The sequence below is a fragment of the Pinus tabuliformis genome, chromosome 3_2 (genome assembly GCF_031772625.1).
Source record: "Pinus tabuliformis cultivar Carrire ecotype Pingquan chromosome 3_2, CPIR1, whole genome shotgun sequence".
In the NCBI taxonomy this organism is placed as follows: domain Eukaryota; kingdom Viridiplantae; phylum Streptophyta; class Pinopsida; order Pinales; family Pinaceae; genus Pinus; species Pinus tabuliformis.
The window spans coordinates 482,296,642-482,357,589 of NC_142302.1; the positions used below are offsets into that span (position 1 = coordinate 482,296,642).

The 60,948-nt window shown below is 37.3% G+C and overlaps 3 protein-coding genes across 3 annotated transcripts; 2 read left to right on the plus strand and 1 right to left on the minus strand.

Moving 5' to 3' along the window:
* The first annotated feature begins 4,847 nt into the window (after positions 1-4,847).
* LOC149181393 (UPF0496 protein 4-like) lies at positions 4,848-5,942 on the plus strand. Its single transcript, XM_089414188.1, has one exon. The coding sequence runs from the start codon at positions 4,848-4,850 to the stop codon at positions 5,940-5,942; it is 1,095 nt and encodes a 364-aa protein (XP_089270314.1).
* A 28,281-nt stretch (positions 5,943-34,223) lies between these two features.
* On the minus strand, positions 34,224-39,030 carry LOC149181394 (uncharacterized). Its single transcript, XM_089414189.1, has 3 exons — positions 37,934-39,030; positions 35,167-37,660; positions 34,224-35,051 (listed from the first exon to the last, which is right to left on the minus strand). The coding sequence occupies exons 1-3, from the start codon at positions 39,028-39,030 to the stop codon at positions 34,224-34,226; spliced, it is 4,419 nt and encodes a 1,472-aa protein (XP_089270315.1).
* Positions 39,031-43,477: 4,447 nt separating this feature from the next.
* On the plus strand, positions 43,478-44,173 carry LOC149181395 (protein BPS1, chloroplastic-like). Its single transcript, XM_089414191.1, has one exon. The coding sequence runs from the start codon at positions 43,478-43,480 to the stop codon at positions 44,171-44,173; it is 696 nt and encodes a 231-aa protein (XP_089270317.1).
* Positions 44,174-60,948: the final 16,775 nt, after the last annotated feature.

Genomic DNA, 60,948 nt, shown 5'->3' on the forward strand with positions numbered 1-60,948 from the left:
TGAACCATGATCCAACATTACATTGTGATAAAGATTCCCTCAATATGAAAATCAATTATGGTGAACCATGGTGAACCATGGTCCAACGTATCATTGCGACAAACATTATCTCAATATGAAAATCAACTATGGTTAATCATGGTTAACCATGTTTGTTTTAGGTTTTATAATATTTATCTTAGGGTTTATATACCTTGGGTTTACAATATTTACGCGGGTTAAATATTATTCCCTTGGGGTTTTAGTGTTAATTTCTCAGGGTTATTAGTGCTTTGGGTTTATAAGAGTTCAATAATCCCTAGGATTTATAATATTAATCCCTTGGGTTTGTTAATCCATTGGGATTATAATGTTAATCCCTTGGGTTTTATGATTGACGATGGTCAACTATGGTCTAACATCGCAATGTGACAAAGATTGTCACAATATGAAAATCAACCATGGCCAACCATGGTCAAGCGTGGTCCAATGTTCCATTGTGTTAAAGATTCTCTCAATATGAAAACCAATCATGGTCAACTATCATCCAATGTTGCATTGTGACATAGATTCTCTCAATATGAAAATGAACGATTGTCAACCTTATTCAACCATGTTTGTTTTAGGGTTTATAATATTTACATTAGGGTTTATATACCTTGGGTTTACAATATTAATCCCTTGGTTTTAATATTATTCGCATGGTTTTTTAGTATTAATCCCTCGTTTTATTATCATCTTGGGTTTATAATATCATTACGTTGGGTTTAATAATCTAAGGGTTCATATTCCTAGGGTATAATATTATTGATAGGTTCTATAATATTGATGCTAGGGTTTAATATAAATCTCTTGGGTTCATAATATTAATACCTTCAGTTTTTAATAATCCATTAGGTTATTAATCTCTTTGGATTTTAATATGAATAATTCCTTGGGTTTATAAATTATAAACCCATGGCCAACTATGGTAAAATGTCGCATTGTGACAAAGATTGTCTCAATATGAAAATCAACCATGGTCCAATGTCACATTGTGACAAACATTGCCTCAATATGAAAATCAACTATGGTCAACCATGTTCAATAATGGTCAATCATGGTTAATATGAAAATCAACCATGCTCCAAAATCTCATTGTGACAAAGATCGTCAATATGAAAATCATCCATGGTCAACCATCATTAACCATGGTCAATCATGGTCCACCATGGTCCAACGTTACATTGTAATAAAGATTGTCTTTATATGAAAATCTACCATGGTCAACCATGGTTAATCATGGGCAACCATGTTCAATAATCATAGTCACATTTTGACAAAGATTGTCACATGGTCCAATGTCACATTGTGAAAACCATGGTCAACCATACTCAAATGTCACATTGTGACAAAGATTATCTTAATATGAAAATCAACCATTGTCCAATGTCACATTGTGAAAACCATGGTCAACCATACTCAAATGTCACATTGTGACAAAGATTATCTTAATATGAAAATCAACTATTGTCCAATGTCACATTGTGATAAAAATTCTCTCAATGTGAAAATCAATCATGGTAAACCATGGTGAACCATGGTCCAACATAGGATTGTCAAATATTCTTAGGGTTTATCTATCTTGCATTAAGAAAATGAACGATGGTCAACCATGGTCTAATGTCGCATTGTGACAAAGATTCTTTCAATACAAAAATTAATCATGGTCAACCATGGTCCAATGTCGCATTGTGACAATATGAAAATCAACCATGGTCATCCATGTTTATTTTGTGGTTTATAATATTTATCTTAGGGTTTATATATCTTGCGTTGAGAATATTAATCCCTTGGGTTTATTAGTGTCTTGGGTTTATATCAATCCCTTGGGTTTAATCATCTAAGGGTTCATATTCCTACGGTATAGTATTATTGATAGGGTTTATAATATCAATCCTAGGGTTTAATATAAATGCATTTGGGTTTACAATTCATTGTGTTTATAATATAAATTCTTAGTTTTGTTAATGCATTGGGCTTATAATATTAATAATCGCTTACATTTATTATATTTATCCCAAGGGTTTATAATATTAATCTATTAGGTTCTCAATATTAATCCTTTGGGTTTTTAATATCAATCCCTTTGGGTTATTAATGCTTGGGTTTATAATAATAATAATATCTTTGTGTTTAATATTATTTATGAGATTTGTCTGCTTTGTGTAACTCAAGTGGTGATGCTCGTGGAATGAAGTCTCACCGAACCAGAGATATTGGGTTTGAATCTTGTGCTACCCTCCCCATAGCGAGGTGAATAATGTACATGTAAACTCGAAAATTAGAGAGTCCTACCAAACTTACAAAAAAAACATATTATTTCATGAAATTTATGATGTCTTTGACTTATAATATTAGTAACTTGATATTACTATTATAATTATTAACATATTATTTACGCCCGGGTTAAATATTATTCCTTTGGGGTTTTAGTGTTAATTTCTCAGGGTTATTAGTGCTTTGGGTTTATAAGAGTTCAGTAATCCCTCGGATTTATAATATTAATCCCTTGGGTTTGTTAATCATTGGGATTATAATGTTAATCCCTTTGGTTTTATGATTGACGATGGTCAACTATGGTCTAACGTCGCAATATTACAAAGATTGTCACAATATGAAAATCAACCATGGCCAACCATGGTCAAGTGTGGTCCAATGTTCCATTGTGTCAAAGATTCTCTCGATATGAAAATCAATCATGGTCAACCATCGTCCAACGTCGCATTGTGACAAAGATTGTCTCAATATGAAAATGAACCATTGTCAACCTTATTCAACAATGTTTGTTTTAGGGTTTATAATATTTACATTAGGGTTTATATACCTTGGGTTTACAATATTAATCCCTTGGTTTTAATATTATTTGCATGGTTTTTTAGTATTAATCACTTGGTTTATTATCGTCTTGGGTTTATAATATCACGACGTTGGGTTTAATAATCTAAAGATTCATATTCCTAAAGTATAATATTATTGATAGGTTTATAATATTAATGCATTGTGACATTTTCCTTCATATTTAATTACAATTATCAAATTCCACTCATAAATGAGACTATTTTTAAGAAGTGAGATAGAAAACAAACTAAAGAATACGTACGCATTAATAGATTTATTTATCACCAACACAAGCAAAAGCAACAGGATTGACGGATTCTAAGAGACGAGCTCTTCCGTACGAACTTCTTTTAATTAGTAATTTCTGTGTGACATAAGGAAACTTTTTTGGAATTCGAAAACACATTTACATGTTTCATAATTTGAGAGTTTTCAAACATTATAACTAAATATGTTTAACTTTGACTTTTAGGGGTTGTATTTTGAAATTGAAATAGTTTAACTTTGACTTTAACTGATTTGATTTTGAAATTGAAACAGTCAAACTATAATTATATTGTTGAATGATATATATTTTTTTCCAATAGAAGAAATTGTCTTCACGGTGGTTTGATTTTGAAATTGAAACAGTCAAACTATAATTATAATTATATTGTTGAATGATATATATTTTTTTCCAATAGAAGAAATTGTCTTCACGGCAGTTTTTAGGGGTATATAGTTTAGCTCAAAATTTAACCATAAAATCCGTGCGACCAAAACTGCTAGCGAACCATAAGATCAGTGGGACCAAACCTTAAGATCAGTGGACGACATCCTTGTAAATCACAACTTGTACATAATTATAAATCACAACTCTGTACATTGGAATGTTAGCTGAAATATTGATTAAAAAATGGTAATAAAATAACAAATACAAAACGCAAACACATTTGATCTCATATAATAGCATTGTTTGACACACTGTCTCAAATAATAGCAGTTGGAATTACAATTGGAATCCACTGAACAGACGAAGGATGATATAGATGCCAATTTTATCATGTTTTTAATGCCTCTTCCTAATTCTCGATACTCCTATCAAACTCACAATATAAATACGATTTATCAAGAAGATCTTGGAGTTGTTTGTTGCAGATAGACATGAAACTGTGTGGGCTACTTGTATCTGGCAAGCGGAAATGACGAATGTGGGGATACTCAGTTTTGAGATGATGGAAACAGAAGAGCCTTCAATTCAATTATTCTAATACAATTATATATGCACAAGCTGTCATCTGGGATCCCCTTACTAATAATTGTCAACACTGCTCTTAGCATGAGAAAAGGACGAAGGCTTGGATTCTCTCCTTGAGATGTTTTCGAGGGCAATGCGTTATTAAAGTATAACTTCGTTGATAATTGTCCATAGATTTGGGGAAGAAAATTTTTTTCAATGAACAAAACTTGGACACGCAGGGGGACACCGGCACATATGTTATGACATTGTTGATTCTTGTTTGCTCAATATTTTTTCGTTTTTATTCTTAATACCATTTTTGTTTTATTAGAGCGGACACTAGGAGTTGTTGAGGTTCCGGCCATTGGGGGTGGCGAGGTGGCATAAAATAAAGGATTTGGGTTTTGTTTAAGTTTTGTGTGGAGGATTATGTCGCCGACGCCATATAAAATGGGAGTTGCCAACTTGCAAGTTTGGTGGGATGAGATGTTGCCGGCCGGAGCGCGCAGTGAGAAGGACGAGCGGGTGTGAGATTTGACCAGATGTGAAGCCACCCAGGCCATATCTCAGACAAGGCCACGAGTTCAAATCCTTGCGAAGCAACTATATTGCAAACCGATAGCCAGACTTTAAATGTAATAAATGATTTCGTATCTCCGTATGATATCGCCCGCTTGATCAGTTGGCATCAAGGCGCTAGCGACTTAATCTGCACGATCACGCCTTTCTCTACAGAATTGCACAGCAAAACGAACAACGAAGAGGAATTATGACGGAGTCTTCCTCTGTATTTTCGTCTCTCGGGGCAGCGTTCCACGCCCTGCCGCCTCTGTCGTTCCATCGTCGAACCTCGTCGTCGACAATATATCCCACGACTTACACGCATCCCCTTGTGGACGCCTTCCAGAGCTGGCTCAGTTCAGAGCTTCGTCGGCTACAGGAAAGCAGCACTTCTAATCTCAGCGGAGAGTGGCTCGGGCAAGCTCTGGAACTCTGTCTCGCCGTCCATTCTCGGGCGGATGAGCTCTTTCCTCACATCCAACAGGCCATTTTACACGAAAATCGCAAGTGGGTAGACAAGCAACTGGACGCCACCGTGAAGCTTCTTGACGTTTGCAATGAGCTGAGACAAATGATAAGTGATATCAAGGAATACCAGGCATCGCTGCAGACGATCGTTCGTGGCTTGGATGGTTTTACTCACAACTCGATCTGCGCCAAACAGCTTTTGAGGGCGCGGACGGCTCTTGCTAATTGTAAGGAATTCAAGGTCAAGAAAGAGGCGCAGAGTCTGCAGCCCTCTTCCCAAAAGCGCTCCGCGCTGGACAAGTGCAACTCGATGCTGAAGCAAATAGGCGAGAAACTGCTCGTGACTCCAACGAGCAGGAATTCAAGCAAGGCCCAGTTCCTGGAAATTTTGTATGGATCAACGGCGACAACGGTTTTCGTTTGCGGCGTTCTCGTGGCTGCTCTGTCTTTCAAATCAAAACGGCCCCTTTCGACTGCTCCTCATACGGGCCATTCTTTATCGGCATCCACGCTTCATGGCCTCCACTATAAAGTGAAGGAAGAGATCGATAGGAGGAGAAGCAAGGGCGCCCGGGCTCCATTACAAGAGCTTCACAGCATCGACGCGGCAGTCCAGCATTTGCACGATGTGGTGAGCAGATGCATAGCTGGCAAATCGTCTTGTTCATCTTTAGGTAACGAGGCGCTGGAATTGAAGCAATCCATTCACTCCTTGCAGAAATGCATCGCAGATATGGAAGCAGCCATCGCATCCTTTGAAAAGCAGGTGGACAAACTGTTCAGAGTGTTGATAGGGAGTAGGATGGCTCTCTTGGACAGCATCACTTATTCCTAGCATTTTGAAAAGTCAAATGTTGTTGAAATAATAATTTCAACTGAAGCTTTATTTTTGCGATGCGATCTATGGCATATCGCAAATCACAATCACATCCTGCCACCCTCCGTTATGTACTGTGATTTCTGCGATCGCGATGGTGCGATGCGATCTGATCGCATATCGCAGATCGCAGTGATGTGTGTGTGCTCTACTTTAGTGTTCCGCTAAAAGAGATTTTGCGATGCGATCTAATTAAAGTCAATGGGTGAAGTATGGGCCAGCATTAAATAAATTTGACGTGAAGTAAAAGTTTTTACTTAAGTAAAAGTTTTTACTTAAATGTCAGTGAAACAGTAAATGCTATTTACTGTGGGTTGGTAAGTTTTGATGAAATTTTTAATTTTGTTTGAGCGGGAGTATGGGCACTGGTAAAAGCATTTAATTTTCCATTATTTCTTTTATGGAAGTATGGCCAGTGAAAAACGTGAAGTAATTTCCTTCTATTGTCATATATATTATGTGTAATGTTTTTTTTGTGAATGTAGAAGAGTGAAATTGTAATGCACAGCAGTGCGAAGCAAAAAAAAAGGGAGCACGCAGCAGCGTATGTAATTTTTATTTTACAGCAGTGAGAAGACAGAGTAAATTTCCTTTTGTTCCTTGTGAATCCCTCTGAGTGAAAAAGGAAGACCAATCTTTTGTAACAACAGTTTTTTTTATTAATAAATAGAAATTTGTGGTGTGTGTGAAAACTCTGTCTGCTGCAAATAATTTTTTTTGGTTTCCGCTGTGTTAAAAATCTTGGAGAAAACAGACAATTGTCTCTGTGTCCAGTTTATATTGTTTTTGGGATTTTGACAGAAAAATCCCCAACAGTGGTATCAGAGCTAGTCCAGGCTCTTTGAAGGTGACAAAGAAGCTGAAGGGAGGAGCTTGTTGCAGCAGTAGATCTTCTCCAGCAGAGTGAAGGCTCAGTCAAGAAAATACTCAGGTATTTCACAAAGTTTTTTTTGTGTTGCTGAAGAAGCAGTCAGTTGTTTTAAACACACAGTCAAGGAATGGCCAGCACAAGCACTGGTATGGGTATGTTCAACACCCAGCTCCCACAGTTTAATGGGAAGAACTATGACTACTGGTCAATAACTATGACAGCCCTGTTTGCCTCTCAAGATTTATGGGAAATAGTCGAAGATGGTTTTGAAGAACCAGCAGATGAAACTGAGTTTAATAGATTAACTCCAGCAGAGAGAGATCTGCTGAAGAGCAATAGGAAGAAAGATTCAAAAGCCCGTGTGTTGTTGTATCTAGCAGTAGACCAGAGTGTGTTTCCAAGGTTAGCAGCAGCTAAGACATCCAATGAAGCATGGCAAACCCTCAAGACAGCCTATCAAGGCATGGAGAGAGTGAAGACAGCAAAACTACAATTGCTGAGGAAGGATTTTGAGAACCTGTGCATGAAGGAGTCAGACAATATTGACTCATTCTTCACTCAAGTAATTGGTCTGGTCACACAAATAAGATCTCATGGAGAGATACTTGAAGATAGGAGGATTGTGGAGAAAATATTGAGGGTCTTACCCTCAAAGTTTGATGCGATTGTTACCACCATTGAAGAGACAAAGGATCTCTCAAACTTTTCAGTTGATGAGCTTCATGTATCACTGATCACACATGAGCAGAGGTTGAGTAGAAATGAAAACTCATCTCTAGAGCAAGCCTTCAAGACCCAGATGTCCCGTGGAAGAGGAAGAGGTCAAGGCAGAGGAAATAAGAAAGGAAGAGGCAGAAGCCAGAACAGAGGTGGAAGGAACAGTCCAGCAAATGCTCAAGGAAGAGGCAACAATCCAAATCAGAACCAAGGCCAAGGCAGCAGCCAACAAAGAGGACAACATCATGCTCAAGGACAAAGGTATGAAAAACCCAATGTCCAATGTTATTATTGTAAAAAATATGGGCATTATGCCAGTGAATGTAGAAAGAGGCAACATGATGTGAGTAATAGCTCTAGTGCAAATATTACTAGAGAAAATGTCAGCCAAAATAATGTATTGTTAGCTTATAACATGGCTGAAACAAATAGTGAAGATATATGGTTTCTAGACTCCGGTTGCAGTAACCATATGACAGGAAACATAGCTTTGTTTTCTGCTTTAGATCAAAGTGTGAAGTCACAAGTCACACTTGGGACTGATAGCAAAATTTCTGTTATGGGTAAAGGAGAAGTTAAAATATTTACAAAGCAAGGAGAAAGGAAAACCATAGCAGATGTCTACTATGTCCCCGGAATGAGATGTAACCTCTTGAGTATTGGACAGCTTGTCCAAAAGGGTTACAATGTTTTCTTTGAGAATGATGTATGCACCATCATGGATATTCCACCCAGCAAAAGATGCATTGCTGAAGTGAAGATGACGAGGAACAGAATGTTCCCGCTCAGAATAAGAGCAGAATTGAAAAACAAAGATGCAATGGCAGCAGTTACCCAAGAGGCTTTCCAAAGCCAACCAAAGGATGAAAATTGGTTGTGGCACTTGAGATTCGGACATCTCAACTTTGGAGGTCTTAACTTGTTGAGCAGAAAAGGAATGGTAAGAGGATTACCATTGATAGAGAAACCGGACAGCCTTTGTGAAGGTTGCATATTGGGAAAACAGCACAGAGAAAGTTTTCCAAGCGGGAGAAGCATAAGGGCAAAAGCACCCTTAGAAATTGTCCACTCAGATTTATGTGGACCGATGCAAAATCAATCTTTAGCAGGCAGCCAATATTTTCTAACATTCATAGATGATTTTACAAGAAAGACATGGGTTTATTTCTTGAAGAATAAAAGTGAAGTGTTTGAAAAATTCCGAAATTTCAAAGCACTTGTGGAAAATCAAAGTGGGTTGCGTATTAAAGTCTTGAGAACAGATAGAGGAGGTGAGTATATCTCCAAAGAATTTTTATGTTTTTGCAGAGAAAATGGAATTCACAAGCAATTCACAACAAGGTACACCCCACAGCAAAATGGAGTTGCTGAAAGGAAGAACAGGACCATCATGGATATGGCGAGGAGCATGTTGAAGGCAAAGCATTTGTCAAATGATTATTGGGCTGAAGCCGTAAACTGTGCTGTATATATCTTGAATAGGTGTCCTACAAAAGCTGTAATGAACAAAGTGCCGGAAGAGGCATGGAGTGGGAGAAAGCAAGAAGTCACCCACATGAGAGTTTTTGGATGTGTGGCCTATGCACACATTCCAGATCAGCTAAGGAGGAAGTTGGACAGCAAAGGGGAGAAATGTATCTTCATCGGATACAGTGAGGAATCCAAAGCTTACAGGCTGTATATCCCATCTACCAAGAAGTTCTTTGTGAGCCGAGATGTTCAGTTCATTGAGGAGGAAGCTTGGGATGGAAGCATAGAGAAAACAGTTAATGTTAAAAACTGTTTATCTCATGATGAAGATGATGAGGAGATGGCAGAAATACATCCCCAAACAGCAGCGCCAACACAAGGACAGCAAGGAACACCTTTGAGGAGAAATGAGAGTGCTTCTCCAAGCACACCACAAGGAGGAAATTCAAGTGCATCTTCAAGCACTTGCTGTAGGAATTTACAGGGTAAGTTCCTCAGAAAGAATACCAAAAGGACACCGCTCACAACCAGATCTCAAATCAATACACCAGTATTTTTGACGTGGTTAAAACCCTCAGAGTGCAAGGAGGGAAACAGTCCACGGCCTGTCCCAACGTGGGTACAGACAATTTATTAATCAAAGAATGAAAATTTACATAAGCTTCTCTCATGCACGGATTACCCGAACAATGACCCTTCATGCGCTTTAAATAGAACTCATGGACCAATCGGGTGTCAAGCCACGGATCAAGTGTCGGTAATACCGAGGTGAGAGTGAACCGTCAGATCACTACATATCGTGACCGTCGGATTGTAAGTTACAAAATGTACAACGGTAAAGAAACACACTTTACCTAACTCTAACCTAACTCTATACTAGACCAAGTTGAACTTAACTATATCCTATGTGTCGGAATATCCTAACATCCCCCCTTAAGAACAACTTGGGATAGGATTGAAGGATTTACAAATATGACACAATAGGAGAAGGAAGGAGGCACTAGAGCCTATCATCAAGGTCACCAGCCCAATCAGAATCAGTGAAACCAACTAACAGAGGAGCTGCTTTGGCACTGTAATGAATCCCAAACTGTACTGTACCTCGAACATAACGAAGTATTCTTTTAGCTGCTTTCCAATGACTTTCACGGGGGTTTTGCATAAAACGAGCAACAAGGCCAACAGCAAAGGAAAGATCAGGACGAGTATGGGTTAAATACAAGAGTTTTCCGACAAGTTGACGGTATAAGGTAGCATCAACTTCAGGAGAAGTACAAGAGACTGAAAGTTTGACTCCAGACTGAAAGGGAGAAGTGGCTGGCTTACAGTCTTCCATGTGAAAATGACGAAGAATATCACAAGCATACTTGGACTGGGAAAGGAAAATACCCTCTTGGGATTGCAAGACTTGAAGACCGAGAAAATAGTGTAAGTGTCCTAAGTCTGTCATTTCAAATTTCTTTTTAAGGCTGGACTTCACATGGTTTATAAGGTTGGGATCACTACCAGTAAGAATAAGATCATCAACATAAAGAACAAGGATGATGAGAGAGTTGCCCACTTTCTTGGTGTAGACAGTATTGTCAGAATGACACCTAGAAAAGCCAGATTCTAAAAGAAAGCTATCCATTTTGGCATACCAAGCTCGAGGAGCTTGCTTGAGGCCATAAAGGGATTTCTTAAGTCGACAAACGAGGCTGGAGTCTGTTTGTATGAAGCCAATGGGTTGTTCCATATAGATTTCTTCCTGCAAGTCACCATGCAAGAAGGCAGATTTAACATCCATTTGATGGACTTCCCATTTTAAAGAGGCAGCAAGGGAAAGAACAAGGCGGATAGAGTTCATTTTGGCAACTGGAGAGAAGGTTTCAGTGTAGTCAATGCCTTCAACCTGTGAAAAGCCCTTAGCAACTAGACGAGCTTTATGTTTATCAACTTTCCCATCTGGTCCATACTTGGTTCTGTAAACCCATTTGCATCTAACAAGTTTGCGTCCCTTTGGTAGAGGAACAAGATCCCATGTATCATTTGTCATCAATGAATGATATTCTTCATTCATAGCTGTTTCCCAATGTGGATGGCCTGAAGCTTCTGCAAAAGTGTCAGGATCATGATTTACTGGAGCTTGAGCCAGTAAAGAAGAGGCTCTTTCAAACTGAGAACGTGTACGTCGCTGATCTGTAGGATCACCGGCAAGATCACCTGCTGCATCCCGAGTAGCACGGACCCATCTTGGAAGTTGAGGATCCTGAGAAGGTGGGGAAGGATTATCATCCTCGCTTTCATCATCAGAAGAAGAAATGTTTTCAAAGATAGAAGAGATAGGAAGAGGTGGCACATCCGCCGGACTAGGCTCGCAGGCCAATTTATTTTCATCAAATTTTACATCTCTTCTAATGATAACATTTTTGGACTTAAATGGAATAAGTCTATAGCCTTTTACATCTTCAGAATATCCAACAAAAGTACATTTCTCACTCTTAGGTTCTAAGGCTTTATGCTTTTCATCTGGAATATGGGCCCATGCTTCACTTCCAAACACACGAAAGTGACTTACATCTGGTTTAATGGAACTCCAGGCTTCTTCTGGAGTGATATTCTCTAGAACCTTAGTAGGAGTGCGATTGATTATATAATTTGCACAATTAATTGCTTCGGCCCAAAAACTAAGACTGAGTCCTTTAGATTGCAGCATACAATTAGCCATTTCCTTTAAGGTGCGATTTTTCCTTTCAGCTACACCATTTTGTTGTGGAGTGTATGGAACAGTATGTTGCATTTGAATTCCATTTTCGGTGCAAAAGTTGATGAATGCATTTTTAACATATTCTCCACCATTATCAGTTCTTAGCTTAAGAATTTGATGTCCAGATTGTTTTTCAACGAATGCTTTGAAGGCCAAAAAGGTGGTAAATACTTCGCTCTTGAGTTTTAAGAAGTATACCCAAGTGCGTCTGGAGAAATCATCAATGAAAGTTAAGAAGTACTTGCAGCCAGAGAATGAAGCAACAGGAAGAGGACCACATAAATCACTGTGCACAAGCTGTAAAGGGGCTGAGGCGTGCCAAGAGGCACGTTTGTCAAAACTGTCCCGATGATGTTTTCCGAGTACACATTCGGAACAAACACCATCTTTGCAAGATACCATAGGAAGACCTGTCACCATGTTTTCTTTACATAGATGCTGAAGGGAGCGATAGTTTAAGTGACCATACCGCTCATGCCAAAGTTTGCTCACTTCATCATTATGAGCAACAAATACTGAGGGAAGATGGGATGACCCAAAGTTGTGAAACTTATACAACCTTTTGGAATCATCAGCAAGACCAGTAGCTAGAATCTGTTTAGGATCTTTTAGATCCTTGATTACAACATCATGAGGTGAAAATTCAACAATTTTACCTTCACCTGAATGAGTTATCTGATAGACAGATAGAAGGTTGCAGGATAAGTTTGGAACACATAATACATCATTGAACTGACCATTGTCTAGATGAACAGTTCCAGTCCCTACAACATTAAGAGATCTATCATCACCAACATATATATTTTTGGTGTTACAATCATTTAAAGAAGAAAACATGGCTTGGTTTTTGGCCATGTGACAAGAGGCTCCAGAATCAATGAGCCACTCATGAGAATGAGAAGAAGAAGAAGATACATTTAATGCATAACCAGACTGAGATGATTGACGATGACATGCAGAAAATGCCGTTCCGGAAGTTGAAGTTGAAGTAGGCTCCAGATGGATGTTATGTTTCTTCATTGCGGCTTCCAAGGCTTCCATCTTCTTAAAGCATTTAGATTCTAAGTGGCCATCTCGATTACAAAAGTTACAATGTCTGTCAGTCTTCTTCCATTTGTTTTTATTGGTCTTGTCATATTGCTGAAATGATCTTTCATCTTGAGGCTGAGTTGGTTTAGGACCATTCCTTTGAGGATAAGACTTCTTAGGATTCTTTGAATTTGGTTGCTGCTGGGCGGCTAACGCTTTCGAGGAAGAGTTTCCAAGATTAAGAAGACCAAGGTGTAAGAGTTTTTCTTGTTCTCTTATTAAGGAATCACAAAAGGAGTCAAAGGAAGGGGGCTTGTAGTCTTTGCCTTGACAAATGAAAGCTTCCCTGGTAGAATGGAAAGTGGAAACAAATACAGAGTAGGCTGGTCCCAACTTAGTAAGGATGGAATAAATAAGGTTACCATCTTCTTTCTTAACTTTAACACCTTCCAAGAGATATCTAAGGGTCTTGAATTTGGACAAGAAATCTTCAATGCAAGAAAAATTATTAGGATCCAAAGTAAGCAACTCATTCTCAAGTTGATGGGCTCTAATTTCATTTTTAATCCCAAAAACTTTAGCAAGTTTTTCTAATGCTTCATGAGGAGTTTCAATTTCTGCAATGTGGAATCTAAGATCAGGAGAAACAGACATTCCTATCAAACCACGTGCTTGATCTTGTCGATTTTCCCATTTTTCGGCCTTGTCTTCATCTTTGGGTTTCTTCTCTTGGTCTGTGGCTATTCTGAAGAGACCTTTACTTCTAAGTAAATCTCCCATGTAGGCTACCCATTGGAAGTAGTTAGTGCTGTCAAGAATGACTTGGCATGGACTTTCCATTTTTTGAAAAACAACTGAAGCTAAAGATGCTGAAAGTAAGTGGTCCAATGGATAGATCTCGAAAAAATAGGCGGTTTTAAAAAAAACGGCTCTGAAAAAGGCTTCCGGATGAAGAAGTTATGGCTTTTTGAAAAAAAATTGTTGACGTTGCCGGCAAAGTGCGCGAATGTGCGGGAATGAAAAAAATCCGCCCCCACAAAATGGAGACTTGAACCCAAGACCTCTACTCTCTTAAAAGGTCTTTGAACCAATTGATCTATACAAAATATTTGAGAGAGAGAGAGAGAGAGAGAGAGAGAGGGGGGGGGGGGGGCTCGATTTGCGTGCTTGCCTTCGGAAGACTCTTTTCCCCTACAAAACACAAAACACAAAACCCAACACGAATATCCAAAGAAAAACGAACCTTACGGCTCGAAGTTAGCTTTAGCCAAAAAACTAGAAATTTTAAAAAAAATCTCAAAGTTAGCTTTTAGCCGAAAAACTAAATATTTTTCTCAATGTTTCTGATTTTCCGAGATCACACTAAGGTGCAGGGAAAAGAGCATACGCATGAGAAAAATCCTTTCTTTCTGTTTCTGATTTGCCCAGATCGCACAGAGTCGCAGGGCAAAGAGCATACACAGAAATGAAAGGTATAGATCCGGAAAAAAAAAGGCTAAATAAACCGAAACCGAAATAAGCAGAGAGAAAATGACAGTAAACTGCAAAAAAAACACTGTATACCTCCCGATCTGAAAAATGACGCAGCTAGGGCTACCGGAAACCTTTTCGCGTGAAACGAAAGGGGTTCCTCACTGAAACAGATGCTCCGAACGCAACAGAGAAGTCCTCTCGGCCCGAAAGCAGTCAGAAACAGCAGATCTAGGAAACGACAGCCGCATGCAGTTCTACCGGCTTCAGATTTGGATCACCAACGGACGCGACCCTCAAATAGCTCTGATACCATGTAGGAATTTACAGGGTAAGTTCCTCAGAAAGAATACCAAAATGACACCGCTCACAACCAGATCTCAAATCAATACACCAGTATTTTTGACGTGGTTAAAACCCTCAGAGTGCAAGGAGGGAAACAGTCCACGGCCTGTCCCAACGTGGGTACAGACAATTTATTAATCAAAGAATGAAAATTTACATAAGCTTCTCTCATGCACGGATTACCCGAACAATGACTCTTCATGCGCTTTAAATAGAACTCATGGACCAATCGGGTGTCAAGCCACGGATCAAGTGTCGGTAATACCGAGGTGAGAGTGAACCGTCGGATCACTACATATCGTGACCGTCGGATTGTAAGTTACAAAATGTACAACGGTAAAGAAACACACTTTACCTAACTTTAACCTAACTCTATACTAGACAAAGTTGAACTTAACTATATCCTATGTGTCGGAATATCCTAACACTTGCACACCAAATGAAAGAGGTAAGAAGTTTAGAAATTTAAGTGACATTTATAATGAAGGAATGAATTCCTTATTTGCCTTGTATTGTCAAGTTGATGATCCTATTCATTTCGAAGATGCTATTAAAGATAAGAAATGGATAGAAGCTATGGATGAGGAGATGAATGCCATAGAGAGAAACAAGACATGGGATTTGGTTGAGCTACCAAAAGGTAAAGAAGTTATTGGAGTTAAATGGGTCTATAAGACCAAGTGCAATGCTGAAGGCAAAATTGAAAGACACAAGGCAAGGTTGGTTGTCAAGGGATACAAGCAGCAATATGGAAGAGATTATGAGGAGACTTTCGCACCGGTTGCAAGAATGGAAACCGTGAGAGCAGTGCTGTCCATAGCAGCACAAAACAAATGGAAAGTCTACCAAATGGACGTGAAGTCAGCATTCCTAAATGGAGTGTTAAAGGAAGAGGTTTATGTAGAACAGCCTCTAGGCTATGAGAAGAAAGGCCAAGAGCACAAAGTTTGCAAATTGAAGAAAGCTCTTTATGGGCTGAAGCAAGCGCCAAGAGCGTGGTACAGTAGGATAGATTCCTATCTACTGGAAAATGAATTTGACAAATGTGAGGGAGAACCCACAGTCTACATCAAAGAAAAGGATGGTAAGATTTTAATTGTTGTTTTATATGTTGATGATGTTATTTTCACAGGTAATGATGATCAGCTCATTGAGAATTTTAAATCAGTCATGAAAGAGGAATTTGAAACGACTGACATGGGTTTCTTGAGATACTTCTTAGGCATAAAAGTAGATCAAAATGAAAAAGGAATTTTTATCTCACAAGCAAGATATGTAAATCAAGTATTGGGCAGATTTAACATGCAAGAATGCAAGGCAGCGATCACTCCCACAGTAATGGGATTAAAACTCAGCAGAGAGGACAGCAGCAAGGATTTTGATCCTAGTTTGTACAAGAGTATTGTTGGCAGCCTTATGTATTTAACAGCAACTAGGCCTGACATAATGTATGTTGTTAGTTTAATTTCCAGATTCATGGAGAGGCCAAAGGAGGCACATTGGCAGGCAGCAAAAAGAATTCTAAGGTATGTCAAAGGTACAAAAAGATTTGGCATTTTGTATACTTTTTCAGAAAGTTCAGATTTAGTTGGCTACACCGATAGCGATTGGGCTGGAAGTGTGGATGATCGGAAAAGCACTTCCGGTTATGTTTTTCATATGGGTTCAGGAGCCATTTCATGGGCTTCTAAGAAGCAGTCCATTGTAGCATTGTCTACAGCAGAGGCTGAATATGTGGCAGCTACAGCAGCAGCATGTCAAGCAGTGTGGATGAGGAGAATGTTGAAGAGCTTAGGCCAAGAGCAGGCAAAAGCAACAGTTATTTTCTGCGACAATAGCTCAGCTATTGCGTTGTCCAAGAATTCTGTGTTTCACAAGCGAATGAAACACATTGATACAAGGTTTCACTACATCAGAGAATTGGTGAACAACGGAGAAATTGTTTTGCAACATTGCAGCACTCAGGAACAGGTTGCAGACATTCTGACCAAGCCACTGGATCAGAAGAGCTTTGAATTTTTGAGGAAATGTTTGGGTATGATTGATAACCCAGCAGTTGAAATTAAAGGGGAGTGTTGAAATAATAATTTCAACTGAAGCTTTATTTTTGCGATGCGATCTATCGCATATCGCAAATCACAATCACATCCTGCCACCCTCCGTTATGTATTGTGATTTCTGCGATCGTGATGGTGCGATGCGATCTGATCGCATATCGCAGATCGCAGTAATGTGTGTGTGCTCCACTTTAGTGTTCCGCTAAAAGAGATTTTGCGATGCGATCTAATTAAAGTCAATGGGTGAAGTATGGGCCGGCATTAAATAAATTTGACGTGAAGTAAAAGTTTTTACTTACCGCCAGTAAATGTCAGTAAAACAGTAAATGCTATTTACTGTGGGTTGGTAAGTTTTGATGAAATTTTTAATTTTGTTTGAGCGGGAGTATGGGCACACGTAAAGGCTGGTAAAAGCATTTAATTTTCCATTATTTCTTTTACAGAAGTATGGCCAGTGAAAAACGTGAAGTAATTTCCTTCTATTGTCATATATATTATGTGTAATGTTTTTTTTGTGAATGTAGAAGAGTGAAATTGTAATGCACAGCAGTGCGAAGCAAAAAAAAAGGGAGCACGCAGCAGCGTATGTAATTTTTATTTTACAACAGTGAGAAGACAGAGTAAATTTCCTTTTGTATGGAACTGGAAGTTCCTTGTGAATCCCTCTGAGTGAAAGAGGAAGACCAATCTTTTGTAACAACAGTTTTTTTTATTAATGAATAGAAATTTGTGGTGTGTGTGAAAACTCTGTCTGCTGCAAATAATTTTTTTTTGGTTTCCGCTGTGTTAAAAATCTTGGAGAAAACAGACAATTGTCTCTGTGTCCAGTTTATATTGTTTTTGGGATTTTGACAGAAAAATCCCTGACAAATGTTTCGGAATAGAATCGGCACTAATGCTGGAAGACTGTAACTACAAGTATTTAGAGTTCGTTGCACAGTTTTGATCTTCCCGATTCTAAACTTGACGTTGTACTTAACAGAGATATTCCACTGCACCAGAATGTTAGATACAACCTCTTCAATCAACGAAGTGAAAATTAGTGTCAAGCTCGTCTCTCTGTAGGCAATTCGGCGGCACCATCGGTGTTTAGACAGCTACAACTTAGTGTGTGATTATTCCCTCCGCTAATGCAGTGGATCGATGTTACAATGTTTCAGTTGATGAATGGTTAAGGACACTAAGAGCTTGTTACCATGGATTTCACAAAGTTACACATGATTTTCCATTAGGATGGGTGTTGCTTTCAAAGATTATCAAAACTCTGGTTATGTAATGCACTTTTTTTTAAAAGGGATTCTATGCGATTTAAATCCTTAAAATATTATTTTTTTTCTGTTTTATCCATCTTGATATGTAGTTCGTGTGGACAGCCTGAATGTCTGTCTCAAGGTCTCCCTCCCTCCCTTGGGGCACATGATCATTTTATAGGTACACTATTATTGTTCAAAAATAAAACTGAAATGTTCATTAAAAAGTTTTATCCATCTTGATATGTAGTTCGTCTGACAGCCTAAATGTCTCTCTCAAGGTTTCCCACCCTCCCTTGGTGCACATGATCATTTTATATGTACACTAATAAAACTAAAAAGTTTATTAAAAAAAATATAGTTGTATCAATTACTTTGGTATCACTCCTTATTCATCCTTAGTATTGAGAAAAGAAATACCGTGATAACTTTCATGCTCTTAACAAAATAATGATCCAGGATAAGTTCCCTATTCTAGTCCTTTACTATTTTTTGGATAAGTTTAAAAGTATTAAATTTTGTACTAATTATTACCAAATTTGAGGCCAAGATTCCCCAAAACCACTTTTGGAACTCATGAAGGACACATTTTGGTAGTGCCTTTTGGCCTTTGCAATGTACCATCCATCTTCCAAAATATCATGAACCACATCTATCAACCATTTTTATATTATTTCGTCTCTTTTTTCTTTATGACATCTTAATCTACAAAAAAACAACTTGGTATGTCCTTGTCACAAATGTGGATCATGTCTTATAATTGCTTTCTCATTAACAACTATTTATCAAAAGGTCTTAATGTGCCTTTGCTATCTTTGAAATAGACCATTTGAGTCGTATGGTTTGTAATGATAGTGTGTGAGTGAACTTAAATATAATTGAAGCAATGAAGGATTAGCCATGTTCTAAGACTCCTAAATGTTTATGAACCTTTTTTGGTCTAATAAGGTACTACAAAAATTTCATCAAGAACTATAGAAACATTATTGCTCTCTTCACTTTCTTATTTAAGAAAAATGCTCTAAATTATAATGAAACTGTAATTTAAGCTTTCCAAGAATCAAAAAATGGTATATGTACAACCCTAATACTTGCAATGTTAGACTTCCCCCAAAACTTTTGTTTTAGAAAGTGGTGCATTAAGAAAATAAATTGGAGTAATTCACATGCAAGAAGGAAAATTGTTGGCCTTAAGACCATCTAACAACTTTGTAAGCGGCACTTGGACAAATCTTCCTGGGAAAACAAATATGGCTATCTTGCATGTTGTTGATATCTAGCATCACTACTTGCTTATGCAATATTTTTAGGTTAAATTGATCACCACAACCTCAAATACTTTATGGAGCAAATAATTTCATCCCTAGAGCAACAAAAAGTAATTATCAAAATGTTAGGTTGCGATAATGAGGTCATTTATAAAAAGGGAGAGGAAAATGTGGTTGTTAATTCTCTCCCTAGAAAATATGAAGGGGAAGGGTTCCTCTTTTACTCTTCTTCATTATAGCAGATTGATTAAATGAGATCCACAACTAATGGCTCACAAATCCCAATATTGCTAGTTTGATAGAACAACTTCAACAAATCGTCATTGTATGGCTAATTGTTGTTTTATTTGTCTTTGTTTTTCTTGTCTAGCATCTTCTTCTACAAGTATTCAAAATGATTATTCCATAACTTCTAGAGGTAACGAATTTCGTTCTTTACGTGGAAATGGATTAGAGTTTGTATTAAACATGATTAATTCTATAAAATGATGTAAACTACAGTAATGACAATATGCCCAAATGGGCTACACAAGTTACACATGAGATCCTTGAATTGGAAACTAGAAATGGGTAAAGCAATTCATTTCTTTATGAATGATATAAATGTTATACTAACCCTTCATATAATCTTTGATTTCATTTCTCCTTCTATCAGATATGATTTTTACAAAAAATAAATTGAGTCCTAAAATATTTTTGCAATAAAATATAGCCAACCTTGTTAGAAAAGAGAAGCGCAATGGAAATTTAAAAAAAAATGTAATAAAGATTTTTGAGTGGTTTTCTTCAACACGCCTAGATAAAGGTTATGATAATCTTGAATAGAAGTATATCTAAAATAAAAATCATCATTCTGCAAATAAATTTAAATGTCTTACTAGTGACTATCATCATCTTGCAATCCCTTTTGTTTTGATTTGGAATCACATCCGATATTAGATCAATTTCTGGCTTGGTCTTTTCATAAGATGTCAAACAAGGAAGATGACCTAGAGAATCCAATATGGTTTGATAAATTGAGCCAAAAAAGATTTCTGCATAAAATATATCTAGCCTAGTTAGAAAAAGAATGCACAATGGAAATTAAGAAATAAATGTAACAAATATTTTCCGCCGGTTTTCTTCAAAAATCCCGGATAAAGGTCACGAGAATCCAAAAAAAAAGCATATATATATATATATATCATTCTACAAATAGATTTAAATGTCTCTTACAAGTGACTCCCATCATCATGTAGTCTCTTCTGGTTTGATCTCGAATCACATCCGATATGGTTTGATCTAGAATGGCGTCCTAAATTCAACCAGGGAGATCATGAGGGAGGTCACAAAGGCAGGACGAGGGCAGGGAAGACTAATGATCGAAGTTGACCTCGGTAAGTCAAAATTGCGGAAAAGCAACCCACCAAACAAAAATTCAAATTTGTTAGTTAAACTCACATTGTTATACATTCAAACCACACTAGTTAACTCGGCATTGTAAATTGCATAGCCGAGAAAGATTTCTAGCATGATGGTGAGTTTGACTAATTTGGAGATTAATGCCCCTAATTACAAATTAATTACTTTTTAATATTTTTCTTATTTAGGATGTATTTCGGGTCTTTTAGTTTGTTATGAAACAATGTGAAGATTTCATTCCCATCACCAACATTTGTAATTATTTCTTATTGAGAGACATGCCCCAAATACACTTTATATCAAATTATTGAGCCACTAGTTATCATAATATTAATAGTTTTAATGTGAAAGTAGGCATGAAGAGTGAGAGGAATGTCCGGAGTTCACCTATCTTTATTGGAGCTTCTAGAGCCTCTTTCCTTAAAAAAATATAAGAAAAAGTGAAATTTAAGCAAATATATCTCTATTTGTATGCCAAGATATCTACTAAAAAAAATGGGTGATTGCGTTTGGAGTAGTCCATGATTCAAAACCCATGAAAATGAGTCCATTTTAGTAAGAATATAATGCAACATCCTAATATGGGCTTTACAATTTTCCCCGACGAACTCTCTAAGAAATCAAATTATTAAAAATGATAATCATAATGGTCAATAGAATAAATAATGAGGGAAGGTTAAAAAAGGGAGTTTTATCCAAACCCCAAGGATTGATATATTAGTTTTAAGATTAATTGGGGAGATTCAAAGGAAGCTAATTATATAAAAATAAAGAGGCATGTATTAAGGGTTAAGTATGTTTTTGATGAAGATCCAATGTTTATTGAAGTTTCTCAATTGCTTAGACACAAAGGAGTTTTTCTTTATTTCATACCAAAAAATGCCTTGTGGCATGCTCATTGAGGATTGCATTTATGAATAGCTTGGTTTCTTTAAGAGAAACCTACCATTTGTTTTTGACAAAAGCAAGAGTGCTATTCCTTAGGCACATTATTTAGGGATTATTCAATAAACAAAGTTAAAGCTAGGTAAGGATGTAAACTTCACTAACTCACAATTCATTTAACCATTGATCAACCAACCAACTAATCTGTCCTAATCACTAACTGCTATGATCTACTATAGTTGAACATGATTGGTTGAATATAGTTATACATGATTAACACTACTGATCCACTAATATGTACCTCGCTAAACTGTAAATCCTTTACACACTATACAATAAACTACTTAAAATATAGGTTCTAAGCAACTTTGCTAAATTGTAATTCATTGGGCTTGTTCTTACACTTAGTTTCACTATGATTAACATATAAAGGTAAAGTTTCTAATAAAACAACAACCAACGAGGTTTTTGTTGCACATTTTTGAACAAGCCATAAATATTATGTAGGAACATTAAAACACTGACATTTTTTCAATATGATTTTTTTTCAACATACAAATTCCTTCCCGATGAAGAGCTTATTACTTCTACTTTTAAAAAATCCATTATAAAAAAATTGCCTCTAAATATTTTGGCTTTTGTGTTTTGTGTTAGTTTTGTGAACATCCAATATAATATTTCAATATCATGTGTATACTTCTGCTATAATCTTCGCATCTTTTTTTAGAAACAATTATAAATTTGTGTTAATAAACGAGAGATATTACAAAACTTCTGATATTTCGAAGTGTCAAATTTTCTGGAAGGTTTGGGTTAGAACGTGCAGAAACAACCTAAAATCCTTACTCGATGACACCACTCAATTTGAAGATTGAAATTGTTCCACCAGAAGACTTTCCAAAAAGATCCCAAAATCCAAGTAAATTTACAACACATTCGTAAGATTCTTTAAGTTGTTTGGGATTTCACCTTTCATGAAGAGTTGTTCTTCGATTTTCTTTTAACTTGGGGCCAAGACCATTTTTCCATTGAAACTAAAGAAACATCCAATTTTGGGGGTGTTCTGCGGTTGGGATCCGTCATTTTGACTTGATGAGGGACAATCATTTCTACCTGGTCCACCCACGATAACAACTTTCAAGTATTAACAATTGTAGAGGTGAGCCCTACGAGGGATTTACAACCATTGCATTTGTCCAAGGGTGAGGATATTTGCACATTTCTTTTCTTTTGAAGGAGATTTGGAGGGACGAGAGAGTTGTTAGTCACCTTGCAACCCAAAATAATTCAGTTTTGATTGCCTTCAACATAGTTGAGGATGGGGCAAGAGACGACTCGAGAGTTTCATTCTTTGTCTTTGTAATTGCGATACCATTTTTCACACTAGGCTCTTTACAGAAAACATGTTCACTTGCCATGGAAGACTTTGGAGAAGCATTTATTACGTTGTCCATAGTTGAGGTGACCTAATCTTCAACATTTAATCTCGTATTTTCTTTATTTTCAGCCGGGTTGTTTAATTCCCTTTTCAACTTGTCCTCTTTACCAAAGGTTGCAAGAGGGTTCTCCTTGGAGATGAAAAGGTGATCGAAGGTGGCTCGATCCCACCATTGCGGCTTTTTGCTAGATCTCTTCGCTGGATTTTTCCTAGCTTTGAGACATGATTCGATGAAATGTCTAGTCTGGTAACAATTTCTACAATGAAATAAAATGTTTTCATAATATAGTTTTTGCATCCATGAGAACGCAGGGCCTATTAAGTTGATTTCAACACGGAATCTCTCACTGAAATCCATTTCCATCCATTTGCGTGTATATGTGGGCTTTAAGTAGTATATTTTATCTACTCCTCAATAGAAGAATTTTCCTAATACATTACTAATTGCAGTCAAAGAAGGGAGGTTCCGCTAATGCAAAGGAAGGTTGGGAAGCCTTACCCAAACCAGAACAAATGAGAGAGGAGCCATGACGAGATCAAAAGAAGGCAACCGTGGATGCATGGAAAGCCCTGCGCTGCCCCAGAACCATAAACCAGAGTAATAAATTTGAGTTCAAATCCTCTTATCGGAGGGTATTGTTAAGCTCCATTGATTTTACACAAAAGCTACCTTGATTTATGGAATTGCAGCTTTTCTTAACTTATGGAAACCAACTGCAGTAGTTTCCTTAAGTTAAGAAAATCAACTGCAATTACTAAATTTATAATTGGGAGCTACTGAAGTGGTCCATCACTTTGATCTGATCTTTACCTTGATTTGTGGTTTTTCTAACACATAGCTTTTAGAAGCTTGATGGAAGCTTAGCTATATGTTCATCTGTTTGGTCCCCAAGCTTAGCTCTCAACCCCCTTCAGTTTTACACCATCTAGCTGAGATAGCAGAGCTTGGAAGTGCCTTCAGAATTCTTGTGTTCTTTTTCTTTTGCTTGGATTGAAGCTGGAGTGCAGAAGAAGTAGCAGGCAAGTGGACTGTGGCCTTCATCAAAACATCACCAATGGCTGGAGGTAACTCGTATCCCTGGGTATTAAGTTTCAGTGATTCTTTTCAGTTCTTTCCGCATGCAGAATCGCTGTTTAAGTTTATTAGTTTTCTAATAGTTGGTATCAGAGCCCTTTTACCTCTGCCTTGCTGTGTGTTGGCCAAGAAACAAATTTCGATCTACCATTTCGTTCCATAATTTATTTCCTTTTGCACAAATTGTGGGTCGTATACATGACCTGTGTATTATGTGCATTGGCCAATATCCTCGTTCTATGCAACTATCACCATTTTGTTGTTGGAAGTCAGAGTCGATCGCGCGCAAGTGTATGCAAAACAAAAGGTTGAATTTTCTTTGAATTTTCGTTCAATTTCCTTTATAAATTTTCTGATAGATGTTGTATTGGGACGATTATTGGCTACAAATGATCCTTTTATCAGAAATTTAGAGGAAATTTTGTTTGCAGAAAATATATTTTATCTGCAGTTTTGTCCCGGGCGATTTACATCGTCAAAACCTTAAAAACAGGGGAATTTTGAATCCGCCTGTTATCTCAAGGCTCATATATTGCCAGCGCGCATTAATGACGCAGTTTATGAAATAGCTCAAATCTTAGGGTAATTTGTGGGCAAGAGTTCAATTCTTACGGAGGAGTTTTGTCTTCCCGCGAATCCGATCCATACAAAACTTCAATTATTATTGCTGTGTATGGGGGACTAGATGGCTCGGCCTAATTGAGGGCAATCCATAAAGTTTTTCCATGTTCTTATCTTTCGTCTCTGAAAATGATGACAATTCATAAATTAGGGGCAAGGTGTACAGTAACATTTTGTGTTTTTTTTTTATGGCTCCTTCCTCGTTTTATAGTTTCCATGAAACTCAGCTGTTGTTGTATTTTTCTATGAGTTGTTGAACTTATTTTTGTTAGAGTAAGCGTTTCTATGAGTTGTTGAACTTATTTTTGTTAGAGTAAGCGCCAAGGTTAGTCCCAAAATTTAGCGTTCCATGGTTCAAATTTGGAGTATGTATAGGAATTATGAATTCGATCCAGTGAATCCGTAAGATTCATTGCAGTGATTCGCATGGTGGCAAAAGGTTATTAAAATTGCCATCAATGCAAACGTATTTATATTACTATTCTTTATTTGGTTTTCGAATCGATGCAAGTTAATCATAACTGATTGATTCTGCTAATCAACAATGACAGTTGAATCGGTAACATAATAATCGTTATCATATATATTTAATCCATTATTCAGTGCTTTATGCGAGCCTTGTTTCTGATCTCTTGATATTTTGCAAAGTGTTTTCCAATAGTGGTTCACGTAGGGGAATGCTCTTTTCTAGTGTTTTCTAGTGGGAGCTATGAACCCCAAGGCGCTTTAATATGGTGCATGAAACAATTTTTTTTATTTATGTTTATTCAGCACATCATAAATGATCTGGCGCACTGTTCTTGAAATTTAACACTGCCTGATTTTAATTTTGATCATTTTATTCGGCAGAAATTACCAGATATGAATCTTTTGATATAATTCTATCAAATTTGGCAAAGCGTTTGCTTAAGGGTTTAGTTTCAAACATAATAATTTCTGCATGTAAAATGTTTGTTACAGTAATATAATCCATGGGGATTTTATTAGTCATAAAAAATAAAAAATAAAAATATCCATGTTGGTTCATGCGTCTATATGGACATGCATCCGAAGGATATTTATAATTTTGGCTTGAATGGCATAAGCACTTGGGCATGTATGAGCCGTCTAGAGGCCAAAAGGCCCACAAGGTGTGTTCTTGATAGGTCTCCAAGCTACAAATAGTGCCACAATGATGTATATGCTAAAACAACTTTGAATATTACTCATCTTTTTGGGCCTAGATGATATGATCCATGTGGGTTTGCATGACATTATCGTGGTGGTCATGTAGATCTTATGCCATAGAAATGGGTCCTATATGCCCATGAGATAAGGGTTAACACGATAATGGACAAACAAACTTACACAAGTGATATGCAATATTGATTATTTGGTAAGAGTCCATATTAGTGTGTGTATATGTGTGGGTTTGTATATACAATGCAATATAAATGTAGCTATATATATTTTACTCTTTTTGAATCTAAATGCAATCATTAAATTCCACATTTTGAATTACTTGTTCTCATTTTACTTTTATATGTCTTTATATAGCAAGGCTTCTGGCTGACACATCTAGTGGTGCAGTTAGCAGCCTTAAAGACTTGCACAATTTGTGTGTTAGCATGTGCCATGCTATTCAATATATGTTTATATGATGGTTCTTGAATTCGTTAGCTGCATCTCCTGATCCCATCATTATCGAATAATGGCACTCTGTAAATTTTATAATTGATTACATATTTATTGTAAAATTTACATTGAACTTACATTTATGAACATTTGTAATTAAAGAGAAATAAGAAATGGTTTATTTCTCATTTGGGCATTCAGTTTTGATCCTATGTTTATTTCGCATGAAGTTCAGATTTAGCGTTGTTGAAAATTAAGTTTTTGTGAGCAAAATAGCTTGTTTGCTGGTCAATTTTTGTTGCTTTATAAACTTAAGGATGGAGCCTGAAGTCAAGCCAGCTAGCCTTCGAACTGCATTTGCTATGCAAGTGCAAAGTAGATCAACGCTGCTTCAGTCAATCTCCGGGTTAAGTTTATAAATTGAACAATCAATTTGTAGTCATTTTCGGTAATGCTGACTGCTTTTGATTTTGCTGGAGAATTATTACAGTTTTATGGAGTTTATTAAAATGTCATTTTGACTTACTCCTTTCAGTAAACATTATTTTTCTCTCTGGTTAAGTTTTGTTTATGCAACAAAATAATGTCTAGTGATCCATATGATTTTAATTAATTAGAGAATAGCCACAACATCTTTAATTAAATAAAATTATATATTGATTGGCAAGATCACATAAAGATTATTTAGACATTAAATTGTAATTAATTACACCGAATATAATAAATTTTATCCCATAGGAATTTTTATTATATTTATGTGATTAATTAGGATAAAATTTCATAACCTACCCACAGGAGTTATGAATTAATAAGTTTTATCATAAAGTTTTATTGAATCTATTTGAATTGAAAATTTAGCCCACAGGCAATTTTCATGTCATTTGATTCAATTCTTTTTAGCATGTTTTACATTGGTAAAACGTGAAAGTTCATAAAGTTTTATTGAATCTGTTTGAATTGAAAATTTAGCCCACAGGCAATTTTCATGTCATTTGATTCAATTCTTTTTAGCATGTTTTACATTGGTAAAACATGAAAGTTTATTAAGCCTCAATTTTAACATAAGCATGTGATTTTTTAATGCAGTAGTACAACCTGCAAATTTCTCTGAAATTCGTTCTGACATTCCCGAACTTGAGGAAGTAATCTCGTTTGTCTGTTATGAATCTAATATGGTTAATGTTAATATTAACACATGGTGGATTGATTCTGGATCAACAATTCACATTTCAAATTCCTTGCAAGGTTTGCAAAACCTAAGGAAGCCAGTGGGAAGTGAGCAAAGCATCTTATCAGGAAACAAGATGGGCTCGCATGTGGAAGCTATAAGAACATGTTATTTAACTTTAAGTAGTGGTTTTGTTTTGGAGTTAGAAAAGACCTTTTATGTTCCAAGTTTTTCTAGAAACTTGATTTCAGTTTCAAGGCTTGTACCTTTTGGATATTCCTTAAACTTTTCAGAAAAATCCTTCAGTCTATTCTATAAATCTGATTATGTTGGGAATGGTATTTTGTCTAATGGTCTTTACTGCATTAATTTACAAAACAAAGTCACATATGATTCAATGCATGTTCACACTGGCACTAAAAGATGTGGCACCGGAGACTAGGTCATATCTCCGTAGATAGAATTAAAAGATTGGTAAATGAAGGAATACTTAATACTCTAGATTTTACTGATTTTGAGACTTGTGTGGACTGCATAAAGGGAAAGCAGACCAACAAGTCAAAGAAAGGTGCCAATAGGAGTTCAGACATATTAGAAATCATACATACTTACAGATTTTATTGTCCATCTCACAGCACTAGGATTGTGGAATCAAGAAATGCAAAGTTTCTTGAAAATGACTTGATCAGTGGGAGCGATCAAACCAGAAACATAGTTTCTGAGAAAGATCATTCAGAATCTTAACCTTCCACTTCAAGTGAAAAATTGGTTATTGTTCATAGCACCCCTCAAGTACAAACTGGTGTTGAATAACCAATTGTTGAAGTTCCACAAGCTGCTGACGATATTCCAGTAGATCAAGGAGTTCAAGAGTTGCCAAGAACTTTTGAACAACAAGTCGAACCACATACTTCTCAGGAAGATGATGGTACAACATTAAGAAGATCTACTAGACCTAAGAGATCAGCAATTCCTAATGTATGCTCAAGTCTGCACAAGACCTGACATTGCATTTGTTGTGGGAATGTTGGGACGATATCAGAGTGATCCAGGTTTAGACCACTGGAGAGCTGCAAAGAAAGTAATGAGGTACCTTCAAGGGACCAAAGACTACATGCTTATGTATAGACAGACGGACAACTTGGAAGTAACTGGCTACTCAGATTCTGAAGCCGAGTTCGTCTCCTGTTTTGAGGCAACTTTACATGGTGTATGGCTTAAGAATTTCATGTTTGGGCTTAGAATTATGGATTCTATATCTAAGCCATTGAGAATATATTGTGATAATTCAGCTGCTGGTTTTATGGCTAAAAAAGTGGGAGTCGAAATAAACACATCGACATTAAGTATTTAGCTATAAGGGAACGTGTTAAAGAAAAGAAAGTGGTCATTGAGCACGTCAGCACTGAGTTAATGATCGCTGATCCTTTGACTAAGGGCATGCCACCGTTTAAATTCAAGGATCATGTATTGAATATGGGACTTGGTTCCATTATGTAGGTTTTCATTGTATGGACAATGTTAATGAAATTCTTAATTATTGTGATGTTTTTTCTCATATTTATGTGAACCTTAAGTTGATTTGAGAAAATTCATTTAAGAAGGACCAAGAATAAACATAAGGTTTATTCATTAAGAAATTGTTGCCACATAAATTATAGTAAGAATAAATGCATAGTAATACATGGAAGATAATACTCGTCATAAGAGGACTTATCGCCATGATTCATGTATCTATTACTTAATACATATTATCAATGGTTTTTAAGTTGAGACATTAAGTTTAGAAGTATGGACCAAGTGGGAGAATGTTAAGCTCCATTGATTTTACACAAAAGCTACCTTGATTTATGGAATTGCAGCTTTTCTTAACTTATGGAAACCAACTGCAGTAGTTTCCTTAAGTTAAGAAAATCAACTGCAATTACTAAATTTATAATTGGGAGCTACTGAAGTGGTCCATCACTTTGATCTGATCTTTACCTTGATTTGTGGTTTTTCTAACACATAGCTTTTAGAAGCTTGATGGAAGCTTAGCTATATGTTCATCTGTTTGGTCCCCAAGCTCAGCTCTCAACCCCCTTCAGTTTTACACCATCTAGCTGAGATAGCAGAGCTTGGAAGTGCCTTCAGAATTCTTGTGTTCTTTTTCTTTTGCTTGGATTGAAGCTGGAGTGCAGAAGAAGTAGCAGGCAAGTGGATTGTGGCCTTCATCAAAACATCACCAATGGCTGGAGGTAACTCGTATCCCTGGGTATTAAGTTTCAGTGATTCTTTTCAGTTCTTTCCGCATGCAGAATCGTTGTTTAAGTTTATTAGTTTTCTAACAGGTATATGTTCAATTCGTCAAAAATAAAAAGGATCCATTTCTTTGAGACCCAGGAGTGAAAATTTACCAACTTTAGTCCCAATCCAAATAACCTGCACATTAATCCAACCTTTTTTTTTCCAAACAAGATAAAACAACTTCCTATTGCAGTAGCAATGAAAGTACATAGTTTTGTGGGAGGAATCAATTCTCGTACATCAACAAGTGGCTCCTAGATATCATAAATTCCTTATCAGGATGACAAAAAAGAAAAACCAAAACGTTCCCCAAAACAAAGTGACAATTTTCATGTGACCTTCCTCTTGGGAGAGTACAAACTTAAACAAATACATATATTTTTAGAAAAGTTATTTTTTCAATTAATTTATAAATTTAATTTATTTTGTATTTTTTCAATTTAATTGGTATTGTAATTGGTAAACAAAATAAATAAAATTATGCATTAAGAGATATTAAATTTAAAAGTAAGAAAAAGAACGAATATAATTAAAAAGGATTAAATTGTTTTAAATTATAACCATTTTTTTTTTTTAACTTCTTTTAATATAATAATATACATTTGATTATAATTTAAGAATTATTATTATACAAAGAACTTAAATTTAAATTTTGATCTTGATAAATCATCATTGCCATCACAATGATATTATAATTGTGAGACCTTGATAAGGGGTTAGACCAATTTTGAATTTGTCTCTGAAGAGGATTGCAAAGAAATCTTTTAAATATACATTTGATTATAATTTAAAAATATATTGATACGCTGCCATCATTATCACTTCAGTTTAAAATGATTGCTTAGGTTTACAATCCCTAGGGTTTATAATATTAGCACATTAGGTTTATCGTTGCCTTTAGGTTTATAAAATTAATAATTCTTTGGTTAATCTAGGTCAACCATGGTCCAACGTCACATTGTGACAAATATTATGTCAATATGAAAATCATCAATGGCCGACCATGGTCCAATATCAGAATGTGACAAAGAATGTCTCAATATGAAAATGAACCATGTTCAACCATGGTCAAACGTCACATTGTGACGAAGATTGTGTCAATATGAAAATCAACCATGTTTATTTTAGGGTTTATAATATTTATCTTATATAGCTTGGGTTTATAATATTAATCCCCTCAGTTTAATATTATTTCCTTGGGTTCATAATCCCTTGGGTTTTAAGTATTAATCCCTAGGGTTTATTAGTCGCTTAGGTTTATAATATCAATTCCTTGGGTTTATTAATGTAAGGGTTCATATTCCTATAGTATAATATAAATACCTTGGGTTTATAATCATGGTAAACTATGGTCAACCATGGTCCAATGTCACATTATGACAAATATTGTCTCAATATGAAACTCAACAATGTTCAACCATCGTCAATCACGGTAAATCTTGGTCAAGCATGGTTCAACGTTACAATGTGACAAAAATTGTCTCAATATGAAAATCAACCATGGTTAACCATGGTCAACCATGTTCAATCATGGTCAATTATGGTCCAATGTTGCAATGTGACAGGGATTGTCTCAATATGAATATCAATCACGGTCAACCATGGTTAATCATGGTAGACCATGGTCAACCATGGTCAAATGTCGCATTGTGACAAAGATTGTCTATATGTGAAAATTTATCATGGTCACATTGTGACAAAGATTAGCTCATGGTCCAGCGTCGAATTGTGACAACCATGGTCAACCATGCTCAATTATGGTCTAACATCACATTCTGACAAAGATTGTCTCAATATAAAATTCAACCATGGTTAACCATGGTCAACCATGGTCCAACGTCGCATTGCGACAGATTCTCTCAATATGAAAATGAACCATGGTCAACGATACTCAACCATGGTCATCCATGTTTGATTTAGGGATTATAATATTTATCTTAGGGTTTATATACCTTGGGGATAAATATTAATCCCTGGGGTTTAATATTATTCCCTTGTGTTTTTAGTATAAATCCCTTGGGTTCATTGGTTTCTTGGGCTTATAATACCAATCCCTTGGGTTTAATAATCCAAGTGTTCATATTCCTATGGTTTAATATTATCGATACAGTTTATAATATTAATCCCAGGGTTTGATATAAATCCCTTAAATTTATAATATTAATAATTCTTTGGGTTTAGTAATCCCTTGGTTTTTAATATTAATCCCTTGGGTTTTTAATCTGTTTGGATTTTTATACAAATAATTCCTTGAGTTTATAAATCAAAATCACATGGTCAATCATGGTCCAATGTCACATTCTAACGAACACTATTCCAATATAAAAATTAACCATGGCCAACCATGGTCCAACGTCGCATTGTGACAAACATTGTCTCAATATGAATATCAACCATGGTCAACCATGGTCCAACGTCTCATTGTGACAAAGAATGTCTCAATATGAAAATCAACCATGGTCAACCATCTTCAACCATGCTCAATCATGGTCAACCATGGTCCAATGTCTCATTGTGACAAAGAATGTCTCAATATGAAAATCAACCATGGTCAACCATCTTCAACCATGCTCAATCATGGTCAACCATGGTCAATAACCATGGTCACATTGTGACAAATATTATCTCATGGTCCAACATCATACTCTGACAACCATGCCCATCCATGGTCAACAATAGTCCAATGTCGCATTGTGGCAAAGATTGTCTCAATATGGAAATCAACCACGGTCAACCATGGTCCAACGTCTCATTGTGACAAACATTATCTCAATATCAAAATCAACTATGGTCAATCATGGTTAACCATGTTTGTTTTAGGTTCTATAATATTTATCTTAGAGTTTATATACCTTGGGTCTACAATATTTACGCCTGGGTTAAATATTATTCCCTTGGGGTTTTAGTGTTAATTTCTCAGGGTTATTAGTGCTTTGGGTTTATAAGAGTTCAGTAATCCCTAGGATTTATAATATTAAACCCTTGGGTTTGTTAATCCATTGGGATTATAATGTTAATCCCTTGGGTTTTATGATTGATGATGGTCAACTATGGCCTAACGTCGCAATGTGACAAAGATTGTCACAATATGAAAATCAACCATGGCCAACCATGGTCAAGCGTGGTCCAATGTTCCATTGTGTCAAAGATTCTCTCGATATGAAAATCAATCATGGTCAACCATGGTCCAACGTCACATTTTGACAAAGATTGTCTCAATATGAAAATGAACCATTGTCAACCTTATTCAACAATGTTTGTTTTAGGGTTTATAATATTTACATTAGGGTTTATATACCTTGGGTTTACAGTATTAATGCCTTGGTTTTAATATTATTTGCATGGTTTTTTAGTATTAATCCCTTGGTTTATTATCATCTTGGGTTTATAATATCATTACGTTGGGTTTAATAATCTAAGGGTTCATATTCCTAGGGTATAATATTATTGATAGGTTTTATAATATTAATGCTAGGGTTTAATATAAATCCCTTAGGTTCATAATATTAATACCTTCGGTTTTTAATAATCCATTAGTTTATTAATCTGTTTGGATTTTAATATGATAATTGCTTGGGTTTATAAATTATAAACCCATGGCCAACTATGGTATAATGTCGCATTGTGACAAAGATTGTCTCAATATGAAAATCAACCATGGGCAACCATGGTCCAATGTCACATTGTGACAAACATTGCCTCAATATGAAAATCAATTATGGTCAACCATGTTCAATAATGGTCAATCATGGTTAATATGAAAATCAACCATGCCCCAAAATTTCATTGTGACAAAGATTGTCAATATGAAAATCAATCATGGTCAACCATGGTCTAATGTTGCATTGTGACAAAGATTCTCTCAATACAAAAATCAATCATGGTCAACCATGGTCCAATGTCGCATCGTGACAATATGAAAATCAACCATGGTCATCCATGTTTGTTTTATGGTTTATAATATTTATCTTACGGTTTATATATCTTGCGTTGAGAATATTAATCCCTTGGGTTTATTAGTGTCTTGGGTTTATATCAATCCCTTGGGTTTAATAATCTAAGGGTTCATATTCCTATGGTATAATATTATTGATATGGTTTATAATATTTTTTTTTTCTCAGTAAATCTAGTCTATACTTTTATATTATGTACAAGAAAACATTACATTCAACGAGTCAGGTTGCCCAAGGCCGACTGTGGCGTATTGGGTTGGCATTTCACATCTCAGTGTTAGCCCTCGTAGGGGCGGCATTTCCATCATAGCATATCACACCATTGTTTTTCAGTTCATACAAAAACAACCCACGCAGGGGCATCTGAGCAAAATTCATCCCTCGCAGGGGCGTCAGTAGACTTATCACAACACCCTTTCGAGGCCTACTGACCAGACCAACGCAAACATGGACATAAACATGAACTAGAGAGACACAGACAGAGACATATAACCTATACCAAACCCAGACAGAAACGAAAGACCTATACCAGACCTGAACAAGAGAGGCGGAAGACAAAATGGGCCACTGAAAGCTATTCCTCTGGCTTTTCCTCAATAATTCTGCACCATCCGTGGCCTTCTGGGTAGCCTTCCCACATTTCCATGGGGTTCTGCTTGGAGGTCGACGCCTCCTGCTCCTGAGGTCGGATAGGAGTCTGCTCCGGTTCCTTCGCTGGCGCTTCCTCTGTAGTTTCTGGTTGTTCGTCTGGGCGTTCCTCCTTGCTGCTTGAACCGTCCTCGCCTGCCTGAGGTTCCTCTGTGAAAAGAACCGATATATGCGCGTTGATGCGGGAATTGTCCCTCGTGCCACCAAGAGTGAAGATAACAGAACCGAACGCTGGAAGAGGGTGCTGTCCATCATTGGAATTGCCAGCATCCATGAATTGACTTGCCTGTATAGGAGTGGCCCCTGCCCTTCTATGGCAATAACAACAGCAGCAGTGGTGGTGGGAATCCGCAGCAGGGTGGCGTGAAGAACCTCCACGCACAGGACCCCTTCTGCTGAGCATCCTTTCCCTGGGTCGAGCCATGATTGCAGAGAGGCCGGTGGCTCGTAACAGAGCAGCGTTTGAGTGCTTGTCCGCCTTGAGTTGCCCCCCAACGGAATTAAGTCTTCTCCCAACTGTTCCGAAACAAAGCTCAACAGAGCAGAAACAACTGCCCACTGAATATACAAGCTTGTGATTTCCCTTGGCGTCTTGAATGTCGGCGAAGCCAACAAGATCTGAAGCCTGAAAGAGACGATAACCAACAGCGTCCTGAACAGCGTGCTCCTCGCTTTGAGCATGTATCCGCAGAATTCCTTCATCCTTCTTAATCCTCTTGACATTCTCTCGAAACTCGTTCTTCTTAACTGCTCTCTGCAAATTCCCCATTTCGCCTTACGCCGCATTGAGTGCTCAGCAGGCGCGTCTCCTCTATTAACTCCTCGGCGGCGATGGTAATTAAATTCTCTGTTTGATCACGCGGGGGCACATGTCTGGCATGTGGCTCCTCGCTGCCATTCATGCTGACACCCGCATCCGGGGTAACCACATCTCCTTGGATCATGCTTTCACATTCCTGGAGCTGGTGATTGTTAGGAATGATGTTCGTGTTTCCGAATAGGAGAGTTTGTTCATTCTCTACCCCAATGTTGGCCAAGAGGTCAGCTATCTTGTTGCCCTCTCTTTTTGTGTGGTTGAAGGAGATTGCTCTGTTATTGCGCAACTCTTGTTCAATGGCATTCAGCCTCGCTTCTAGCCTCCAACTAGATGCTACTTTCCTAGCTTGAGAGCCGTTCTGTATGCGAGTGGCCATGTTTATAAGGATTTGGGAGTCGCCTTCTACAATCAAGGGTTGAAGATTGAGGTTCCGGGCTTGCAAGAGACCTTGCCAAAGTCCCTCTAGCTCTGCAGAGTTGTTGGTATCCCACCCCATGTTTCCAAAGTATATCTGTAGAGGAGTGCCTTCATGGTTCCTCAATATTCCACCAAATCCAGCTGCTCCAGGATTGCCTTTGGAGGCTCCATCAAAGTTGAGTTTGTATGAGTTTTTAGGAGGGGCTTTCCAGCGACTGTTGTCCTTGGAGTTGCTATTAGAGGGACTATTCTTGAGTATTTCTTGAGGCAGATGCAATTGCCAGTTGTCTAAAATTCTTTTTTCATTGTCTGTCGATGGGAGATCTTCCTTTGTCCATGATCGGAGTAGCATCGTTTCTTTGAGATTCCCATGTATCCTGTTCCAAATTTCTTCAATAGAAGAGCATTTGTTTTTAAAAATACGTTTGTTTCTTTCCTTCCAAACGTTCCATAAGACGATCCCTGGGATGATGTTCCATAAATGGTTGAGGAACTCGCTTTTGTAGGGGCTCTTTGGCCATTGTCTTATAGAATTAATGATGTCGTTTTCCCTTCTACAGCATCTTTGGCATCTGAAGCTCACCTTTTCCCATAGCTGATTGGCTAGAGGACAAGTATCCAGGAGGTGTTGAAGAGTTTCTTCGCTTTGAAGGCAGTTGTAACAAATAGAGGGACCATGAAAATTTTGTCTTCTCAGTTTATCCCAGGTGAGAATTCTTTTATGTCCTACTAGCCAGAGAAAGTAGGAGATTTTGGGCCATGATCCGAGATCCCATATTTTGCTCCATAATGGGTCTGGAGGAGTGGGGAATTTGCATATCAACTTGTAGGCTTCGGAGGTGGTGTAGGTCCCTTTGGGTTGGTATCCCCATTTGAGGATGTCATCGCCTTCATCCCTCCTTATGCTTCTTTTCCTTAACTCTTTCACCAGCTCTTCTGCCTCCCGAATATTTGTATCATTGAGAATTTGGTTGCTCTGTCTCCATTTTCTGAATCCATTCTCCATCTCCTGCGTCCAAAATTGTTGGACTTTTTCCTGCTGCTGCTCCTGCCTGTCTGGTATCAGGGATGGGTGAAGAACGCTAGTGAGCTTGGGCATTTGATTCCAGGCATCTGTCCAGAATCTTGCTGTGCGTCCATTCCTGATTTCCCAGAAGCTGTGCTGTTGAATTAGCTGATAGTGCTGATTGGCCGCTGTCCAGATTAGCGACCCTTTTTCGGTAGGAATAAGTCTGATGAGTTCTTCTTGAGGTCTGTTGTTGGCATATTTGGCTGTCCATATTTTTACCCAGGGCTTTTCTGGGTTGGTGATCCATTGCCACCAGATCTTAGCGTTCATAATGGAATTGCTGTGTTCTGGGTCCCTTAGCCCAATGCCTCCCTTGTCTTTGGGCGTGCATACCGTAGCCCATTTAACCAGGGCCCATTTACGATTAGTAGCCGAGCTGCCCCATAGAAAGTCATGCTGAAGGTTCCTGATTCTTTTTAGGACCCATTTTGGCGCTGCAAGGATAGAGAAAAGGTATAGAGGCATGGCCTGAAGGACAGACTTGATGAGCACCACACGACTGGCTAAGTTTAGAGATCTATAAGTCCAGAGGTTGAGACGGGAATCAAGCTTCTCTAGGAGGGAGCGCCAGGCGGGCTGCTTTATGGCTGAAGTAGTGAGGGGAGCTCCTAGATATTTGGAGGGGAGGGTAGCAGAAGGGAAGCCCAGAATGCGAGTGACAGCAGATTTGACAGAAGGGGATGTGTGAAAGAAGAAGATCTGCGATTTGGAGCAGTTGACATGAGTGCCAGAGGCTTCGGAGAAATCATGGAGAAGGGCTTTTAGGCGAGAAGCTTCCTGTACAGAGGGGTAGCCAAAAAGCATGGTGTCATCAACAAACTGCTGATGAGAAGTGGCTGGAGTATTGTGAACCGAAATGCCTTTAAGCTGATGAGTATGGAGGGCGTGCTTAATGTGTCGACCAAGACCCTCGGCCATAAGAACAAAGAGGAAGGGGGATAGGGGATCCCCTTGTCTGATACCTCGAGAGGGTTTGAAGGGGCGGGAGGGGATACCGTTCACAAGGATGGAAAAGTGAGTGGATGTGATTAGGCTCATAATCCATCGGATCCATATGGAACTGAATCCAAAAGCTTTTAACATTTGATGAATATAATTCCAACTGAGTTTATCGAATGCTTTGGAGAGATCCAGTTTGAGTATCATACCTGCTTGCTTTGAATGTTTGAGGGAGTGTATGATCTCGTGCATGAGGAGAATGCCATCCATTATTTGTCGACCTTCCACGTACCCTGACTGTTCCGGAGAGATGAGCAGGGGTAAAAGGGGTTTTAGCCTGTTTGCAATAACTTTGGATATGACTTTGTAAATGACGTTGCATAATGCAATGGGCCTGAATTTGTCAGGGGTAATGGAATCCTCCTCTTTGGGGATGAGAGTGATGAAGGTGGAATTGAGAGAGGGAAGAAGCCAGTGCAGGGCCCTTGATTCTTCAACAATCTGCCAAACTTCCAGCTTTATCAATTCCCAAAATGTGTGAAAGAACGTGGTAGTGAATCCATCCGGGCCAGGGGCCTTTCCTTCTTTTAGCTGGGACATTACTTCATCTACTTCTTGAGGAAGAATAGGGCGCATGAGAAGCTCATTGTGTTCCTCCGTGATGAGCTTGGGCACATTGCTGATTATTTTACCAATAGCCTGTTGTCGATCTTCTATTTGTTCCTGGTGGACATGTTGGAAGTGATTGAGGAGTATCTCTTCGATTTCCTCATGCTTCTCTACTTTTGCCCCTTCTTGATTCTGGATAAAAGGTATATTATTATGCATCCTTCTCTGCACCATGGTTTTGTGGAAGAATTTGGTATTGCGTTCTCCCTCTTTCAGCCATCTGACTCTTGACTTTTGCCTCCAATAGATTTCCTCCTGCTTTCTCCTTTCCTCGAGCTGGCTATGGATATGTCGTTCCTGTTCCAGGGTTGCCTCCGTATGCCCTTCCGTGATGATCTTTTGTTGGAGATCCGCCAGATTCTGATTTAGCTCTTGCTGCGCCTTGAAAATATTTCCAAAGGTTTCCCTATTCCATCTTTTCAGGTGGTTTTTAAGAAATCTTAGCTTCTGTTGGAACTGATACATTTTTGCTCCTGCTGGAGGGACGAAAGATGCCCAAGTGGTCTTAACGAAGTCCTTGAAAGCAGGGTGCGAAAGCCAAAACCCTTCAAAACGGAAGGGTCTTTTTGTCAAATCACCTGGTATTTGCCATTGTAGAGCGATCGGCCAGTGATCTGACCCTGTGTGAGCGAGTATTGCTGCTGAGATATCTCCTCCTAAATGAACCGCATTGTCTGAGATGAGGAAGCGATCCAGTTTGGAGGCAATTTGATGTTTGCCCGCTCTGCGATTGCTCCAAGTGAAGGTGCCATTACAGAACGACATGTCTATGAGAGACACAGTTTGGATGAATTCCTTGAGGCGATTGTCTTCTGGTTCCATTCTGATTCTCCCTCCTTTCTTCTCCTTGATCTTAGTGATCATGTTGAAGTCTCCGGCAACAATCCATAGTGGGTGCCTTCTGTTATTGCTTAGAGCTTCTATAGTGTCAAGGAGCGCTATTTTGCTACCTGTATCTTGCGGGAAATATACATTTGATAGGTTGCCATGGATGTTGGTACCCAATATGTGAAAGGTCGCCTGTATGAGATGATGAGAGGCATGAAAATCTGTGAGGGTTACCGCTTGGGTATTCCATGCTATGGCGAGCCCTCCTGATGCTCCCGAGGCGTCTACTGCAACCGAGCGACAACCTGGCCAAGCTTTTGAGAGAATGTTGCCTAGTGTAGAACTATTACACTTAGTTTCCTGGAGAAAGCATATCTGCGGCTTTTACATTTTAATCATGTTTTTTAACATCCGGAGCTTTCCGGCGCTGTTTAGCCCTCTTAGGTTCCATGATATTAGCTTCATGGTTCAACTATTGATAGAGGGCTTGTAGTACTTCGTTAACTTAGCATACCTGCCTGAGTCTACCAGGATTTTCCCGATCTCGATCATTCTCTGGAGATCTGTTTTCCTTCCTCTTTTTTTTGTATCCTTTGGGCGTAGACTGCCATCCCATTGACTTCCTGGTTGTATCCCTAGTTGGTGCTGATGATAAGCTCTTGAGATGACCACTTCAAGCTTACTGAGTTGACTCTCTGGAATTGAATCGTATGCTTTCTTTTTACAGGCTAATTCTAATTCCAGAATATCTAGGCCATTTAGATCTATGCTTTCCGGCTCTTCTTCCATTTGTTGCACTGTATTGCTTTCTTCAATGTTGATTTATGAGTTTTGGGGGAGGTCTGCCTTTCCGTCGACTTCCATATCCTTGTGAATCTCTGCTATTTCTTTCTGATTTCTACTGAGGATGGATGGAATGATGATGGGGGGATGAGATTTGGAAGGGGGTTTTGATGGAGGGGGATGGGATGAGGAAGATGGGTGAGCGGGAATGTCATCAGGGCTTAGTGAATGCTCTTCAGAGGTCTGACCAAGAATATCAAAGCTGTTCTTAGTTGCAGGGCCAGGGGTTTTGTTGGGCTGGGGTCTGATCCCATTTTGGGGCTTTTTGTGAGAGCGCTTTCGGTTTGGGACTTTGGTGAAGCCATCCTGGTCTAGGGTTCCAGAAGGGTCAGGGATATTGGTTTTGGCATTAAGAGGGCAATCCCTGAAGAGATGACCCAGAGCATGGCATTTTCTGCAGTGAAAGGGTACATGCTCATAGTCGAGAGGCTAGATCCATTCTTCATCTCGGTGGGCAAGAGTTACCGACTCTGGCAAAGCTTCATTCAGGCGTATGAAGATGCATATTCGAGCATAGGAGATGTATTTACGCGATTTGGTTTCTTCTGCCGCTCTGATGTATTCTCCCACTCCATTTCCGATACCCTTGAGAATGTCCTCATCCCAATATTCATCTGGGAGAGAGTACAGTCTGATCCAGACCGGCGCCCAAGTGAGATCTTCTTTATCTGGATTGAATCTTGGAATCCATTCCCTAAGATATAGTCCTGCTGAGTTAAAAAAGTAAGGCCCTTCTCCCAGTATCCTGTGTTTGTCCTCCAGGCAAAAAAAGATTGCAGTGAAGAAGCCTTTCGGCCCTAGCTGCAGTGTGACATCTCCTTTGGGTTTCCATTTCGCCGCAATCCAGCCGTATAAGGCTTTTTCAGTCGGCCAGAACCCTATGAACTTCCCGATGACGGCATGATCTTTCATGTACTCTATTCTTCTGTCAATCTTGTCTCCCGGCAGCTCTATTCGTGGCCGTTCCTTGGCCACTGGCCGGCATGTTGCTGAGGATATTTTCGGGCTTTCTTCTGCAGTTTCTCTTCCTTCTTGTGTATTGTTGTCTTTGTCCTTCCGCTTTCCAGACTCCTTGTTATCATCTTGGCGTTTTTTCCCTCTGTTTAAGATTTCCTTGTCGACAGATCCAAAGATGACCGTTTGCTCAGGATCATGCTGCGAAGGGGAGGGCTCTGACGCCCCCCCCTGAGGATGTTCCATCGCGCTGCGCTAATGTCATGCAGCTCTGTCGTGCTGCAGAGATTTCCTTACAGCCCGTGAGTGTATCCCGTGCTGTGCAGTCGGCACCGTGGATTATTCTCTCTGAACCCTGGATTTGGGTTTACAATTCATCGTGTTTATAATATAAATTCCATAGTTTTGTTAATGCATTGGATTTATAATATTAATAATCGCTTACATTTATTATATTTATCCCAAGGGTTTATAATATTAATCTATTAAGTTTTCAATATTAATCCTTTGGGTTTTTAATATCAATCTCTTTGGTTTATTAATCCTTGGGTTTATAATAATAATATCTGTGTTTAATATTATTTATGAGATTTGTCCGCCTTAGGTAATTCAAGTGGTGATGTCTGTGGAATGAAGTCTCTCTGAACCAAAGATATTGGGTTTGAATCTTGTGCTACCCTCCCCGTAGCGAGGTGAATAATGTACATGTAAACTAAAAAATTAGAGAGTCCTACCAAACTTACAAAAAAAATAATTATTTCATGAGATTTATGATGTCTTTGACTTATAATATTAGTAACTTGATATTATTATTATTATTATTATAATTATTAACATATTATTTAAGTTAAAATTATTTATTGTTATTTATCTATTTCATAATAATATTAATTGATAATAGTAGCAATATTAATTAATAACAATAATATTAATAATAATAATGATTTTAAAATGATTATAATAATCTTTTATTAATTAAATATTTTATTTATATGGCAATTATTTTTATTAATTATAATAATAATAATTTTGTTATAAATATTTTTTTTAATATTATTGTTTATTATTATATATTTATTAGTAGTTAGGTAGATACAAATGAAGTTGTTAATTTTTATCAATTATATTAGTGTAATTGTGCTAGTTAATATAACAAAAATTTAACCAAAACATTCCATTATTAAATAAAATATTATTATTATCATCATAGAAATCATATTTAACCAATATATTTACATCTGCCAAATCAATACATGATGAAATTTAGTATAGTAGGACATTTTCTTTCTTTTCTTAATAATTAAAGAAATAATTTTGTATTATATTATCATTCATAAGCTATTCATATTTAAGGAATTAGTGATTTGAGCATATCAACACAGCCGTAGTTTTTTTATCCATGTTTTGAAGGATTTTCTAGCTTTTTTTTTTTTTTATCCAAACCTGCTAGCGAACCATTGGACGACATCCTTGTAAATCACAACTCTGTACATTGGAATGTTAACTGAAATATTGATTAAAAAATGGTAATAAAATAACAAATACAAAACGCAAACACATTTGACAGAGTGTCTCAAACAGTAGCAGTTGCCATCACAATTGGAGTCCAGTGAATAGATGAGAGACATATGGATACTCCTATCAAACTCACAATATTTATCAAGATCTTGGAGTTGTTTGTTGCAGATAGACATGAAACGGTAGGTTGTGTGGGCTACTTGTATCTGGCAAGCGGAAATGACGAATGTGGGGATACTCAGTTTTGAGATGATGGAAACAGAAGAGCCTTCAATTCAATTATTCTAATACAATTATATATGCACAAGCTGTCATCTGGGATCCCCTTACTAATAATTGTCAACGCTGCTCTCAGCATGAGAAAAGGACGAAGGCTTCGATTCTTGTTTTAAACTATGGGAACCTAACAGGTTTACGGCATAAATTATTGCAAGACAATTAGTTCCCGTTCTCTCCTTGAGATGTTTTCGAGGGCAATGCGTTATTAAAGTATAACTTCGTTGATAATTGTCCATAGATTTGGGGAAGAAATATTTGTTCAATGAATAAAACTTGGACACGCAGGGGACACCGGCACATATGTTATGACATTGTTGATTCTTGTTTGCTCAATATTTTTTCGTTTTTATTCTTAATACCATTTTTGTTTTATTAGAGCGGACACTAGGAGTTGTTGAGGTTCCGGCCATTGGGGGTGGCGAGGTGGCGAGGGGTAAAGGCAAGCAAAAACCGAAAAAACATAAAATAAAGGATTTGGGTTTTGTTTAAGTTTTGTGTGGAGGATTATGTCGCCGACGCCATATAAAATGGGAGTTGCCAAATTGCAAGTTTGGTAGGATGAGCTGTTGCCGGCTGGAGCGCGCAGTGAGGAGGACGAGCTGGTGTGAGATTTGACCAGATGTGAAGCCACCCAGGCCATATCTCAGACAAGACCACGAGTTCGAATCCTTGCGAAGCAATTATATTGCAAACCGATAGCCACACTTTAAAATGTAATAAATGATTTCGTATGTCCGTATGATATCGCCGGCTTGATCAGTTGGCATCAAGGCGCTAGCGACTTAATCTGCACGATCACGCCTTTCTCTACAGAATTGCAGAGCAAAACGAACAACGAAGAGGAATTATGACGGAGTCTCCCTCTGTATTTTCGTCTCTCGGGGCAGCGTTCCATGCCCTGCCGCCTCTGTCGTTCCATCGTCGAACCTCGTCGTCGACAATATATCCCACGACTGACACGCATCCCCTTGTGGACGCCTTCCAGCGCTGGCTCAGTTCAGAGCTTCGTCGGCTACAGGAAAGCAGCACTTCTTATCTCAGCGGAGAGTGGCTCGGGCAAGCTCTGGAACTCTGTCTCGCCGTCCATTCGCGGGCGGATGAGCTCTTTCCTCACATCCAACAGGCCATTTTGCACGAAAATCGCAAGTGGGTAGACAAGCAACTGGACGCCACCGTGAAGCTTCTTGACGTTTGCAATGAGCTGAGACAAATGATAAGCGATATCAAGGAATACCGGGCATCGCTGCAGACGATTGTTCGTGGCTTGGATGGTTTTACTCACAATTCGATCTGCGCCAAACATCTTTTGAGGGCGCGGACGGCTCTTGCTAGTTGTAAGGAATTCATGGTCAAGAAAGAGGCGCAGAGTCTGCAGCCCTCTTGCCAAAAGCGCTCCACGCTGCACAAGTGCAACTCAATGCTGAGGCAAATAGGCGAGAAGTTGCTACTGACTCCAACGACCGGGAATTCAAGCAAGGCCCAGTTCCTGGAAATTTTGTATGGATCATCAATCATTTTTTTCTTTTTCTTTATGACATCTTAATCTACAAGAAAACTTGGTATGAGCTTGTCACAAATGTGGATCGTGTCTTATAATTTCTTTCTCATTAACAACTATTTAACAAAAGGTTTTAATGTGCTTTTGGTCTCTCTGAAATAGAACATTTGAGTCATATGGTTTGTAATGATAGTGTGTGAGTGAACTTGAAGACAATTGAAGCAATCAAGGATCGACCATCTCTTAAGGCTCCTAAACATTTATGAATTTTTTTTGTTCTAATAGGGTACTACAAAAATTTCATCAAGAGCTATAGAAATATTATTGCTCTCTTCACTTCTTTACTTAAAAAAAATGCTTTAAATTGGAATGAAGCTATAGTTTAAACTTTCCAATAATTAAAAAACGGTATACCTACCACCCTAATACTTGCAATGTTAGACTTCCAAAAAACTTTTGTTTTAGAAAGTGGTGCATTAAGAAAAAAAATTGGAGTAATTCTCATGCAAGAAGGAAGACCGTGGACCTTTACCTTCTAATAACTTTGTAAGCAACACTTGGAAAAAACTTCCTCGGAAAACAAATATGGCTATTTTGCATGTTGTTGATATGTAGCATCACTATTTGCTTATGCAACATTTCTAGCTTGAAATTGATCACCACAACCCCAAATACTCATGGAGCAAATAATTTAATCCCTAGAGTAACAAAAATTAATTGTCAAAATGTTAGGCTACAATAATGAGATCATTTATACAAACGGCAATGGGAATGTGGTAGTCAAGGCTCTCTCTAGAAAATATCAAGGGGAAGGGTTACTCTTTTCACTCTTCTTCATTATAGTAGATTGATTAAATGAGATCCATAAGTAATGGCTCACAAATCCCTGGATTGCTAGTTTGATCGAACAACTTCAACAAATCCCCGATGCATCTTAAGGCTACACTTGGTACAATGAAGGGATTTGCTACAAATCGAATTTGTGTTTAAAAACACAATTCAATTGTGTTATACAAACTCCATGTGTCTCCAACAATAAGTCATTTTAGCCTCCAAAAATAATATGAATGGATCAAATGATTACTTTTTAGGGAAGGCATGCAGAAGGACATCTGCACTTTTATGGTCAAATATGATATTGACAATCACATATAGGAGAAATAGTGAAAAATATATGTGAACTACAATGGATAAACTTTCTATAGACTTGATTGTAGGTTTACCCAAATCTAAAAATAAAATCTATCATCGTGATTGTGGTTCACTACCTTTCCAAATATGTTCATTTTTTCGCTCTACAACACCCCTCTAAAGCTTCAGTGGTTGCTCAAGTCTTCATGGATAACATATCTAAAATACATGGTATGCAACTATGCATTATTACAAGTCATGGTTCCATTTTCATTAGTAATTTTTGGCAATCACTGTTTAGGCTTTATGGCACTCAATTGAATATTAGTGAAAATTTGTCACCCCAAAAGTTATGGTCAAAATGAAGCTATCAACAAGTATTTGGAAGCGTATTTAAGGTGCTTCCTAATGAACAACAATCACAATTGGTTGAATGGTTACCCCTAACAGAATGGTAGTACAATAAAACTCATCATAGTGCTACCCATTTGACCCCCTTTAAAGTTTTCTATGGTCAAAATCCCCCATTGATACTATCTCTTTCCAAAAATCTCAAAAGTACAAGAGTTTGCAAACCATCTAATAGATTGAGCCAATATTCTCCATAGTCTCGAATATAATATGACAGTTCATCATAATTATAAGAAGCAATAGGCAAATAAACATCATTTTGAACATCATTTTAAGGAAGGGGATTAGGTGTTCCTTCATATGCAACCTTATAATTTAACCTTCTATAATTGCCTCCTCCCACATTTATCCACTTTCACCAGTTTACCCAAGGTAAACATGAGCTGAGCGTTACTATGATAAGACTCAACCTCCTATATGACCTTAAGGAAATGCAGTTGACAACTTAAGACTTTACTGACTTCCCTCATGTGTTACAAGACCTCTAGGAGCTACCCAACTCCTCCAAGTGTCCAACCCTTGAGCTAACTACCTTTTTCACTGACCTAGAGCCTCAATTTCTCCCTTGACAAGGCCTCCAAGCGAGTGTAAGCCTCCAATCACTTCCATAAGCCTTCTTCCCAGTGACCATGGACTTTTACAGTCAGTTATGTGCTAGCAACCCCGAATTATGGGCCACATTTTTAACGCTAGGACTCAGGCCTCTACCTAGAACTCAATGAAACTTCCAAAAATGATAATTAACATAGAAACAAATCCTCTAAACCAAAAACTTGAACAAGGACTTTACCTAACCCCTCCCAACCAGGACTGTCATTCCGTCAAACATATGATGAACATACAACCTACAGGTCATGAATGCATATCTGAACATAAGGATCTGGAAACTTATCTGAGGTTTAACAAGAAGGATTTATGCCTTCTCACAATAGTTGACATGCACCAATTAGGTCATGCATTTATTAATCAAACATTCAGTAAATGAAATGTGATAAGATCTATACTTAGATCTATCATATAACCATGCTTATAACCAGCATATAACTAGATAGATAACAATGATAGAAAAACCATTAAAGCCACATAATAACAAGTAAATTTACTTATGAAAGACAAGAGGAACATAGCTCTTATTAACCATATTCAAAATCCAACCAAGTCAGGGACTTCCACATACCACCCAACCATATATTGGGCTGACCTGAATCTTTCTTTGAGCCACTCACCCCCATGCCATATTCCAAGAATGAATATGGGATTTCACAGGATAAAACAATCCATGAACAACGAAGGGAATCCAGAGTTTAAACCACCTCCACCCTCACCATACAGTGATCTCACCTAAACCGATCTCGAGATTACAAAACCAAAATGTGCTTGGATGCCTCAGAATTCCTTCACCGTCCCTTGAGGATTTTTCCCGTTTCCACCCACCCATTGAGAGATTCTCGGAGAAAACCATCTCCACCCCCAACCCTTGGGATTTTCCTAAGACCACCTCACCCGGATCCAAAACCTTTTGACAATCCAAGGATCAACCAAGAAAGAATCTCATCACACCATGGCTAACCGAAAATGGAATGGAAAGGCTAGAAACCATTGTTAAAACTCAACAAAATCCATGCCACCGCAACCATGAAACCAAATACACACATGCACATACCATGCATGCCAAAACCAACTAAGAAATCATACATGCAACCTGTTACCTGCAAGTATTCCTACTGAAGTTGCTTGATCCAACCTTTCCTTGCTTGATCCTTTCTTTCCTTTTCTTTCCTTGTCCTTCCTTTTGTTTCTTGCTTTCCTTCTCCTCTTGGTTCTCTTCTCGTCTCTGAAGACCAGTTCTGGAAATGAACTGACAAAAAGCTACAAACTAATGCTTTGATTTCTTTTTATTCTTAAGGCCTCTAATTTTTTCATTTTTCCTTTTTCCTTCAATTTCCTACTCACATGCAACCTGTGACCTTTCACCTCCCTTTTCTCCTATTTTCCTTTATTTTCATTAGATAAAATGCCAATAATACATTTTTTCCTTTTCAAAGCCTTTGTCAATGCATTTTCCAATTTCCCCTTAGCCATAATAAACATCAAGTGATTCCCACTAGGATACTTCACCCAACATTCAACTTGGAATAAGTGCCCCTTGACCTTGGCCTTATTTTTTCTTTATTAACCTTTATTACATGAACTTTTAACTCGAGGTTGTTACATACCCCTCCCCCTTAGCGGAACACTGTCCTCGGTGTTATTATATGACACCTAAAACCAGTAAAACTACTAAAAACCAGAAGCATACTGCCTATGGAGCTTTATAACTTAGCTCGTTGTAGTATTTACAATGAACATCTTGCTCAAAAGAAAAACCATCATGACAAACATGACAACATGATAACCATAACGCTTATTGGAGCTTTATAATGCATCGAATGGAAGTATTTACATCCATGTATATATATACATATACCAAAACTTATTTTCCTCAACTGACAAACAATGAGGGATACATAGTCTACATATGATAAGCCATCTCCCATGTAGCTTCATCGGGCCCAAAGTGTTTCCACTACACTTTAACCTACTCGGTTTCTCTATTTTGGAGAATGAGTTGTTTCCGCTGCAATATGCACTCAGGTTCTGACTGGAATTCTCCTTTTGGTTCCACATGCAATATAGACCAGTCAATAACATGATTAACATCCTTTACATATCTTTTAAGCAATGAAACATGGAAAACATCATGGACTTTCACTTTCGAAAGCAGTGCAATTTTGTAGGCCACTGGTCGAATCCTCTCAAGGATCTCGAAAGGCCCACAATTTTATGGTGCCAACATGACACATGATCCAATCCTCAAGGAGCTCTTCTTAGGATTGTTGCGCAAATACACATGCTTCCCAACCTGAAATTCCTTAATTTCCCTATGCTAGTATGCATAACTCTTCTGCTTATCATGTGCTTCCTTTATATTCTTCTTTATAACCTGCATCTCCTGTTCCATTTCTGCCAACATATCTGATCCAATGAGTACCCTGTTCACTGGATCACTCCAGCGGATGGGAGTATTACTACTCCACCCATAAAGTGCCTCAAACGAACTCATCCTCAGTGACTCCTGATAACCGTTCTTGTAAGCAAACTAGACCAATGGCAGGTACTCCTCCCATCTTCTCTACTGGTGCATGAAGTACATCCTCAACATATCCTTCAAAATATTGTTTAACCTATTTGTCTGTCCATCTGTCTGTGGATGATAAGTTGTATAGAAGGCCAACTTTTTCCCCAAAATTGTAAACAACTCCTTCCAAAACTTGGAAGTGAACTTGGAATCCATTTTCGACATAATCTTCTTCGAAACCATGCAACCTCACTATCTCCCTGATGAAGACCTGTGCCACCTCAATAGTTGAATAAAAGTCTTCACTATAATGAAGTGAGCTAACTTTCTCAGTCTATCGACCACAACCATGATAGAATCATTTTTCCTTGACGTCCTCGAAAGACCTATAATGAAAGCCATGGAAATGACCTCCCATTTCCATTTTGGAATCTGAATAGGATGAACCAACCCACCTGGATGCTTACACTCTGCTTTCACTTGCTGACAATCTAAACATATAGCCATAAACTTTCCCACTTCTTTCTTCAGATTCGACCAATAGTAGAACTTCTTCACTGTTGTTAATGTCTTCTGATATCCTAGGTGACCTGAATATGGCTTGACATGAAACTCCCTCAAGATAAACTTCTCGAGCCCAATGTCATCCGACACATAGATATTGTCCCTGAATCTCACCAAACCATCTATTGTGAGATGATAGTCCACATCTTGATCACCTGTATCTTGTTGTAACTTGTGCCTACACTCCATGTACCTATCATCCTATTGGCCTGCCTATAAGATCTTATCCTGTAAATTTGTCCCATAAGAGCTCACTGCTGCAACGTGGTTCATCCACGCTCTCCTACTGAGATCATCTGCAACCTTGTTCTCCTTACCCTTAATGTATCCGATCTCGAAGTAAAATTCACTAGTCGTGGCAAACCACCTAGCTTGCCTATCATTCAAATTCGGTTGGTCAAACAAATATCTCAACCCACAATGATCGCTCATTAATAAAAACCTCCTGCCAAGAAGACAATGGCTCCACATATTCAAGGCATGAATAATAACTGCCAACTCAAGATCATGAGTCATAGCTAAAAACCCCTGCTATCTGTATATTGCATTAGTCAGAAAATCTGAGAAGATTACAATGCTTTGCTCAAGCCTGAGAAACCTCTGCACTCCTAGACAAACCTAGGCCAATACTTAACCAATTTTATGTTTTCCCAAGTTCCTATTTCCTTGGGAATTAGCCCCTATTAATTGGGGAAATTCCTCAATTGGAATTGCACAATCCTCATAGGCCTTCCTCTAACTGCATGCACCACCTGCACAATTCAGATGATTATACAATTGATAGTACATTGTCCCTTAACTCCAATATCCACTGGGTAACTCTTAGATATGACATGCAAGAGTTATTTATGAGTGAATCATTAGTTAACTAGTTGATCGCTACAGGCAGCACCACACTACTAGACCTCCCACTAGTAATTCTTCCATTAGTTGGAACTAGTTTAACTAACTTTAACTCAATTAATTAATTACAACTCAAAGTAAACTCAGCCAGTGCTCCTATAAAGTAGGAAACACTCTACATGACTCAAGTTATACCCTCAACTCGAATTAACTGAGCCAACGAAGTCAAATTAACTTACTTAACTAATACAAGGTGTCATGTGATGTGGAATTACAATTGTATCCCTAATTTAATTCAAGGGAAAAATTAAATTAGGATTTTCTTGTTGCATTTTCAACATGTTATGTACATTAGAATAATAAATTAAAACATTAATATTAATATAAAATGAAATCGCATTAATAATATAATAATTATATATAAATTAAAAAGAGACGTTATTTCAATGTAAAATGAAAAAAATGAATAATTTATATTAAGTTAAGGAATTTGAGTTGAATAATTTATATTGAACCTTTATTTTAACATCTAAATTGTTTGAAATAATTAAGAACATTTGTTAGTTGTGATGATGATTTTGAAAGAGATTGCAAGGCATTCATATTCAACTTTGAAATCTGTTATAATAAATAATCATTAGATAAGAATAGCTTCCTTATGGGAGGGAAGATGGAGGAGTCAATCTCAATGGAAAATGGAGAGGAAATTATTCCATTGGAAATCTCAAAATATCTTGTAAATCACTACCCAAATCAAGGTGAGGGCACCACAATAATATCTAATTGACACCAAACTATATACCAAGGATCACAATTAGAGACTATCTTGCTAGAGCTTTATTTTAGTTTGAATGAACATAATCAAGTTGTTATATAAGGCTTATTAGCAAATGTTAAGGGCTTCATGAATACGTGTGCCATTAATGATAGGAGTGTGTGAGGGCTATTTCACAAGGAATCATTACTAGGAACATTATGAGTTCCATTCTTCAACTTTGGGTGTGCCTTTATAGCCATTCAAGTAAAATGCACTCCCTAAACATGACTTGTTTGTTTTATGAAATCGATAAGTCATTCTCCCTTTCGTCACAAGCTAGCCAAAGGGGGAGATTGTTGATCAATGGTTGTCATTGATGTTAACCCAAGCAACATCAGGGGCTACCCTGATCTTGCATTAGAATTTTTCTTTAAAAATCTCTATTCTAAGTCAAGGATATTCTAGATGGATTCTACTCATCAATACGTTTCTATTGATATATGGCACGCCATGTAATTCTTCACGGTTTGAGAGATATTCATGTTTGAAGTTAGTAACCCCTGTTAGTGGGCTAAACCCTATGGGGTTGTGGCATGGCACTCATAATTGGTTGTGGTAAATGAATAGTAAATAATTAATAATGTTTTTTTCCTAAAATCCCTCCAATGTTCACTTGTTGAGGACCCTCTCAACTCAAGACATCCATATAAATAGTGACCCTCATATCCTCCTCTAGTAAGGATTTTGTGGCTTCAAACAGGTCATCATAGAATTTTCGCTATAACGTTTTCTTCTGCGAAGCTTCAGAACTAGAAATTAAAACCCATTTGAACCGAAATCTTGATGAACCTCGTGACCAAATTTCAGGTCTTGGTTATATTTTTGAAGATATGATCTAAGGAAGTTAGGGTTTTTGCAGGCTCCCGAATTCCATGTCAAATAGGTGACGTTGGGAAAATCGACATAACTTTCTCTTTGAGGATTGGATTCAAATTTCGTAAATAATTACATAAAGAGAACAAAATTTAGTTTGTTGATTAGCGTTTTCAGGGCCGAAGGTTGCAATAGTGACACTTGGAACTTCGTACAAGTTCGCTCTACTGAACCCATCTATAATCAGGTCATCGTGGGAGATTGGGCATAACTCTTTCTTAAAGAATCAAATCTTGATCAGACATGTGGGTTGGAAAGAGGACTCAGAGGGATACCACAGGATGAAATTTCAAACCCTCGAGGTATTAAATTACATAGATACAATAGATTCAATATCGAGCTCCTAGAAGGCAAGAAAAAGCATGCATTCAAGGATCCCTGCAATAAGGACCACACATCAACAGTCAAGGGTAAGTCTCCTACAACAAGGTATGTATGATTAGTGTTTACATTTGAATTTTGAGTATCAACTTTGACATATGTTTTTGCAGGACAACGTAAGTATATACAAGGCTCGGTTATATCTCTATGTCTCTATGTCACAACTAGTTTTGATACCACATTTCAGATGTCCTATTGTTGGTACTACACATTTAATGCTACACCAAGTTTTCCAGATCTATATGATGTTGTAATTTCATGTTACTTTTCTTGTCATAGTTGATAGAATGGTCTCTTTTTTTGTACTTAGAACTTGGTCCATCACAAGTCTAGGTTCTATCATCAATTTTTATTATATATATCTTTAGGCCAGTTTTGGATATAGTCTTGCATAGAGTCCAAGCCTATATCAAGAGTGGGAGTATTTTTCTACTACTGCAACAATTCAACAACAAAAGTTACATGCAAACTTCAGGTACGCATTGTAATTTTAATTTGTATTTATTCATTATTATGCACTTACATGTGTTTTGCAGGTAGAGGTAAGTTGAATGGTATTTTGTTTTGTTTTGGGATTGGTTTCACCAAGAAAATTTTGCATGCAAATAGAAGAAGATTCAAGTAAAATTTCAAGCAAGAATTCAAGAGAAAAAGTATCAAATCAAAGGAAGAATTGCAGTGGGACATCCTTTAAAGACATGACAACCATTTGTATATTGTGAAGAAGTGTCAAGGCCAAGAGTCATCATTGTAAAGTTGTAAAAGAGTCATTTGTAAAAGTGTCATCATTGAAGAGTCATTATTGTAAAAGAGTCAATCTACCTAGAGTCGAAAAGGCATTATTGGGAGGTATAGAAGTCTCTGTTGGGATGATGTCATGGTTGGGTTGCAGGTCATAGTGTGATTGGGTGTTTGGTCAAAATCATTATAAATCATATTGTATCGTGGATCGTTGTCCCTCGTACGGGAATCCACACTCTTATCACATTTCAATCATTATAGGGTGGCAGGGAGGTGCTAGGCTGGTGCATGAAGTCGCCTACAGGTTGGAGCCTGTGAACACTTCAGGGTGATAGGTTGGTATAGGATGTTGGGACATCCATTCAGTTGACTACTGAAGAAACCAGGGCATTGGTGCATCCTTCTAGTGGGAGTTGGAGAAGAATGCTTTTATATAATTCTAGGAAGTTGTTGCTTTCATTTCAGTTGGGACCGAAAATTAAAGAATTTGTTAGAAAATCGTTCGGTGGTTTTTGACTTGGAGGGGGTTTTCCACCTAAAATTCTTGTGTCTACTATGTTATTTTATTTAATTTTATTACTGAATAAACAATAATAATAATTAAATATTAACTAATGGTCTGAAAAGATTTAAAAGTGTTAATTGCTAAGGAACAATGATTCACCCGCCGCCCCCTCAGTATTTCCAACAATTGGTATCAGAGCTTGGTTCCTTCAATAACAGTCTAACAACTAGAAGGAGATCATGGAGTATACTAAGAATAGAGTTCCTTTGTTCAATGGAAATAGTTATGCACTTTAGAGTGGAAGAATGCAGGTTCATTTGCTAGCACAAGGATACAAGTATAGGAAATCATGGACAAAGGCTTCACACCGACCTAGGATGAACAAGGTAAGAAAAATATGGTATATGATGTAAAGGATAAGGATCTTATTATCAGTGGGCTTATAGAATTTTTTTATCTTAAGGTATTGAGTTTCAAAACTGCTAAAGAGGTATGGGGCAAGCCTGAAAATATATATGCAAGTGACTTAAAGGTGAAAGAAGCAAAACTTCAAATTTTCAGGGCAAAATTTGAGCACCTCAAAATTAGGGAAGATGAAGATATTGTTGCATACTTTCATCATGTTGATGAAACAACAAATACATTGGAAGGTTTGGGATAACCTTTTGAAACAAAAATTGTTGTCTAAAATATCCTCAGAACCTTGCCAGCATGATTTAACCCTAAGGTATCTGTCTTGGAAGATAGATCGAATCTGACCAATCTCAACATAGATGAATTGCATGGAATTATTACGGCATATGAAATGAGGATGTTGCATCTCACTTAGAAACATCATTTTCCACATTCGAGAAGAATGGTAAGGACAAGTAGACTCAAAAAGCAAAAACTTGTAGTTGTAAGGCTGAAGAAAAGGAAGAAGAGGAAGAACTCTCAGATAAAGAATTCGCCTACTTCACGCGGAAAATGAGAACATGTACAAGAAAATTCAAAGATAAACTTCCATTAATATGTTTTGATTGTGGTGAGGTTGGGAATTTTGCAACCAAATGTCCTCACAAAATGAGGTTGTTACGAATGGAAAGAAAGGTCCTAGGAAGTTCAACAAGCAAGGCAAGAATAAATGGTTGAAGAAAAGTTTCTACACCAAAGAAGATAGTTCCTCATCCGAAAAAGATAGTGATAACGAAGAAGAATTCAATGGAAGAGTATTGTTTATGGCCAAGCACAATAAGAAAGAGGCACCTAACGAAGAAGGATACGAAGAAGAAGAAATGTCTAAGGTTGAATTTCAAAACGAATTGATCAGGATTATCAAAGGGCTCAAAGCTAAGAAGAAGCATGTCAACAACCTTGAAGATGAATTGAAGATAGAAAGAGAACAGGTCCTCAATCTTAAAATCAAGGTTGAAGAATACAAACAAATTGAAGAATCACTCAAGAAAGAAGTAAAGGAAAGCAAAAAGGAGAGAGAAGCATTGGAAGCTGAAATAGTTTCTCTGCGAAAGGAAGTTAAAAGTGGAAAAACTCTTCAATACTACGCCAATAGTGCAAAGGCTTTGGACGAACATCATCAACAACCAACGATAATGTAATGACAAGACTGGTCTTGGTTACAAATAAAAATATGAAAAAGTTTCAAGTCCTTCTATGACAACTAAAGAATATGGATATGAAAAAAGGGTAGATCCCCCAGCGAAATTAAGAGATCAAGGCTCGCAGGAAGAACCTTGAAAGACAATTCCTCGAAGAATATTTCCTCCAAGGTATCAACCTATCTTTTATGGTCATTGTTATTCATGTGGAAGGTTTGGACATAGCGCTGTAGAATGTTGCATGTATGTTTGGAATGAATATAATTCCAGGAGATCCTTCAGAAATGGATATTCTAGAACTCAACATAATATCAACAAATTTGATCATTTGAGAGATGATGTCGAATGTTACAAATGTAACAATTTTGGACATATGTATAGGGATTGTGAAGTTCCACATAGGTACAACTATTACTGGCAAAACCCTAAAATAAATTTTATAGGGTGACGAGATAAACACCAAATGAAATCTTCTATGAATAACATTGGATGTTACAAATGTCATAAATATGAACACATTGCTTGTAACTGCAGGTACAAGATGGAATCAACCATGAATGAAAATATTGACGACGAGAATAAGAAGATTTGCAAAGGAAAACATGTACAGGATGAACAAGTACAAGATGACAAAGAAAAGAAAGAAGGCAATAAGGTCCCAACATTTATGCTTTCACGATTCCTAAAGGATTGTGCGGAATCAACAACTACTTCGGTTAATGACTCAGCCAAGACGGTCCATTACATGACACCCTATTCTGAACAATTTATCTTATCAACTCCTAGAAATTTGAAGATGAGGAGTCTATGCAACAATATATGACACAAGTCTATGATTGATAGATAGGTAGTTTGAACAAGATGGTATTTTCATTACAAGTTCAGGGGGAGAAGAATAGTTGAAGTATTATAGATTCAAGAAAGGAAGCATTGTCAAGCAATCTCTATGTGAAAGTGGATCAAGACAGTCTAATATTATCGATATATCTCAACAGGATAAAGGAATATTCATATATCAAATCAATTACATCAAGGAAATGCTCAAGAAATGAACGATGGAAGATTTCAAGCCTATCCTTAAAACCACCATCCTATAAAACCATTTATATGACGACAATACACATGTGTTAATAGACCTCTCAGACTAAAATTTAAGCCCCCTCTCCAATATGTTGGGCTAGGCTAGGTTGTTTCTAGGAGCTAGTTTTGAAGGGAATGCAACAATTGATCATTTGGTGGTAAATAGTTGCCAAGCCAGCACCCAAGAATGGAATAACCCATAAAATCCAATGGTCATCCCAAACATGAGACTTTTTGTAGATGATGGCATCTCCCAAGCTTCGGGTAGGGTTGATGCCAGTTCCAGTGATGGGAATTGTGGCAAGGTGAACCAAAAAACCTGCAAACCCTATTGGAAGTGGTGCTAGCAGAGGAAAATTAGAGTCCCTAGCGCTTCGATTAGCATCGATAGCAGAGAAAATGGTGTAGACTAGAATGAAGGTTCCCATAATCTCAACCCCCAAGCCATCTCCCTTAGTGTAGCGGTGAGCCAAAGAGTTAGCATTTCAACTATCCGTTTGTTACTCACCTTCCAGGAAGCCCTTCACAACACCAATGCCACATATGGCTCCCAAGCACTGGCATATCATGTAGACCACAGCTTGGGGCAGAGATAACTTTTTGGTCAATAACAGCCTAAAGGTCACTGCAGGGTTATTATGATTGCCTGAAATTCCTAATGTGCAATAGACGAGACAAAATATCATTTCCCCAAAGACCCATGCAATCCCCTGAAGTCCAATAGAATTAGTAAAAACATTGTTGACCTTCTTGACACCCATGACCGTGAGGATTGTGATGTAAAGAAACAAGAAAGTCACCATGAACTCTATAATACCCGCCCTCCAGAAGGACCATGATGCGAACTCCCCGGGTTTGAACAATGGAGCCAGACCAGGCTCCCTGTAATCCTTTTCCCTCGTCCGTGCCGCAGTCCCCAGCGACTGCCTCTTGGAATACTTGTTCTCCTCGAGCTTAATGCATTCTTATCTTCCTTCCATTTTCAACATAAAAACTCACAAAGAACCAGAGGATTCTAAGGCTGTCTGAACCACTCGAAAGAAAGCCAAATACTACAACGCAGCAAATGCAGAATGAATGAATGTGTGATCAGCTTAATGCAGGTTTATTCTGAGAGAGATGTAAGTATTTGTTGTTATATACTTAGTATTTGTTGTTCTGAGATGATGTTGATATTACTAGAGTGGGGATAAGACTAGTTCCTGCCAATTCGTAGGGGAGTACACCTCAGAAAGTTGGGCACCTCGGGTAAGCAAGGAAGCACGTGAAGTAATTCAATCCCTCGGGTTCTTTCATATCCAAAAAGTTGGTCTGTTACCTCACTTACGGTTATTCGTCTAAGAAAGGAAGCACGTGAAGTAATTCGATTCCTCTGGTTCTTTCATCTCCAAAAATTTGGTCTGTTACCTCACTTATGGTTGTTGAACAAGGATAGACGAATCCTTGCAAGAGAAACCCTCGCAGAATTGAGAAGGGAATAAACCGGTTAAGCCATCAGGAAAATGTTCGACCAGAAATAGTTTTTGATTACTTTTTGAACTTGCCCATTAGGTGCCCTAACTATTAGTTTTCTTTTAACTACTAACTATTAATCAGATGGCCTAAAAAGCTTCAATCGTCTAACATTCTATCCAATGGTGCAGACTTGTACACAGTGGCCGCTAAGGGAGTTGTTTTCAAAGGGGGACAACTAACAACATAATAACCTATTTTCTTGAAATACTCGACATGTAACGCTTAATAAATATGGGAATGGACATGGAAAGAAAAGTAAAATCTTGAACATAATACGATCTTGAGTTAAAAATATCATTTATTTGATATCACCAAAACACCCAGTGGTAATTAAATATTAATTTTAATTTAATGGTATAAAACTGTGATGATGAAAAATTAAATTTATTTTTAAAATATAAGAATATTATTTTATATTATTATTTTAACCTAAAATAATATTTTTTATTATAATTAATATAAATATTTAAAACTTACAGTTTTAAATCTAAATGGCATAAAGTAAATATACTTTCTTAAATTTTTATGGTCAAATAATTACTTGGACATGGAACTCTTGTTATTACATACATCAATTTGATGTCTTAACCATAACCTTGAAAATAAATTATATTATTATTATTAATAGTAGCAATTTATAAATTAAATAAATAATATTTCTTATTTTTAATATATGTAATTTATAAAATAAATGACTAATTTTTAGTATGTTTTAATAGTTTTATTTCTCAATGATTATAATATTATGCTAAAATGAGTGATTAAATTTTCATATTATTTATTTAGTTTATAATATTTAAAATTATTTACATTTAAAAAAAATATTAAAAAAAAAAAACAATTTTTATTATAGATAAAATACGTCAATTTTCATATTAAGTAATTTTTTTCATTTTTATCATGGGGTTGCCATATTGATATAATGGTCTACCATCATTTAAGGGATAGTGGGTGTTAGGGATATGTTTCAAGATTGCATTCAATTTCATAAATGAAAGGTGGGGTTTGGTTTTGATCCTTCAGTGGCCTTCCCACTCTTGATTTCTCATGTTTGTACCCTTTGTTACTTCCTAGTAATCATAGTGAAGGAGGTGGAAACAAGAAAGTAGGTGAATGGAAATCGAAAATGAAGGAATGTAAACTCAAATAGATTTGACATTATTTCTTTCTTCTGATGGGGATTTTCTTGTTTATGTGGTAGTTTGACTACCTTGGAGGAATGTGGGAAGTGATGTTTTACAATTTTTTAAAATCTAGATTCAGAGAAGATAGTTAGTGTAAGTTTCCATTTGAGTTGGATGGCTTAGTGGTGAAGAATAATGGAACAATTTTTTAGTGTGGATGTATCCCTATTCCTCTCAGGGTTTGGACTGTTGATTTTTATGGTTGTAAGGAGACTAGAAAATTTTTATATCTGATAACTACTTCTAATGATACATTTTTAACTTCTTAGAATATTCCAATCATCAAGTAGTTTTACTAAGAAAATTTCAACCATTAACTTCAGTAGAGCAGTAAATATCATAATGAAAAGTAATCAGACAAGAGCCACCAAAAATTTCTTTGGACAAAACCCCATAAGGGGGGAACATGGTAAGCTTCCCTTATGAGAGAATGTCCAATTTTATCCAATTTGTACATAAACTAGTAAATAGACATGAAGGAGAAGAATGAAACCCCAAGATTGTGTGCTTAATATAGGTCTGTCATTGTACCTTGTTATAAAGCTCTGCATAATCCAATATAGAGAGGATTCCACTGGTTTCCCTTCAATTGAGACAAATAATACAAAAAATACAAGCAGCCCTTGCAGGACCTTCCCTTGGATCCTCTTGCTTCATTTTGTGTCTCTCCTTTACTAATCTCTGACCCTTTCTCTTCAGCCATCTTTTATTAATTTATTTTAAAATAATATGTGATAAATCGACCAACAACCTTGGGTTCCTCACCAATATCAGTGATTTCCCATCTTTTTCCTGCCACTAAACAATTTGGCTACACTAATCACTAACTAACCTCGTAGAAAATTACAAATGGGCTACACTAAATAACCCTGTAGAAAAATTACAAATCCAAACAACAAAACCCTTAAAGGTACAAATTTTCAAAAAAATAAACGAGATCAAACCTATTAAAAGGGCAAGATATTTACCAGGGTATACATAGGAAGAATTGTCAATCCAATGCTAGGTTACGGGTTTGAAACCCCAATTAATTACTACAAACTTCACAATATTAAACCTTTACTTCCATTACAATAGACTCTTTATGATGAGAATAAGAGGAGCCCTCGAAAAAGGAATTAAACAAAAACTATGTGCAATAATTACCCCAACCTTGATTTGATTTTGAATAAACAGGTAAACGCATGGATGTCGCCAGAATGAGAGATGTTTAGAGCGATATGGTCTATATATCCAACAGGAGGTTGAGATGAAGTTCTAGACACAAATTTGAGTGTCTATAATATTTTTTTCTAGAAAACCTCAAGGTCTCTATGCATCCAAGGTCACCATGGAAAAGGTTCTAGTGCTTCATATGGTCAAGTGGGGGACCGAGGTCATAGGCTAGTCTGGTAGGCATGAATGAATATGGATAGTGGCAAAGAATTTTGTGTTCTTTGAACGAATTTAAAAATGACAATATCAATGCTTGAAATTTTAATAAGAGCACAAATTGAATTTTATTTTTAATGCATTGTTGAATTTATGACACCAGCATTGTTTGACCCACTTGCGGTGAAAAGAATTCATTGTCGCAATTGCGACACCTTAGAAATCATATGTTGCAATTACGACTCACGAAAAATATGTTTTCATAATTGCAATGAACACGGGCACCAAAATAAAAAGAAAATGCAAATTTTCTTGAACTTTGCAACAATATGGGCCATACTATCAAACTATGTCATCGCAATTTAGTCATATATGTAGTAATGTCTTCACCATTACCCTAATTTTAGTTTAAAGGAAGAGGAAAAAGGAATAATAGGCAAGGGTAAAGGAAAGAATCCCATGAGAAAAAATTCCATTCAAACTCTTTAATAATTACCAGGGTTATCTCCAATGAACGGTACAATATTACACGTAGTTGTAAGTTTAGTTGATAGTATAAAATAATCAAGTTGATTGATGGTGACAATATTTCCTTCATGAGGAAAGAAAAGCACACAAAACATCGAAAACAAAACCGCACACTTGGCATAAAACCATCTACAACCAAGGCACAAATTATAATCTAAAGGAG

Excerpts from the sequence above, each read along its gene's own strand:
- LOC149181393 (XM_089414188.1), top strand. The coding sequence starts at position 4,848 with ATGACGGAGTCTTCCTCTGTATTTTCGTCTCTCGGGGCAGCGTTCCAC.
- LOC149181394 (XM_089414189.1), bottom strand. The coding sequence starts at position 39,030 with ATGGAACCAGAAGACAATCGCCTCAAGGAATTCATCCAAACTGTGTCT. Across the intron at positions 37,661-37,933 it reads ATTACCCCTGACAAATTCAG|TTCCATATGGATCCGATGGA; the intron begins GCCCATTGCATT and ends TTTTGGATTCAG. Across the intron at positions 35,052-35,166 it reads AGGAGCCACATGCCAGACAT|AGAGCAGTTAAGAAGAACGA; the intron begins GTGCCCCCGCGT and ends GGGAATTTGCAG.
- LOC149181395 (XM_089414191.1), top strand. The coding sequence starts at position 43,478 with ATGACGGAGTCTCCCTCTGTATTTTCGTCTCTCGGGGCAGCGTTCCAT.